The 72,089-nt window shown below is 39.2% G+C and overlaps 4 protein-coding genes across 21 annotated transcripts in view; 3 read left to right on the forward strand and 1 right to left on the reverse strand.

The window, feature by feature from the left end:
- The first annotated feature begins 19,369 nt into the window (after positions 1-19,369).
- LOC129721110 (craniofacial development protein 1) lies at positions 19,370-20,701 on the forward strand. The gene is made up of 2 exons (XM_055673282.1): positions 19,370-19,550; positions 19,662-20,701. The coding sequence occupies exon 2, from the start codon at positions 19,674-19,676 to the stop codon at positions 20,511-20,513; it is 840 nt and encodes a 279-aa protein (XP_055529257.1). The 5' UTR covers positions 19,370-19,550; positions 19,662-19,673; the 3' UTR covers positions 20,514-20,701.
- Positions 20,702-22,881: 2,180 nt separating this feature from the next.
- Positions 22,882-43,604, forward strand: LOC129721111 (cysteine dioxygenase type 1). 2 transcript variants are annotated; one of them, XM_055673283.1, is made up of 4 exons: positions 22,882-23,020; positions 36,946-37,216; positions 42,509-42,977; positions 43,033-43,604. In XM_055673283.1, the coding sequence occupies exons 2-4, from the start codon at positions 36,948-36,950 to the stop codon at positions 43,039-43,041; spliced, it is 747 nt and encodes a 248-aa protein (XP_055529258.1). In that variant the 5' UTR covers positions 22,882-23,020; positions 36,946-36,947; the 3' UTR covers positions 43,042-43,604. The 2 variants fall into 2 exon arrangements, with proteins under 2 accessions (XP_055529258.1, XP_055529259.1); XM_055673284.1 differs by lacking the exons at positions 22,882-23,020; positions 36,946-37,216 and adding an exon at positions 41,058-41,206.
- LOC129721115 (protein FAM136A) lies at positions 43,362-45,336 on the reverse strand. Its single transcript, XM_055673290.1, has 2 exons — positions 45,110-45,336; positions 43,362-44,141 (listed from the first exon to the last, which is right to left on the reverse strand). The coding sequence occupies exons 1-2, from the start codon at positions 45,194-45,196 to the stop codon at positions 43,803-43,805; spliced, it is 426 nt and encodes a 141-aa protein (XP_055529265.1). The 5' UTR covers positions 45,197-45,336; the 3' UTR covers positions 43,362-43,802.
- Positions 45,337-55,745: 10,409 nt separating this feature from the next.
- LOC129721108 (zinc finger protein 883-like) overlaps positions 55,746-72,089 on the forward strand; it is a 21,155-nt gene continuing 4,811 nt past the window's right edge. For 2 of the 17 annotated variants that reach the window (XR_008727344.1, XM_055673263.1), the window contains exons 1-15: positions 55,746-56,052; positions 58,810-59,049; positions 59,114-59,416; positions 59,805-59,943; positions 60,019-60,096; positions 64,215-64,298; positions 64,490-64,573; positions 64,733-64,816; positions 64,953-65,036; positions 65,238-65,321; positions 65,687-65,770; positions 71,330-71,413; positions 71,629-71,712; positions 71,786-71,869; positions 71,981-72,064. Coding sequence is in view for 16 of the 17 variants with exons in the window: in XM_055673263.1 (XP_055529238.1) it covers positions 56,038-56,052; positions 58,810-59,049; positions 59,114-59,416; positions 59,805-59,943; positions 60,019-60,096; positions 64,215-64,298; positions 64,490-64,573; positions 64,733-64,816; positions 64,953-65,036; positions 65,238-65,321; positions 65,687-65,770; positions 71,330-71,413; positions 71,629-71,712; positions 71,786-71,869; positions 71,981-72,064 (1,615 nt within the window). In the remaining variant the exon portion in view is untranslated. The remainder of the gene's footprint in view (positions 56,053-58,809; positions 59,050-59,113; positions 59,417-59,804; positions 59,944-60,018; positions 60,097-64,214; positions 64,299-64,489; positions 64,574-64,732; positions 64,817-64,952; positions 65,037-65,237; positions 65,322-65,686; positions 65,771-71,329; positions 71,414-71,628; positions 71,713-71,785; positions 71,870-71,980; positions 72,065-72,089) is intronic. The other 15 variants (XM_055673269.1, XM_055673268.1, XM_055673267.1 and 12 more) reach the window with 15 other exon arrangements.

Below are 72,089 nucleotides of genomic sequence, written 5' to 3' on the forward strand. Positions count from 1 at the left end.
CCGGAACGGCAAAGACTGGTGGCAAGGTGGAAACACCTAAAACCGCCAAGGAGCGGGAACAGATATCTGGGGCTGTGCTACTCTCTGCGGTAGAAAGCCACATGAATAAGTTCCCAAGCGTGGAGGCGGTGTCCGTACAACTTGACGAAATACTCAAGTTCACGGACGAACGTAGCAACATATCAAAAGACCTGAAACAATGTCTTCTGTTGTTACGTATGAACGTTTGCAGCGCGAAGTCCGAGCTTTCGCAAGCCCTTAAACGGGCTAACGATGCCGAAAGCAAGGCACTCGCGCTAGAGGCGAGGCTCAACCAGCCTAAAAAAGGGAGTGCTGCAGCTGTGTCTAAATACACACAAACAGCTGCAGCATCGTTTGCCGAAGTCTATTCAACTGAACCGACTGGCAAACGTGCGAGGGGCTCTCCGGGGGAAACGGCCCCCAGGACGCAACGAAGGCGGTTGTTCGGTGACAGCCAGGAAGCTGGCTCGTCGGTCCAGCCAAGCAAAGAACCGGCAAACGGCGAAGCCACGGCTTGGACCACCGTGGTGAATAAGAAGCGGCAGAAGTGGGAACGTCGCGCGAAGCGCGGCGACCGCAATAAGAAGCCGCAAGGGGCGAGTAGGCGGAGCAAGGGTGACGCGCTCATTTTCAAGACCGATGCGTCTAAGTACGCCGAAGTCTTGAAGGCCATGAGAGGCGAACCCAAGCTCAAAGACCTCGGCACGGACGTCAGGTCAATTCGTCGGTCACGCACCGGCGAGATGATCCTCGAACTCCGCAAATAGGCGAAGGGCAAGGGCTGTGCCTATAAAAAGACGGCCCAGGAAGTGCTAGGCGAGGAGGTTCAAATCCGAGCCCTCACTCCTGAAGTGACTCTCCAGCTTAAAAACCTGGACGAGATCACCGAAGGGTGTGACATAGCACAAGCCTTCGAACGAGAGTGTGGAGTGGTAGTGACCGCAGAGGCAGTTCGTCTCCGCAGGGGCCCGGTCGGCACCCAGGTTGCTACCATAAAGCTTCCACTAGCGGAGGGTAACAAGGCCCTGAAGAAGGCCACGTTGAAGGTGGGTTGGTCGGTCTGCCCTTTGGGCACCTTCCAACAGCCTGACGTTTGCTTCAGGTGCTTTGAGCGGGGGCATAAATCCTGGTCGTGCAAAGGGCCTGACAGGTCCAATTTATGCCGCCGCTGCGGTGGCGCAGGCCACAAGGCACGGGACTGCGGTGCACCTCCCAAGTGTCTGGTATGCACCGGTAAACGGGACGCCAAACACGCCATGGGAGGCCCCAAGTGTCCGGCTGCACGGCCGGCTACTAAGCCGCAGGCCTGAGGGTGATACAGTTAAACCTGAACCACTGCTATGCGGCGCAGCAGTTGCTACACCAAGCGGCTGCTGAGTCGTTGTCGGACGTGGCCATCGTCTCGGACCCATACCGTATCCCAACCGGAAACGGTAACTGGGTATCGGACAAGTCTGGGAAGACGGCCATTTGCACGACAGGCAGGTCCCCGGTCCAGGAGATTGTGTCGACCTCCAGAGAGGGGTACGTTATTGCCAAAGTGGATGGAGTATTCTACTGCAGTTGCTATGCTCCGCCAAGTTGGTCTACCGAAACGTTCGCGCAGATGGTTGATCAAGCAACCGTGGAACTGACGGGCCTATGGCCGTTGGTGGTTGCGGGTGACTTCAACGCTTGGGCTGTCGAGTGATGGAGTCGCTGTACAAACCAGAGGGGCCAGGTCTTGTTGGAAGCTTTGGCAAAGCTCAACTTAGACTTGGCTAACGTTGGTACAAAATGCACCTACAGTAGAAACGGTGCCGAATCGATTATCGATGTGACGTTCTGCAGCCCGGGACTGATCACGAACTGGAGGGTAGACGACAGCTACACGAATAGCGATCACCAATCGATCCGCTATGAGGTAGGCGTGCGGAAGCAAACAGCGAGTAGGGCCAATATTCCATCCTTCTACGGCTGGAAAACATTGCATTTCGATGCAGATGTTTTTGGGCAGGCAATTAGAAGGAAGCACGAAGGGGGTGAACTGCTCCCGGATGTGGACCATCTAAATTCGATGCTGTCATGGGCGTGCGACGTCACGATGCCTAGGTCTCGTCCGCCTAGAGAGGGTAGGCCACCGACATACTGGTGGAGCGATACGATAGCAGGCCTGCGCAATGCATGCCTCCTTGCAAGACGGAGAATGCAACGCGCACGTTCCGACGAGCAAAGAGCGGAACGCGGTGTCGCATTCAGATCCGTTAAGGCAACGCTTAAGAGCGCAATCAGAGCCAGCGAACGAGCCTGTTTCGAACGACTCTGCGCCAGTGCCAATTCGAACCCGTGGGGTGACGCCTACAGGATCGTTATGACCAAGACTAGAGGTGCGCTAGCCCCGGCCGAACAATCACCAGCGATGCTAGAAACGATCATTCAGGGCCTCTTCCCAAGCCACGAACCAAGTCCCTGGCCTCCGGCTGACGAGTCACCACCTACCGTGAGTGAAGGCAGCCGCGCAGAGGCTGACGATGCGGTAAGGGTGACGGAAGATGAATTGATCGAGATCGCAAACTCCCTGAAGGTAGGCAAGGCTCCGGGACCAGACGGAATCCCGAACTTGGCCATCAAAGAAGCCCCCGGGTTGTTCAGGGCGGTCATGCAGAAATGCCTTGACGACTGCCTCTTCCCGGACGTGTGGAAGCGCCAGAGGCTGGTGCTGTTGCCGAAGGTTGGGAAACCACCAGGTGACCCATCGGCATACAGACCAATCTGCCTGCTGGACACGGCGGGCAAGGTGCTTGAGAGGGTAATCCTCAATAGACTGGTGAAATATACAGAAAGTGCGAACGGTCTATCAAGCAACCAGTTCGGTTTTCGAAAAGGTAGGTCCACGGTGGATGCAATTCTCTCCGTCACCAGAACGGCTGAGGTTGCAATCCAACGCAAGAGGAGGGGCATTCGTTACTGCGCGATCGTCACGCTTGACGTGAAGAACGCGTTTAACAGTGCCAGCTGGGACTCCATAGCCTTAGCGCTACAGAGTCTCAGAGTGCCGACGCCGCTGTACAAGATTCTGGGCAACTACTTTCAGAATCGAGTGCTAGTGTATAACACAAACGAGGGTCAGAAAAGCGTTCCGGTTACCGCAGGTGTACCGCAAGGTTCCATCCTGGGTCCGGTACTGTGGAACGCTATGTATGACGGCGTGTTAAAACTAACACTCCCTCCAGGGGTGGTGATCGTGGGCTTCGCCGATGACATAACTCTTGAGGTCTATGGCGAGTCTATTAGAGAGGTAGAGTTAAAGGCCGCGCTATCAATACGCGTAGTGGAAGACTGGATGCACTCCAGGAAACTAGCGCACCATAAGACTGAAGTTATTGTTGTAAATAACAGAAAGTCTGAGCAGTAGGCATCGATTAGTGCCGGTACATGCACTATCGCCTCAAAACTCTCGTTGAAGCTTCTGGGGGTTATGATCGACGACAAGCTCACGTTCGGGAGCCACGTCGATTATACCTGCAAGAAAGCTTCCATGGCTGTGGCAGCGCTATCTCGCATGATGGCAAACAGCTCGGCGGTTCGTAGCAGCAGGCTTGCTAGCGTGACCACGTCCATACTCAGGTATGGAGGACCAGTGTGGTCCAAGGTATTGAGTACCTCGTGCCATCGCGGCAAACTCGAGAGTACGTACAGGCTAATGTGCCTAAGGGTCGCGTGCGCATACCGAACAGTGTCGTACGAGGCGGTTTGCGTCCTGGCTGGCATGATGCCCATCAGCATCATCGTCAAAGAGGATGTAGAGTGCTTCGACCAACGCGACACGAGGGGGATTCGCAACACCATACGGTCATCCTCAATGGCCAGGTGGCAGCGGGAGTGGTCCAACACTACAAAAGGTAGATGGACACACCGACTCATTCCAGAGTTAGCAGGCTGGATTAATAGGCGCCATGGGGAAGTAACCTTCCATCTGACACAGATCCTGTCAGGCCATGGCTGCTTTAGGCAGTACCTGCATAGGTTCGGGTACGCCGAGTCCCCTATGTGCCCCGCTTGTACGGGTGCGGAAGAAAGCGCAGAGCATGTGTTCTTCACATGTCCGCGCTTCGAGCGGGTACGGTACGAAAGGCTGGCAATAAGTGGGATGGACACCACGCCAGAGAATATAGTGCGTAGGATGTGCGAAAATAGGGAAATCTGGGATGCGGTCATCACGGCAGCATCACAGATCGTTGGTATTTTGCAGGGCACCAATCGACGGGAAACCATCGACGTGCCCCAGTTAGTTAACGGTTAACTAACTGGCCTGTACAGGCTGCTCTGCTGCCCATAGAGGTAAGTGCGAAAAGCACGACGGGCCCTCTCCCTGAAGTAATGCCTAACGGCGGTCCCGGGGAGACCAAGGGCTTTGGCTGTTCAGCTTAGGTTGCTCAGCATGGGTAAAAGCAGCCACGTACTTGTAACATACGTGTTACTGGGGCGATAAACATAGAAATGTTGTTATGGCTAACTGGTATTTCCTGATAACATCTATCATCAGCTCGTGGAGTTACATACACTGGTTTACACTCTAAAATATGTAAAACTTCTCCAGCTACTACCGCTGTGTAACCTGTCCGTTTGACTATACTGGTTACAAATTCAGCTGGATTTATTCTAGCTAATATTAATTTAGTTTCCATAAGATCCATGTCAATTTTACATATTTCCGTCATGACTGAATTATATACGTCGTCTAATTTTTGACCAATATAGTTTTCAACTAGTGTTATTTTTTAATTAAAATGAGTAAAAATGTCATTATTTCTTCCAGAGATAGGTCTATGTTTAAATGGTGACTTATAATCTGAAACTTCTACAATCAAAATTCGAGGATGATCTGTAGTGTATCCATTGTATCCACACACCTGAGTCTCTTCACGTGTTTTTATTGAAAACAACTGACTCTCAGTTATCGATGTGTAAATAGTATGTTTTCGCATATTTTTATCGTTAGAAATGTTGTTTACAGTTTTGTTTACGAATCCTTCGTAAATAACTTCAAATTCAGAATCTTCACAACGACGATTCATTTGAACATCCCATGTCATGTACCCATCTTCGGAATCTAAACATTTTCCTAACGAGTAAGTACATACGATTCCCTTTCTTAAAATAATTTGATCATTTTCTATATCTACTACAGCTGAGTAATCTTGAAGAGTTATCTCATACTCATAGTAAACAAGAGCTTTGGTCCATGTATATAATGCAGTTCTATACGTTCCTCCTTCACACGTACTTCCTCTGACGCTGCCAACGATTAAAGTTCACCTCTAGTTGTACCATTTCGTTTTAATTCACGAATGTTGTGGTTGTCGGATAATGACACAATTCCAAGTGTTTGAGATATACGACATTCCTCTGAGGTGAATTCTTTCACAATATAAGAAAAACTTCTTTCGTAATCAGAAGTATGCGAGTGCATACCACAGTGACGAATTGAACGTTTTATTATCACCTTACATTGGTAAACTTTAACGTCTTCCTTGGCTTGTCTTTGAAGCACCTGTATTTTAACTTCTGAGGATGTAAGATTTGTTACTGATGGCAAACAAGAAGATACATCGATCAAAGAATAAGTTGTTAAATTAACGTTTGGATCGGTGCAGTCATATGCGATCAAACCTTCTGTATTCATCCCAACTATAGATCCTAATAGCATCATAAAAATCAATAGCAGTAGATTACATGGGTATGGTCTTATTTTTGTCGCTGACGTTTTTTTTGGTTTTGTAGTTTGTAATTGATCTCTAATAGATTTTATTTTCTCGATATCAATCTTTTTTCTTTTCCCCATTCGGAAAAGTTTATGTCAGCTCTTCGTTTGATTCCGATATGAGGTGAAATTTCTTCTATCCGTTGAACCTTTAATATGGGCTGCGGTTTTTCATATTTTGATAATCTTTTTTTAATCGATCCTTTATATTCAAGGTCATTAGAAATGTGTAAAACGTGATTAATTGGTTCTTAAGCTTTTTCAGGAACTAATATTGGCATTAACATTTGATCTGCATCAATTGGTTTTGTTTTCCGCACGTCTAATTTTTACTTTTCTTACTTGACCATCCTCTGACATATTTGCTTCAATGACTCTACCTTTTAACCACTTTCCTGGAATACTCTTTTCATCGACTATCATAACGATATCATCTATTCTGATAGGTTCTACTTCTTTTGTCCATTTGTTTCTTTTTAGTAAAGTTGGTATATACTCTGTTTTCCATCGGTTCCAGAATGTTCGGGTAAAGTGTTGTAGCTTTTTCCATTGTGCTTTGGAAGTTATATCTGCCTCAGGAGAGTATGGTGGTACATATTCACCTGCTCTTCCAATGAGGAAGTGAAATGGTGTTAAAACCTCATCCTCGATATCTTCTACTGGTATGTGAGTCAACGGTCGAGAATTAATGAAATATTCTGCTTGTATAAGCGCCGATCTCAATGTTCCTTGTTGTATTTTACCTTGTGTTAACATTACTTTAAGCGATATTTTGATTGATCTAATCAATCGCTCCCAAACTCCACCAAAATGTGAGCTGCTGGTGGATTAAAACTCCAGTTTATTTTCAACATAGCTGCTGTTTCATTTTCCATTTTCTTATTTATTGCTTTTATTAGATTTTTCATTTCTTTTTCTGCTCCCACGAAATTAGTTCCATTGTCACTCAAAAGATGTAAGATTTTACCTCTTCTATTCTGAAAGTTACGGAGACACATTAAAAATGAATCCGTGTCAAGTTTCTCGGCCATTTCTAAATGCACGGCACGAGTTGATAAGCATGTAAAAATTACACCCCATCGTTTTTCGACTGATCGTCTAACTAAAACCTCAAATGGCCCAAAATAGTCTACACCAGTGTTAGTGAATGGATATATGAATGATTCTAATCTAAACTCTGGTAGAGGTGCCATTTTTGGAGGTTGTGGTCTTGCTTTATCATTCAAACACTTCTGACAATGTCTTTTAACGAGTTGAAGTACAGTTCTTACATCGAGAATCCAGTACTTAATTTGAAGAGCAGCAATTACTGTACTGTCGCTATGATGTAAATATTTCTCATGATAACTCTTTACTACTAAATAAGTTATATAATGTCCCTGCGGTAAAAGAATTGGTTTACTCATCGTTGTTGTAACGTTACTTGCGAGTTCCAATCTTCCTTTACTACGCATAACCTTGTTTTCATCAAGAATTGGGTTATATTTCGATAATTTTCCAGGAGAAGTTAGATGACCATTAGCTGTTAGGTCTTCCATCTCCTTTTGAAAACAGCTCCATTGTGCCTTCCTATATAAGGCATTTTCTATAATTTGATATTCATTCAAAGTAACATGTTTTTTGAAGTGTGGACTTTTATAGTACCATTCTGCAAATTTTTTGTAGGTGCAGAGGTGTTTAACTAACCTCCACCAATCTGAATAATGATTCTCTGGAATAAAATCTAGCATTTTGCATATCTGATGCATAGCTACTAAATTACCTTTATCTGATTTTTTTTCTAAAAATTGGCCATTTGTCTTCTGACAGTTTTAAAAATTTAGGTCCATTCAACCATTTTTCCCAAGAGTTTGTTCGTCTTGTAGCTTCGTCAGCTGGGTTTTCCTTTGTTGGAACCCATTTTCCATTTCCACTGATCTTTAGTCGTTGACGTTAATGTTTCTCCAATTCTATGAGCAATAAATGGAGCCTTTTGATGAGTAGTGATCCACAACAATACCTTTTGTGAATCCGACCACATTACTTGTCTTGTTATATTGAGTCTTAACTCATTTCTTATTGTTTCCGTCAATCGTGTACCTAAGACAGCTGCTTGTAATTCCAAACGTGGAATCGATAAGGGTTTTATTGGCGCAACTCTTGATTTGGCGGATAATCATTTTACATGAACTCTATTATTTATTGTGCACCTTAAATAAGCGCAAGCGGCGTATGCTTCAGCTGATGCATCTAAAAAAGTGTGTATTTCAATGTTTTCACTAGGCTTTGGCATTAAACACCTAGGAATGTTTAATTTTTCGATTGATTTTATAGTTTCGACAAACTGAGTCCAACTTTGCAAAAGATGTTGAGGAAGAATGGTATCCCATTCGGTAGTTTCTTTATGGAAGTTTTGTAAAAGTATTCTTCCATGAATAGTTATGTTGGATATTAGGCCTGTAGGGTCATATATACTCATAACAAATGCTAAGATTTCTCTCATTGTTGGATTCTGTAGATTAATAATGTTTTCTTTACCCAATTTATGCATATTTAAATTGTATCCAAATGAATCTGTTTTTGTATTCCAGTGAATACCAAGTACCTTTTTCACTATAGCATCTTTATTATCTATAGACTTACATTCGTTGATTTGTCTACGTTCTGGTGGTAACTTACTGAGAAGATCCTTGCTATTGGAAATGAAATTTCTGATATGGAATCCTCCTTGTTGATGCACTTCGGTGACTTCCTTGGTTGTTGTTTCTGCCTCCATAACTGACGTGAAGCTGTCCAAGTAATCGTCCACATAATGCTGATTTATGATCGCCTTCTCTGCTCTTGGGTGGGTCAGTTTATGCTTAACTGCATTAGTATTTTTTGCTGCCTGGGCACATGAAGGTGAACACGTACTTCCGAATATCATGACTTGCATGACATAATTGTCCGGTTCTCGATTTCGATCGCAATCCCTCCATAGGAATCGCTGGGCATGCTGATCCTCTGGGATGATTCCAACTTGGTGAAACATCTCCTTTATGTCACCGCTGATAGCATACTGTCCTTCTCGAAAACGTAGTAATATTCCAAATAGAGAAGTTGTAGCGTCAGGTCCCGATAATAGCATAGAGTTTAAAGAAACGTCCTTCACTTTTGCTGCCGCATCAAAAACTAGCCTCGGTTTGATTGGTTGCTTATTCGGGTTCTGTACAATGAAGTGAGGTAAATAATAGACTTTCGTAGTTGATACTATTAATTCCGAAGGTGTAAGCTTTCTCGCATATCCCTTCTTGACGTACTCTGCAATGGTATTAATAGCCCATTTTTTCAATTCCAGCTGTTTATCGAGCATACGTTCCATGGTTTCTAAACGTTTGTTTGCATTTGCATAACTGTCGGGAAATTGTATGGTATTTTCTTTCCATAGTAGACCTACTTCATACCTTCCGTTTTTAAATTTTAAAGTCTTCTCTAAAATCTCGTTTGCGCGTTTATCATCATCCGACTGATAGTTTTGGCTGCATTTAACACCAAAATCTTCTGTTGAAAAATAGTCTTCAATCATATTTCTCATTGCTTTTTCTTTCTTCTATGAATGATCATAGAGTAATCATGTCTCTCATACTCTTTTTCATTCCCATAGATAAGCCATCCTAGTTTTGTTCTCATCACATCTGTTCAACTAAAGAACCAAAAACGAGACAAAATCTCTTCAATTTGAGTATCGACATCTAGCGGTGGAGAGAATGCATTTTACACTCAAAATGTTAATACACTTATTTCATACATACCTGCTCGTGGTGAAGAATTATTTCAGTCTCTCTTGTCCTCATACGAAACCAAAATCAAAAAAAACTGTGCGACCTCGCGCCGTTCTTTCGTCGAGAGAATTCTTTGTTCTCTCCGGTACTGGTACAGCGAGGGTGCCTTCTCATGATAATCGTACAGTACCACCCGCATACGTGCAAGGTTTTTTGTTCATTTTTTTTATGAATTTCATTGCTGCCCGAGTTGAAAACTGAACATCTTGACTAACGACAATCGTTTTCATGTTAATTGTGAATGGTTACCAAATTTCTGTTCAAAAATCTCTTGAATGCGGTTTTTTCTTAACTTGATTGTGATAGATTCATGATCACCACTTTGTTTGGTCATTAAAGCAAATAAAGAATAGATGTTTGTTGCATGTTCAAACTATTGGAGCGAACTGTTTCAACGATGCACTGTAAAATCAATGTAGGATGGAAAGGCGAAAAACAAATTGCGAAAGCGTGGGCTAGGATTTGCAGCAGAGTTTTGTTCGAAGTTGCATATCTGTTCTGTGTTCTCATACCTATTGGAGCATCACTACTTCCAATCTTGGTTTCTAATGGTAACATTAAATGAGAATGCTCCAAGCCGATCAGTATCATTGGTTGGGCTTCATTGTATCCTCTTAGATTTATATCTGCTAAATGAGGATATTTACTCATCAATTTCTTTCCGTTCATTGATTGAACGGGCAAATTCAGCTTTTGTACAGTCCGTACTCCATTCAAAGTATATTGTTTCGATGAAGCACCTTTAATACTGAGGTTTACTAGGCGACTTTGATAATCTTCCTTGCAAATATCCTGTGTCCATTTCAGCTTCAGTGGATGAACTCTGTCTTGTAAATTTAATTCATCCGCGATTCTGTTATCCAGTAGTGTTAAGGATGATCCAACATCGAGAAATGCAAACGTTTCAACTTCCTTGTTACCATTTTTTAAAGTAACAGGTATTATCTGGTAGTACAATTTTGTGTCAGAGTTGTGAAGATGTAATCCATCGTCGCTTTTCTTTTTTATTTCTTGGTGTATCAACCGATGGTGCTTCATATTACAACCTTCTGTTCCACATTTCTCGCTAAGTTTGCAATTGCTCACTCGATGATTTTTATATAACAGACATTCAAAGCAAATGTTTTCCTTTTTCGCATAATTGGATCTCTCTTCCGGAGTCATTTTCAAGAATCGAGCACATGTTGTAAGCTTATGCGCATTTTTGCATAAAAGGCACTCTGATTTGCCTTGTTGATGTACATTCACTCTATTTGTTTTTTCTTTTTGTTGATGGTTCGGATTCATATAAAGGAAAGTTTTAGCGAACGGTTTCAGCCATTGGCCTGAATCCTCTAATGATAGACTTTTGTCCAATTCCTCATTCTGCTGCATATATTCTACCCATTTCACTTGTATATTGTAGGGTAACTTTGAGACGATTTCTTCCATTAAACGAACATCGTTGAGATATTTCTCTTTTTGGATAATTTTAAGGTTATTAATTAAGTTTTCCAACGCATCAGTTGTTTCGATCAGGCTTGTCCTTGATTCTTTTTTTATGTTTCTCAACTCCATTACTAATTCTTTATGGATGAGGTCTGGTCTTCCATAAACTTCTTCTAGCCTATCCATTATGTTGGATACATTATCTGGAACGAGCATCAACGCTTGAACCGTTTTATTGGCGTTGCCCTCCAGTACTTGTTGCAGACGGGTAAGATTTTCGAGATTGGAAAACTCTCCAGCTTTAGTTGTTTCCTTGTATATTTTTTTAAATCTTGGCCATTCTTTTGGGGAGCCGTAAAACTTTGGCAAATATAGCAATGCTTGCCTTTTAAGATATATCTGCCAGTCGTTCTGAACTGGCTGAGGTTCCATTTTAATATTTTTTATGGACGTTATCAACTCGTCCATTGATTGTTTAGGCATCATGAAATGCTCTTTTGGTGTCGTATTTTTAGCCTCCAATTCTCGGATTATAGTTTCAATTTCTGCGCATTTAGGGCAGATCCATCTCTCATTTTTGTGCGGTTTTCGCTGGAGCTTCACACATGACTGGTGAAACCAGCGATCGCACTCATCGCAGGCCACTAAGTCGCATAATGTGTCTGGCTCGTGACACAGACGGCAGTGTCCGTTTTTATTAATCAATAATTTTACCGGCAATTTAATTGACTTACAGTCAGTTGGCACGCAGCCCACTTGTGGTTCTTTAAACACTTTTTTTTTACTTTAGTCTTTTTGGCACGCAGCCCACTTGTGGTATTTTAACCACTTTTTTTGACTTAACAGTCTTTTTGGCACTTAGCCCACTTGTGGTTCTTTACCCACTTTTTTGACTTAACAGTCTTTTTGGCACGCAGCCCACTTGTGGTTCTTTAACCACTTTTTTGACTTAACAGTCTTTTTGGCACTCAGCCCACCTTCACTCGATCTTAACAGTGTCGAGTACACCTCGTGAGATCGCGATTTAATTACGATTCACTATTTTCTTCACTGGAGGACACCAATGTTGGTCGCGGTTCACTAGCTCCCTTTCGTAGAGCTTCCAACGATAAGACGGGGTCTTTCTTTCCGCGGACTTGTGTGAATCGTTTCTTCAGCTTGTAAATTTACCAAACAAGAACTTTCAAGTCTTCGGGCTTTTTTCTCCTTTGGAGGTTTGCCTTATGAAGAGAGAAATATTCAAGCTAGAAAAATATTACAAGTTCCGGCCTTTGGGCTAACCAACGAGTATATTGCACAACTCAAAACTCACCGCTAGAATAATTCTTGGCTGAATGAGTGGAATCGTACAAACAATCTGCTGGTCGCTCTCGAGCTGGCAGTGAAGTAAACCTCAATGTTCAAGATTAAAATTCAGACTGAGATATGACTTGATTTTTATTCAACAATTTCAAACCTTATATAGTAAAATTTGGTTAAAATTATGTTCTGTGGGGGGTGAAGTAAGTAATACTATAATAAAAGCTAGCTAGGGAATTTCTATACTTGTATATCTTCTTAGCCCTAGCTTGATTTACTGAACAAAGATAGTGATATAGTTCTGTTTCTCTTTTTATCTCAAACGTACTGATTAGAGTTAACATACATGACAAACTTCTTAAACACAGAGAAATCCGAATTTCCATACAACACCAAAATTCAAACATCTACCTCACGCATAGATGATCCATGCACCACGCATAGATAAGCAGTTGCATCGCAATCTCTCTTTCTCTACTACGACGCACGCATGCGTATATCAAACCTGCACTGTTTATTTAAACCTAAAAGGAGCGCGGAAAGTTAAGATCGAACGAGATCTCCTTTTTTCATATCCTTTCCATTTCACTTTCGTTCTCGTTTGGTCTTAACTTTATTCAACTCGCCTGTTTCTGAGTCAAGTATGGATTTCAAATAATGACGATAGCATACATTGCGTAACACCAGCCCCTAGATTCTTGGCCACTTTTTTCATTTTCTTAATCTGAGATAAATATAAAATATCGCACAAATATATTATCCAACTGAAGAGACACCGAAAACAAATGGACTGTTGTTATTCGAAAAATTGCTAGCTTTCACTTAGCGACGTCTCGTCTCCATCCCTCCAGTGCAAAAAACCTACCTCACCGCGCACCTATTTTTTGATCAAATCGTTACACCATGTATCTACTCATCATGATTATATTATCGTTGGAGGATTGTCAATTGACAGATAAACGATAAATATCAAAACATATTTACCGATATCGAGTAATGTTATCCAAATGTTTTTCATGAAAATAAAGGTGTCTAGCCCCTAGGTCGCATACCAGTCCCATAACGGATATTATGAAAAATTACGTTTGTATTCAAAGTGTGATTGCTTTTTTCCACAACATTTTACTCTTCCTTGTTAATGTTAAGTAAAACTACACGAAAGACAAATTAAAATTGATCAAAAATAGCCAGATCAAAACCGAGACAATTGAAGAGGAGCTATCGGCATATGCGTAACAAGCACGGATCAGATCTAATGAGGATATTTCTTGATTTCGTGGATTTCTTAAACCGAGTTTAAAGCACTAAATACATATAACTTAACCCTCTAATGCCCAGTGCCGCATTAAGGCGGTCTTCTGTTGAACCTCTAAAAAGCTTCAATGAAAAATGTTCCTAAAGTTTCATAGTGATTTTTTCGAAGTCCGTCTAAAAACTAATTTGGGCACTAGAGGGTTAAGATGCACAAAACGTAACATTGCAAAAAAATGATAAGTTTTTATTTCCATCAACTACCTATAGACGCATGGCATTCGCACACGGTGACATCTTGCATCTGAGTTTGTAAGATCCTGGTAAATTTGTTTACTTTTGGGCGATGCAGTTTTATTATCGATTTTACCAGATCATTTCAATTGCGACCAAATGCCTTTAAATGTAGTGTTTGAGGTGTCAGTATGCTAAGAACGATTCTAAATTGAGCTGCATTCCCGATACGCACACGATTGCTCCACTAGAAAAAAGCACAAAGTCCGAAACGTAAACAAAGTTAGCAAAAGCTAGGTTAAACAAATTCGGTGTGATGGTTTATATAGTTAAGTGAATTTTCCTCTACGCATACTAGTAAACGTATATAGTCGTGTAAAGTTGCTTTTGTTTCTTCCAAACCGTAAATCATTGCATCTCGATGTTCAGACTTTTTATCACTTTTTGCCGATTACGCTCAGCTGCTTCTTCCGATTCCTGGTCGTATATGTAAAGTGTATTCTAAGCCAAGTTAAAAATATACAATAAGTGTAGAATTGAATATTTGAACAGCTGCTTAAAACGTAGCATTTCAAACTGAACAGTAGATCTTGGCTAAAAAATGGGTTTTGAATTCAACCAGAGATGTTTTTGACAAATGTCTGCTACTGCTAGAAAAATCGGAAAAATCTGTTTGCAATCTGAAAAAAACTATATGTGTTTGGAAAAAGTTTCGACCGCGCAGGCAAAATTCTGCACACATTGCAAGAAAGTCTATGCAGATAATGTGCATTTATATAAAAATTATCAGAACGTCGCTGATGAACTGACAGTTAGACTTACTTCCGAAATTTATTTTTGTTGTTCTAGCAACACTGCAACCATCTCAGCCGCCACTGCGCTGTCAGACCGGCTTACAAAAACAAATGCATTGAAGTCATTCCTGCAGTTCATGTTGTGTGCAGGGATGCCACATGTACAGATTAATCTGTATTTTACAGATTTTTGGCCGAAGTAACGGTACCAGGGGGAATCTATCTGTCAAATATCGGGAAACCGTGACCAACACATTTGGCAACAAGGCGTCTGTATGTTTTGGTTTTTTTTCGTTTGATCGAAGTAAAATGGAACGTTCTCTTTCAACAAAACTCGAGAAATCGCGGAAAACTTTTATCAATAATGCGTTCCGTAGTAAAATTTTGGGACAGCAACAAGTTTTTAACGAAAATTGGTGATGTTTTATCGTCACATTGATAATTTATCAAACGTCATGGACCAACAAACTTCATGGACCAGAGTTGATCTGCGATAACGCACACATATATGAAATTTGACAGCGGTAAATCCCCCCTGAACGGTAAAGAATCTGTATATACAGATATACAGATTTTCGTCAAAAAGTACAGATTTACAGATTTTTCGAAATTGACATTAATTTTTGAAAAACAATCCAACTTTTATTTCATTAAATATTCAGCAAATTGAACATATTTTCAACTCCTCACACGTTTTAAGCTAAACATTTTGTTTATGTACCATAAAAACTTAAAAAATACAAAGTTCTAAACAATACTGATTTTTTTTACAGATATTTTTGTTCCAGATACAGATGCTCAGATTTTTTCAAGCGAAAACACAGATTTAAATGTGGCATGTGGTTGTGTGAACACGCAGTTGTTCTATGTGTTTGTAAAGTCGGAAGTAAGTTCGGAAGTCGGAAGTCCGACTTCCGAACTTTAATTAAGTGCTGGCGCCACAATATAAGGAAAGAGATCTGCAGAAACTTAAAAAATATGTAAATACCTGTGAATCAATCAATATCTGCCTTTGAGTTTTGCAAACAAATTTGCACATCTGCTATCCCTGAATTCTTAACACATGTCTTCACACCCGTGATGTGGGGTGAAAACTAGCAATACTCAGAGGGAGAGATATGCGGAGAGAATGTTGTGAGCCAAACGAACATGTCAAAATCCGAGCCAATCGAACAAGCAAGGTAACACATTGAAAGGTGTTGCAATCAAGTACAATAAAAGATATATTTATTTTCACACGTTTTTCATGTTCTTTTGCTAAACAATTAATTGAGAATGCTCCAAATTTGGTTTATCACAGTGATTCTTAACTGGTGGTTCACAAACCTTTTGTATGATCAACGAAATAATGATCAGTTATGGTGAAAGTATATAAAATTAAACATTAACATAAAATTTAACACCATCACGGTTTTTGTGATGCACTTCGTTTTTCCCCAGGATTTCCACCATTACCATCAGTTATATGAGTCGAATGAAAAAGTTAGTTAATATTGCGCTTCGAGAAGAGATCTTGCACCTCTGACATGCGAAACCTAGTTGCCAAATTGGCGGTTTTTTCATCGCTTATCTCTCTCTCTCTCTCTCTCTCTCTCTTAGGGCATTCTTGACAGTACGCTACTATTTAAGTTGTTATGGCGACTGTGTACAGCACGGCTATTTTACGCACTCACCTGTTTTCACACCGGTCGTTGCTATCGTCTCTGTTTGACGTTTCATTCAGCATAAACCTTTAGCACGCTGCTTTATTTTAACTCTAATTTGATTAGGATCTACTCAGTTTGGTATTCTTATGCAAAATGTCAAAAAGTGAGTTATCGGGTACTGGATAATTGAGTAACATTTACCCAAATTTTCATAATTACCATGTTTACTCAGTTTTGAGTTATTATCCATGATGTTTACTCACCCCTGAGTATATGTATATGTCAAAAGTTTTCAACAGCGATATTATCTGTTTCCGAAGAACAATTGGTGTCGCTTTTTATTCGTTTGCTAGCAGTAAGTATTTGATCTTTCATCAAATCAATAATTTCCTAGTCAATTACATTACAAACAACATGTAACAATATTCCATAACAATTTCAGCCCAACATCATTATTGCAGAGGATTTGAAAACATAAAAAACATCTCTTCAAAATGAACAACCGCATGTTGTGTGTCCTGCGATGCCGTTTTAAGTCGGGCTTTTATTCGTGGTAATGAACGGAAACATTTGTATCGATGTACAGTGCCCAATACATGCAATCGATACAATTTAAATCCTTCGCAGTGTTTGGTGACGGATGATGACGGATTTTCTGGTGTGCGTACTGTACAAAAACATGAGCCACAGTTCACGGGCAACTGTGAATCGGTTGGTTGCGGCATTATATAAAGACACGTGAATGATATAAAACTTTTATAATGTTTCGATGAAAAATAAATCTATGATTTTGATTATTCTGAATTTATTTTATTTATTGAGTCAGATTTACAAAAACCAGAAATCATCAAATATCCAAATTTAGGCAAACTGGGTAACTTGTACTCATTTTCGTTAATTCCTGGTTTGCATAAACAGAGTAGATTCTAATCAGTTTTTGACGTATGACGCCCTTACTCAGAAGTGAGTAACCGTCAAAGTACTCAAATTAGGGTACCTCCACTTTTTTCAAAAATGGGTCATATCTAACTCACTTTAGAGTAACAAATAATGAGCGCTGTTACCGGGCTGCCAAATTTGCGATGCTTCCCGGAGGCCCGGCTACTATTTCTCTAGCGCGTTTAGCAGCGACCGGTACAGTATGAAGTGATGATAGAGCGCTACCAAACGGGGTATAGAAGCGCATTGTTAAGGATGCCCTTATCTCTCTCTCTCTCTCTCTCTGAGTATCTCTTGTGACAACCGGCCGAAGGCTAAAATAATTATGGGCTACTCGAAAGATGCCGAGCAAAAAAAAGGTCACCGCCTCTGTAAATTACCGTCGTCTCCACATATTTGCCAATATCTTCACTTTGTCTTTGCAAACCAAGAGATGTCCTCAGTTTTTTTTTTTTCGCAAACATACCTGCTATCTAGCCTGCTATCAATATATGTTCTTCTAAAAAAGCGTCTTACAAGTTAAACTTGGACAATTAAGACATTTCTTCTTGAGGTGAGCAAGGGTACATAAACAAACAAGAAAAAAATTTTTCTGTCGCATAGTGATACTTCACCTCTGATGCAAAAAACGTTACCTCACCTTGTGCCTACTTTTAGATTGAATCGTTACATTATGTTCTACACGCTCACTCTGGATAACCCAAAACTGAGTCAAAACCTAATCAGATTCGCTAAAACCGTATGTACTCAAAATTGAGTAGAAGTTGTTTTACTCATTTTTGAGTACCACCAAATGTTATAAAAATTGAGTATATATTACCCATGTTATACCTGATGCACGATGCGTAAAAGTTACTCATTTTCGACACAAAAATGAGTACTTTAAGCTTCAATGAGGGAATTTCGGAAAAATTATTATTGACTCGATATTATTATCACTTTCCGACCGGACCCATATAATTGCGTAGGTAGAAGGTAACTTAAACAAAACCTTCTCTCTCGCTTTTTGAATGTCCTATTAATTGTTTTATTGCTCAAAACGCTAGTTTTAACATCGCAGCTGCTACGAAAAATAAAAAGCCGGAAACAAGCAAATGTTTTTATATAGGATTTGCTTCGATTTAGGTTTTGTTATCCGTCATTTTTTACCTACACAATTGTGTGGGCTCGGTCGGAAAGCGTTATATCACAGACAGACGTCCAAGCAAGAATAAAATTGATCGAAAATTCTGTGTAAATTTTCAAAGAGAATTGCGTTATAAATCACTTGTATACTAGTGCCGCCTGGTGACCTTATCGCTACAATACATTTTTTTTCGCTGGTGTTTGAGTCTGGCGTCACTGGTAGCGCTATCTGGTTATGGATTGCTACTTTAAAAATCTTTACACAAGTTTGGAACTCAGCTTGGACGTCTGTCTGCGGTTATATTTTGCATTTTTAATAAATTTTATTTTAAAATTTTTTATTTTATTTCAAGAAATTTACCTTTGTTTTACGGGACACGGGAGATCTTTGAAATTATTCGCCGTATATCCAACCAACGAGTCCTGGTGAAAAAGAACATTTGGCATTAGTTGCAGTCAATTATTTCAAATTATGAATAACTAATTTCAAACATTTCTATTTCCTCCTTTTTCAGACGGTTTGCTTTTAATTGCAAAATAAAATAACAAAAACAACACGCAAGCACCAGTTACCCAATTTTGAGTAAATTTGCCGCCATGATCAATTTAATTCTACTCATTTCTTGACGTCTTCGAACAACTGAAAAAAATGATTAAAATTCAACTCAGCCGCTGAGTAGCCCAGAGTGAGCATGTACTCATCATGGCTCATATTGTACAGATTTTGGTATTGCGGATTGCATCTGAAACGCGAATTACAGACAACTTGCAAGCAAAATGCAGATAACGTGCACGCCAGATTGATCGTATACCAGTCAACTAGAGCGAACGCGACAGAATGCCCTCGTTAATCGTATCTATACAGTCTATCGCGTTCACTCTCGTATGCTGGTATACGATAAATCTGACGTACAAGTTGTTTGCATTTTGCTTGCAAGTTGTCTGTAATTCGCGTTTCAGCGGAAATTTGCAATATTTACAAATTGCTTTTTTTTTAAGATTTTCATCAGCTTCCAGTATAGACGAAAATGTGGCAACACTGGTTCCAGTACATGAATTCCGACAGATCTCTTGACAGAACAGAACAGGCATGACAGTCCATAACAGCATCTGCTGCTTTTGAATCTCAATCCTTCATCAGTCTTCACTTCACTAGTAGTACCGAAATTAGGCCTTGCCTTACTGTGAGTGCTTATAGGAACTGTGTAAATTTTAAAGTCCAGCTGGTGGAGTTCTGAAGATATTTTGTACGAAATAGAACTGAGCAGAGGTAGGTAATTAGTTATTAAGTTCACGTTTTAGTTCTCCATATTTGTATTTGCTTTAATCTACCATTACTCATATTGATTTTCAATTCAACGTTTAATTTGGCATGTCACAGGTCGGCGGTACGATGGATCCTACCAATAATTATCCAAGCGATAGTGATGAAAGCGACGAAGACTTCCGCCCTGACAAGGAATCTGATGCGTCCGGAAGTGAAGTAGATTCCGATAGTTTGGACATTAATGAGCAAGATGAGAACAGCAGTACCAAAGCTGTAAGTAGTACAGCTGCTAAGAAGAGAAAGCGAAAATCTGGACATCTAGGAAAGAAAAAAAAGTTTCAAACCTCAGAAAATATAAAGAATTCACTTCAAGAAGAGCGCAAAGATTTAGATGAAGAAGAGGAAAAACGTAAATCAGATGCGCTATGGGCAGATTTTCTCGCCGGAACTGAAAGTTCAAACAGTTCTTCGGTGTCAAAAGAAACAGCGGCAACAGATCCCAACAAGTCCAGCAAATCCACTGTTGATACCAAGCAGACAGAAAATGAAGAGGCAATTACCGTTACAAAAGTATTTGAATTTGCTGGTGAGGCAGTTCATGTAACAGAGAAAGTTCCGAGCTCAAAAACAGAGGAATGTTCAAAATTGCTGCCCAAAGCCGCAAATGCAACCGTCTCTTCAAATGTTAAAAGTGGTTTTCCCAGGCCGCTTCTAGGTCGTCCAGCAACTGGTGGTCTGGGATCAGTATTAAGTCAAATTGGTAAGAAAAACAAGTTGAGCACTTTAGAGAAGAGTAAACTAGACTGGAACAGTTTCAAGCGAACGGAAGGGATCGAAGAGGAACTACAAACTCATAATAAGGGAAAAGATGGGTACCTAGAAAAGCAAGACTTCCTAGAACGGGCTGATTTGCGACAATTCGAGATAGAGAAGACTTTTCGACAAACAAATAGAAGTAAACGTTAGCTCTGCTGGCTCGTACCATTTTATCCTTACTATCACACGAGATGCTTAACGTCTTTTGGCTTATATCCAAACATCGCAGAACTGTACGTTTATACTGGTAATCAAATATTTGCTCAGTATAGCCATTATGCTAAGATGAACAAGCATGTAACACCATATGTCTAGTAATAAAAAAGTGAAAAAGCATACATGACGAAGTTGATTGTTTGTGCCGAAAATGAGTCCATATTTTTGAAAAAAGAATTAATTTTATTGTAGAATATTATACAAAATTCAGATTCAACTGAATACAAAGATAAGCGAACTGAGTGAATGATTACTGCCCTTATTCTTCTTTACGGTCGTATCTGCCTTTGGTATGAAAAGTTTGATTCAAACTACATAATTAGAAAATTCTTGAACCCCCTATTACACAAGACGGGTTGAGGGTCAGACTGCTTGAATGCTCGTGATTCAGCTGTCACCAGTAAAGTCTCAGTAGACCTCCCAAATACGACCTTTTGTTCAACCCGACAGTGACTGGAGTCGAGTAAAGTTACTTAACTCGTCTTATGTAATAGGGCCCTGCTTTTTGTATGTTTGAATCAAGCTAACTAAGGGTTATTCAAACATTCCAACTAAATGTGATTCGTCTGAAACTAGCATAATAATTTTTTGCTGTAACATTTTCGCTTTTTGAAATATTTCCTAAGGTGAGGTAACCTTAGCATGTTCTTTGTGAAATATCAATAAAAAAGCAAAGCTTGTTCTTCAAAGCGTGTATATTCCCTTCCTAACGGAACTATTATGTCAAGAAACTTGGCATAATTGTTTTATGTTCAACACTCATGTAATCTTTTTGGATTCTCTCCACATTTATGTAGAAGTTAAAATTAAAATGTCTTTACCCAACGGTCAATTTTCTAAAATTAAAATTTTGATGACACTATTGAGAATACACTCATATATCGCGTCTTAATGGCTAATAGGGGTTTATTCCCATACTGTCAAATTTAAAATCTAAACAAAACAGGCTCGTATCACCTGTTATAATTTATTGGAGAATTTTGTGATTGATTTGATCACCTTCTACCGAAGGGTTCATAGTACGAATCAAATCAAAAACCAATAAATTTTGTATTCCTGCATGGGGCCTAATCTTAAAATTATGCTCTGTCTAGTCATTCCTTTATATTTTTTACTTGATTTGGGCTAGAATATCGTATTTTACACAATTTACTTCGATTAAGTAGCTCAGCGCCATTTTGAACATTTTCACTTTCCAGCAAATTCTGCGAATTGCTTTGTCAGATATGGGATCAACCTTCAACACAGAATCGTGAAATTCAACCTTACAACTCAGCCATGTAGGTACATTAATTCAGGTTTTTTGTTATTTATTGTTTAATCTTTATCTATCAGTCTATCCTTCAGTGTATCCTAGTCCACTTTCTTCAAACTATGTCGGTTACATGATGCATTCTAGCATTTAACTCACCGCACGAGCTCCCAGTGGTCAGATCGAAAGCAGACCGCCTCCTGTTTCTTTTTTAGTTCTCTCCTGAGCGTGTAAGCAGCCATAATTCAACATCATTCTCTCGCAAGTTTCTGCAATCCAAAACATGATTACCAACAGACACATGAACCTGTTACTTATACGCCTGGAGGCTGATGGAATGCGCGCGTTATGCTGCTAATATTGGTATTGTTTACGTACTGATACGAACCTTGTTTGTTGGCGCACATGTCGCGTGCACGTCACCGCTAAGTCGGACTGGACTGTTCGTATCACAACAACCAGCGTCGCACACATATCTGCGCAGCAACCTGCAAGTGGCCGGTTGTTCGGTAGGTCAGCAGCTTACTCTCGCTCTGCTTTGCGCCCAAGTTCGCGTGCTTTCTGTTGTGTCGCGTTTTTCTGTTGATGTTGCGCGCGCACTAGTTTGATGTTGAGGCCGGCCTCCTAGCGGGGTTCAGCCTTTGATAAGCGCGAAGCGATTGGAAACTCCTTAATATTCGTTGCCATCCATCACCTTCCACCATCACCAAGCATCATGCGAACACAATCCGCGAGCCAGCATATAGGCACTCGGTGTAAAGGCCATAATTTGGATTGTGCAAAAAATGTATAAAATTTTCTTCGCCTGGCCGTTCCTCTGGTCAGTCGCTAGTCGAACGTTGAGCCGGAAACATCGTGATAAGTTCAACAGCCTTTCTACCCCCAAAATACCTAAAATTGCTACCTACCTGTCCGTGTAAAGAAAGAAGAAAAGAACTCTAAAAATTGCAAGGATTGAGATATTGAGCAATTGAAATTCTAAGAGTCAAGGGCAGATATATTGCAAAATAATTGACTGATTCAGTGATATAATAGGACTCAAACAGTGATTTGTCAAGTTAATAACAAACAGGTCGCTGTTGAAAGAAATCTGCGAGAGCAAATCAAGAAGAAAAAAACTAGTGGCGTGCGAAAAAAGTTCAACTAATTATTAGCTGATTTGAAGTATCAGGTACCGAACGGAATCCAGGTAAGTTATAGATAGCGTCATACACAGCTTGTTTGTTCATTCGCATCACCTGAAGAATGCTGCTTGATTCGTTTTTTTTTACTTCTGAATCACCTAAGTTACAAAAAAGAACTGAAAAGATACAGCGAAAAACGAAGACGGAAATGCACTCACCTGTGGAGGCTCGCTCAGTTGTTGTGAGGCATGCTGTAGAGTTTATGTTTTGTAGTTTAGTTCTTTCTCGTTTCTAAATTATCACATGTACATATATTGCATTCACACTTATAGTTAGTCTATGGTTTCGTACTATATGGCTCTGGGAATTTTTAACATGTAAGTGCGAAGAAAGTGAAATTAGGTATTCTTTGTTAATGAAAGCTGAAGAAAGCTGAAGAATTTGATGTTAAAATGTATAAATTTGATTTTATGTTGTATAACTTTTATGAATTTTCTTTGTGCTGGGGAGTAACATGGATAACTCTACAAGCACTTATTCGATTTTCCGCATATCTGAATTAAATGTCATGTAAGCACAAACTTAAACGTTAGATTGCCAAATTTTGTGATTTGAAATAAAAATCTTTTTTTAAAGTAACTTGTTCGAAAAACAAATCGCTTTATTTAATTGCCTCTCTAATTTAGCAAACCTTTGTTGGAAAAATATTTTACCTTATACTCTTCTAAGGTAACCCAGTGGTCTCGAGGTGCGATGCTGATCTAACAAGCTAGTCGTATGTTTGAATCCGGGTTGGGAATTGGATCGTAGCAACACAGATGGCCGCATATGTGTATAATAAACATAGGTCAAGTTCCGATATCAGAATGATAGCATCTTGTACTTCGCTATATGAAGTCCCATCTCAGGAACAAATCATCAAATCACCATAAAACATGGAAGAGTTTATAAATAATTGCCGAGAATTTTATAGCTGAGAAATTGAGCAAAGCATTTTTAAAGTTTTCAGCGGCATTTCCAAGAAAATATGCAAAAAAGGCTTCAAGGCTTCTTGGTTTACAATAGGCGTTTCAATTTACTAAATGGTTAGTGAAACATTTGGCTGAATTTGACACCCAACAGAGTTTCACTGAGATAAATTAGATATGTATCTGGCTTGACGTACCATTAAAAATACATAAAAATTTTAAACTGGCGTAAGCAGAGTTTTCAAAAAGGTGGCTAACACAATACGAATATCCTTAAGCGGATATAGAAACTAAAAACTAATGTTTTGAAAAGTTGCCTTCCAACAAGCTCTGGGATGTCGAATAATTACCCTCTCTGCTGTGAGAAAAATAAAAACATCGACATACATGTTAATTATATAAATCCAGGGGGGATCTATCTGTCAAAAATCGTGTAACCAACATATTCGGCAACATGGTGTTTGTTTTGGTTTTTGTTCCTTTTGTTCATGAAATTGATCGATGTGAAATATTATAGAATTGGAATGTTTTTCATCAAAACTCGAGAAACCGCGGAAAACTTTCATGAATGTTGTTTAGCTATTCACATTTTTCCCCCATTATTGTTCATAGTTACAAAGATCATGGACCAACAAACGTCATGGACCAGAGTTGATCTGCGATAACACACACATATATGAAATTTGACAGCAGTGAATCCCCTCTGTATAAATCAGACTGAACTCATCAAGCATCTATACGAATGTCTGTAGGTTATAAACAAATTCTAATGGTTAAATAAAATATAGCATACCAATATATTTATCTTCAATACCGAACTGAAGAAACCACAAAGAATTGATGGATCATATTGAAACTTAGGCCTTTACGAGATAATAAAACCAATGTCGAACATGCCGGTACAAGAGCAATCAGTTTTACTGTACATGTGCACTAACTAATCAAAATTAGGGACGTTGCGATACCACCGATACTAATACAGAATCGATCCTTTTACTTCCGATACTTGGATTTTTGGTATCGATGTTCTACCAGCGATACTTCATCAATATCGATACACACCTCTCAGTATCGAAAAGACTCAAAACAACCCTGTAAAGAAGAACGAACGAAGCAGAAAAGCATCGGCAATGCCAATTTAATAGAAATTTCTATAGATTAACCTACGGGAACGATCCTTTTCCTTTTCGGTCATGCAGATCCGAAGGTAAAATCTACCAAGCCATGCAAGCGGCTCTTTTCGAAAACAGGATCAATTATTAAGGAAAAGCGTAATCGACTTTCGAAGAAGTTTCTGCAGATGCTGGTGTTTCTAGATTCAGTAAATTTATAGACCATTTCACGAACTGACAGGTGTCACGTATTCTGCTGTTGATGATGTTGCTTATACGTACGTTATGTCAGCGGTTCCGAGCTTTCTGTCAAAATTTCCTTCATAGATTGAGTTCAGAAACATCTCGTAAAATGGTCTATATAACTGGTTTAATTGAATTAAACATTTTATCTTGAGGAATAAATAATAAAAAAGAATTATGACTTATATTTTGAATGAACTGGTATCGCACAACGATACATTTAGGTATCGATACGTTAGCCTCGATACTATCGGAATATCACTGCTTGCTCTCGATACAGGTATCGATCCTAACTATCGATGTTTGATGGTATCGCAACGTCCCTAATCAAAATACGAGTGTCCGTGTTGCTACTATGTAGTAGTACTTGTTTTCAATTGGCAGCGTACTTCAAGGAAATTAATCCGAGCGTCACTAGTTAGTTAATTATTACACCCTCAATAAAAAAATCTCTTGATTGCAGAATGTTTAGCGATCCGTATGAGCTTTAAAACGCGATTCTGGGAACTTTGCAGTTTTTTATTACAATAATTTACAGTGTGATGAGTAGACTCTAGCAACAACACCTCTTCTGCGATAATCCAATGCACTCAAAGCTTTTTGAGAGCACATTCTATTCAGATAAGGAATGGGTCTTAATACTGGGTTTTCCAGAAGCGCATGTAATGTACTGCTTATGTCGAATTCGTTTTTACGGCAGGACTATCCCGTCCCGGACTACGCTTTGCAGCTGAAAAAAAACACTTTCCGAGCAGTTGCATTGGTGTGCGTAATACCAGAGGTAACTGTCACTTTTGTTTTTGTCATTATCGCCATTGTCTTTTATCGCATTTGTGCTACTGTACGAAAAATTTGCCAATTTACTGAAAAATGACAAAATAACAAGATAAAATAAATAAAATTCAACCTGATGTTTTACACGCGAAGAACGATAATCAAAGCAAACCGATTTTGACACATTTTGTTTTTGATTTTGACACATACGTGTGAATGTGTTGGTGTCTTCAAAATTGCACTCTGTTTCTTGCGCGGACTGTCCGGGACAGTAAAAGGATAGTCCGGGATAGTCCGGAAAATGTAAAAAAACAGTGATAGGACAAAGTGTAGTCCGCGGGGTAGCTACACCGCAAAAACGAAAACGACATTAGAAGACTCATCTCCATATGGTCAACAACAACATGTGGATCCCACTGAAATTTGACATACTTATTTATCATGATCAACTCGATCAACACTTATAACACTGAAATAACAATTAGTTTACGTAACAGCAATGTTTCTTTTTTCTGCTTACGTACATTTTCATCACGTAACAGATGTATAAAGATTATAATCGTGTTATTATATTATATTATGCACAAAAGCAAGAGACGAGCCAACCGGGAGCGCAAACCTAGGATTAAAGTATAGAAAGCCTTCCGAAGGGATCCTGGAAGAAAATTTGTTTTCTAATAATGGTCGAAACAATACAAAAGGCGCTTACAAACTGTGTCAATATTAAATAAGAGCTCACCGAAACCAAACTAATTTGTTATTACAATAGTTTAACGTTACACTTACACCAAGGTCCGAGTCAGAAAAACTCCCAAAAACAAAAGAAACAACAATACGATACATGAGTATTGCTTTAAACGTGATTATTACCGTTGTAATCTTTAATATTCTTGGCCACATTGATTTAGATATAGACTCAGTATATTCAGATATTTATAAAAGTCCACATGCTCTGTGTTTTGATCATAACATTTTTTGGCGACATGTTTACATTGCAGGTATCGAATGCCGTTCAATAACTGCAACATTTGACACATGCCAAAATTTAGAGGGGGGTCACCACCATTTTTGTTTTCAATGATGTCGATATGTATTTTTTTTAATGAAATAGTGGCAAAAAATATCAGAAAACTAAAATAGACAAGCTATTCGATTAATCAATTTGATATTCATATTTCCTCATCATAATTTATTGCGTTTTAGTAACTACTCAACATAACCAATCTGTAGGCGAAGATTAAGTTCATCACTACAATAGACCATTTTACGAGACGTTTCTGAACTTAATTCATGAATGAAATTTTGACAGAAAGCTCGGAACCGCTGACATAACGCAAGTAATATTTTTCAATACTTTTGCGCAGTTTTGATGTTATAAGTTGGAGTAACTCTCTAACTGTATCATGCAATGTGACAATTGAAAAAAAAAGGAGTGCCGTGAGCTAAAAAAGGACAGGTTTGTAACTGATTAAATGTACTTGGTCCTCTCTGATTGAATCAAAGTCCATTGATCGGCGAACAGTCAAAAAGTTTTTAATCTACATGGTTAGCTTCTGCGACATCAACAATTATTGAAAATAGTTTGAATAAACTTTAAACTGTGTTTGTTCAATGGTAGGAGCGGAATGTTTTAATGGAACAAAAATACGGTTAATTCACTCAATTAAGTTATTCGTAATCTCCACTTTCTCTGCAACTTTGGCCAAAATTGCCGTAGAATTGATAATGGACTGGATGGTTTCCTCGTGTTTTGGTTCTGGAATTTCTGTCACGTTTGGATGTAGTGCTTCAAGGACAGCTTCATGAAAAGTTGGCACAGGTTCTCCATTATTGATTAGAAAATAATATTGAATAGATATTGACAACATGCTTTACACACTTAAATGTCAATCGAGTCAGCTTCTTCTTGTAATAATATGAAAGGTCTTCTCCAAACAATCGCTTGTGTTGCCTTTAGCTTCGTAATTTTATTACGGGCATGAATCTAATTAGCTTGCATAAAACAGTAACAAACACACACTTACCACTTATTTCAACCTCCTGAGGATATAATTAATTGGTAAATCATCAAGTTTTAAGTCAGTATTACTACTGTAACTTGAAATTCTTTCTGAAATTGTGGAATGTTGTGTCACCCACACAAATGACTAACGTTTCTCATTTACGTGTTCAATCAGAGTGGACCATGTACATTTTCCTCATTTACTGGTAAAGGATACTTTTTTGGCTAACGGGCAAAGAAGCATTCCGATAAGTTGTCTGATAGTGTTGAAATTCATTTTTGTTGACTTCAAACCGATGCTGTAAATTCCGATAATTTCAACTTTTTTCTGCTTAACACATGGTTCACTTTGTCTGCACATTAGAGATGGTCGGGTACGGGTATTTTTACCCGATACCCGTATCCGACCCGTACCCGACGGGTTCGGGTCGGGTTTCGGGCAACGCCAAAAAATATTTTTCGGGTTCGGGTCGGGTACGGGTAATTTAAAAACCAAGGCTTCGGGTTCGGGTCGGGTACGGGTTTGAAAAATTCTCAACTCGTCGGGTACGGGTAACTCGATTTCCGTGCATTATGAGAATTTAATTATTAACTTGCCAAGCCTCGGTGTTTTAGCATAGTTTTGGTCTCGGAGGGAGAAACGGATACGAGCTGTGGGAGTGTCAAATGAACCAGAATGAGCTGTCAATTTGAACCAGTAGAAAAAAAGCATCTTTTAGTAGCAGGTATTGTAACAACTTGAAAGTATTGTCTTACTTGAAAAAATATTCAACGCAAGCACTTTTTGTATTGAGTGTGATTATACAAAATATTTTGGTTTATTTTTACGTGAAATAATAAATTTCATAAACTTTCAGTAATAATCCTGCCAGCGCATTTCGGTTATTGAACTTGAGCTTTCTGGATTTACGGTTGAAGCCGGCTTTCTTTTGAAATTTGAGAAATTGCTTAACCAACTTTTGTTTTATGAAGCGACGCTTTTGTAATTATTACTTGGGTATAAAAAAAAAATAAAAAATAAATCGTTTGGTAACAATTTCGAACTATACACTTCATCACGTTTGAATGTTGAATGAATCTTTCAAAAAAATTCTATTGAATTTTTATTAATCTCTCGAAAACAAAATAAAAATTTCAACAGTTCATATGAATCATACGTATGCATACAAAATAAATAATTAAAACCACTGATCAATTTTATTATGAGGTAACTAACAGGAAAAATGGAGCCCGAATTCTCCATACACAGTTATGAATAGATATTTCGCTGCGTTATAAAATGGTCAAATTTTTCTACAACATACGAGCGGACGTACTCAGTGGCAGATGCTACGCTGGATTCTAGGTGAACCAATACATCGCCTGGAACTCTGGGTTCATTAACATTCGTTCACATGAACACTCAGTTCTAGCCTTACTCCGGCCATCATCTTGAGAAACCACATATGACAATTCGTGCATGAAATGTGCGAGGTAACCAGGTATTTAAAATAAAATAAAAAAAAAATAAAATAAAAATCCATCCTAAACGGGTCGGGTACGGGTCGGGTACCGGCAATTTCAGGGCATTTTCCTTTCGGGTACGGATCGGGTACGGGTAGCTGAAAAAAAAATTTTCGGGTTCGGGTCGGGTACGGGTATTTTAAACAAACCTGACTTCGGGTTCGGGTCGGGTACGGGTTTGAAAATTCTCGATGAGCCGGGTACGGGTCGGGTACGGGTAACAAATTTCCCATACCCGACCATCTCTACTGCACATTATAAGGCATGATATCAGGTCATGTTAGTGACAGCAATAAACGGTCCAAAAACACATTCAAAACCACGGCAGTGCGTGAAACTTTACAGATTCCGATGGGGGGTGAGTGAAAGAGTTCTCTGATACAAAGAAATCCGGAAAACACTTGAAAATTCTTCCGTTCGTTCGCTTTTATCAATAGCTGACCGAAGGCAGTCTCCTTGAAAATAAACACTTGGTCCATTCTGACTGAACACTGTAATCGCTTTTCATGGGTCATGCAGACAAAAATCATGCTGTTATTTCTGTTGTTTTAGAGATAAATAAAATCTGATTGTTGTGTGATGTAGCTTAAGAAAATCTTTATCCAATACTACTGTTAACTCGTTTTTTTTAATTTTGCGACTTGGTCCGGTCTGACTTAACACCGACCAAATGGTCTATATAACGATAGGTCACAAAGTATTGTTTGTGATCTACTATGCACTGCCTCGCTGAGTAGTGAAAGCTAGACAAACAATGCACAAGGGATATTTGTTTCTCTTATAATACTCACGGAAAGTGAACCACATAACATGGTGATTTTGCTTCATTGATTAATAATGAAGATCTATACTCTCCCATCTAGAATGAAGAGACAACAAGTAAACAAAATCAAAAAAAAAAAAATCAAGAGAAATGAAAGAGTCCTTTTGAAATGTTTCTAGAGATTCAACAATTTTCATTTTCGAATGCATTTAGAATCCCCCCGCGAGATCTGCCACTTCAATGTCAAATATGACTTTGACGTCAGATTTGACGGATTGCGGTCCGATAATTGCAAAGTTGTTGCAGTTATCGGTCTTGCAGTTAAAAAAGCATTGCAGTTAAAAGTCTTGCAGTTATCGAACGGCGACTGTATAATGATGTGTTTTTGTCGAAATCAGTCCAAAAATAATTAAGTGAAAATTAATTCGACAAAGCTGTGTTGAAAAATTTCGAAAAAAAAAACATTTCTTTAAAACAATTTAAATTAAAATTTTATGCTACCTCAGAATTTTATTTCAAATTCATTAAATTTCACTTGGAAACATATCACTTGTTTGTTAATTTTCGTTTGAGCTGTTGATAGAATAAACTTGAATTAACAAATTTGAATCACTTCACTTTTTAATTCTATTACTATCACTTTCACTGGAAAAGTGATAGTGATAGAATTAAAAAGTGAAGTGAATCAAAATTATAAATATCACTTTTTGAAAATTCCCTTGTCAAGTTCAATTTGTTCGCCCTTGATTTTAATGAGATGATTTTGTGGTATTTTATCACATGATGACGCCAGATGTCGTTTTGGGACTTCCACATCTCCACGTTGTCCTGAGCGTCATCTGGCGACAGCTCCAAATAAATCCTGGAAAATGTTTCGGAATCCAAAGTTGGGTTTTCTTTTTATTGTGAGTTAACGTCACTTCTGTTATGAAACCCAATCGAGTAGTGCAAAACGGAAAACGTGTTCGACGACGACGACTTCAAGGACAAAAACTAGCGGAGTCCGGCCATCACGGGTAATTCCGGCCTAAGCCACCGATGCTGGTTTCGGTCGCCTGGTGGCCATCAGCACGTCGGCATAGGTTCGTTATCTTTCTGGTAACCAGACTCGTTCATTCTGCCTATTAACTAACTGTTCTACGGTGAAGAGTTTCTTGTCGATAAACTCGATAACCTCTATCCTTCCTTCCGCGGCCCTCTTAACCAGTGCCTTCACTCTCTTTAAGTTCATGTTTATTCCTCACCGAAAGGTCTTGAACCGTCGGGATCTGTAAGATTTGGTCTGAAGTTTATATTTCAGGATCCGACAGAGATTTTGATCAGATACGTCCAGATCCACCGCAAATTCCGTTGCACTACGTCGAGGATTTCGCTTAAGGCGCCTCTTGACGAATTTACCCCTGACAGGTGCCATTTCAGTAGCTCGAATTTCCCCTTCCCAGCTCAGATTAAGGCAACCACAGCACTACTGCACAGCACTGTTCGAGATTCATTTTCCCGGATAGCACTCGATTACAAAAGTAAAACATACATCCACTGACAGCTAAGGCACAATGTCAATTCGGGGAGTCGTCCAACACAGTTTAGTGTGCAACGTAATAATGAGTGTTAAAGTGATGTAACACTTTAATTGCTTTAAGTGTTTTCTTTTTGTAACCATGCATGCTAATGCAAAACGCAAAATTGTTAATAAGTGCGTCATCTTGTCTTGTTTTTTGAAAGTAAACATTTTTTTTCCTCGTGTTTAAACTTATCATTATATAAATGCAACACATTATTTCTTTGTACCTATCGCCCTAGTATGATACAACATTGAAAACAACGAAGTAAAGAAATATTTATAAATTTTGATTGGCAAATTTAAGCTCAAACTGTTATCAATTCTAGCACACACATAGCGCAGAGATTTGAACCAAATTTAAACAGTAAAATAAACTCTTTCATAACACTAGATTCATATAACTTCTGTTCAGAGGAAGTTACGAAATAGTGTGAAATATATTCATATTAAAATATATTTAACTGCAAAAGCAAATGGGTCAACAGTTTTACATACAGATTTCGTGTAGCCAACGCCTCTACGTATCTCAATGACTAATTTAGTCAAGATTCGAACATACGATGGCTTGCTCGACGAACCAACTCTGTACCTAGACCAACTGAAAAGCAACGATTCTCGCGTGAGTAAATTTTAAATGATATTATTCCCAGATTGATTTTTTCACGTTTTAGGTGTGTTTAATGTAATAGGCACTTGCTGACCCGGCAAACTTCTTTTCGCCCATTCCTTTATTTAAATAATTTTGAATATTCTTAATTTATTACACATACTTCCAAAGATTGGCCTTGTGGTTCATTTATAGTCTGTAAATTCATGACGAATCGGATATTGGATACGTTCAAACTCAAAAGACAAAGTGAAATCAAATAGCTTAAATAGTCACATATCCCTGACAATTGAATAATTTATTCGAAGCGGAAATATTACCTTTAAAGACTATCTAAAAGAGAGTTTTCTAGTTGTTTCTCTATTTCAAAAACAAACAATTCTTGTTTATAAGTATAATTCGTATGATCAGGGTTATGTACAAAGTCATGACAGCAAGGTTGACGTAGAACTACATAAGACTGTTTGTTACATCAAACGCATAGTTGCATTCGAGAGTGATCTCAAATCATAAGTTCGAAACAAACTTCCTTATCAATGATTCTAGAGAAACATTTCGAAAGATCCTATCTGCTTTGATCGATTTTTTGATCGATCACTTTCTTTCAATCATCACAACTTATTCAACACCTTTTATGACACTTTACAAGTTAATAGCGGAGAGATCACTCTAGCCTTCTGAGCGAAAACCCCGTTTGGGAGAGTTACTAAAGCTGAACCATTACTAAATAGAAAAGACGCTCCGGAAAAACGATGATAGCAGATAGGACCTTTCGAAATGTTTATCTAGAATTCTTTGAAATCTAGACCTAATTACTATGTTGGACTTTTTTGTATCAATATGTTTATGTCAATAACTTCTATCGAACACTTATAAAATAACTCTCTGAAAATAATATGGTGGCCCTGAAAAGATTCAAAATGGCATCTGGGGTTAATTTTTGGTTTCTGTGCATCAACCCGATTACAAAAATACTCATATTGGATGGTATTCGGTCATTTTAAGCTGTTTTCCAGAAACCGGAAGTCGTTGTTTTGATGCATCATCCCTATTACGGAAATACCCGTTTTTGGTGGTATTAGGTTGTTTTGTGTTGTTTTTCAGAGAGCAAATGTCGCCATCTTAGAATTCAAAATGGAATAGGGGTCAACTTTTGTCCTCTAGATATCATTCAGATTCCGGAGAGATACTGAATGGTGTTCGGTATTTTAGGCTGCTTCCCGGAAACCGGAAGTCGTCTTTTTGGATTTCAAAATGGCATGTGCCTTCAACTTCTGACCTCTGGGTATCATTCAGGTTCCGGAAATACACAATTTGGCCATTTTGGACTGTTTTCAAAAAACCAGAATCATAAAAAGGTATCTGTGATCGAATTTTGGATTCTGTGGATCATCCTGATCATTTTAAGTTGTTTTCCGAAAAAAACTGCTTGAAACATGTGTTGCTCTCCTAACTTTTCGAATTTGGTTCCATTTGCTTGATTGCAAGCCCTTCGAGAAAAAGATGGGGTGTAGTACCCCCATGAAAATATTTCTTGCTCTCAAAAACCTCTACATGTCAAATTTGATTCCATTTGCTTGATTACTCGAGTTGTGCAGAAATTTTTATAGCACCCCTCCTTTCCTTCCAGAGTAGAAAGGAGTGTAAACCATCATGAAACATTTCTTGCCCTTACATGTCAAATTTAGTTCCATTCACTTGGATAGTTCTCGAGTTATGCAAAAATTTATGTTTCATTTTTATGGAAACCCTGCCTCCTAATATTTCTTGTGCCCATCAATCACCACACGCCAAATTTTGTTCCATTTGCTTGATCAAATCTCGAGGTATTTGTGTTTCATTTGTATGGGAGCCCTCCCTTCTAGAGCAGGGAGGAGTGTCAAACTGCCATAGAAATATATCTTGCTTCTTGAAACATTAACATATCCAATTTGGTTTCATTTGCTTGATTAGTTTTTGCAGTTATGCCTTATGCAGTTATGATTCGTGTTTTATTTGTCTGGGAGCCCTTCCTTCCAAAGAAGGGAGGAGTCTCAAACTATCATATAAACTCCCCTCCTCAAAAATATCTACATACAAATTTTTATTTTTATTTTTATTTTATAGATAAAAATCAAGTTTACATTTTGATTTTTTGTTATTGAATATTGTTATTGTTATTGAATACAAAACAGGTGTGCTTCGTTAATTGCTTATGTCTGATTTTGTATTATTTTAGTTGGGATCTGTTAACGTTTGTCACTTGGCTTTTTCCTAATATAAAAACTAACACTTCAGTAACACTTGAAATTCAAAGAATTTCATTTTTGAAGTAGACTAGACGCCCTGCTGATCCATAAATACGATTGCACTTTAAGCACGAAAAAAAAATCAACTGGCTTGTTTATGCTGTTGTTATGTAGGTACTTGTACAATATATCAATATATACAATATCGCACGCTAGCCTGGGGGCTAATGCGGTCTCGATCAACTAGATTAGTTGAGAGAATTCGTTATCGATATTGTTTTCGGCACATTTTGCATGTTGTAGGATAAGTACAACGATACACCGTGCCCCAGTGCTGAGTCGAGAAAATTTCCAGCTCGAAAAGTTCCTCGACCTGATCGGGAATCGAACCCGATATCACAACCGTGTGGGAGAGCTAGCCGACCGACATCGCTAACTACAGAACCACGGGGACCACGGGTACTTGTACACATTTTTTTATTTTGAACCCCTTTTCCTTCCTCCTTGATTGCACCTAAGGGTAGAAGCTATAGTACACTGAGGTCGCTTTTTACGCGGTTTTTTTTACGCGGATTCCGGAATTTACGCGGTTTTTTTGCGCGGATTTCGGTTTCCCTTTACTCGGAATGCAGAATTAACGCTGTTTTTTTACGCGGATTCCGGAATTTACGCGGTTTTTTTACGCGGATTCCGGAATTTACGCGGTAATTTTTATGCGGATTCCGGAATTTACGCGGTTTTTTTATTACGCGGCACGTATCCCCCGCGTAAAAAGCGACTTTAGTGTACTTTTAGATGCACTTCGTTACGACCGCATAAACGTGTTACAGAAAATGAGCTTTTCTTAGGACGGCAGGAATTAGGTCCAAATTCGTTTGTAGACTTCAAATAGCCGAATGATTGAATGATTGTGACTTTTACAATTTCCAGTGCTGTGACATTAATCATTCCACATGGCAAATGAACCAGTGTTTTTTGCGCGGATTTCGGTTTCCCTTTACTCGGAATGCAGAATTAACGCTTTTTTAGGCGGATTCCGGAATTTACGCGGTTTTTTTACGCGGATTCCGGAATTTACGCGGTTATTTTTATGCGGATTCCGGAATTTACGCGTTTTTTTTATTACGCGGCACGTATCCCCCGCGTAAAAAGCGACTTTAGTGTACTTTTAGATGCACTTCGTTACGACCGCATAAGCGTGTTACAGAAAATGAGCTTTTCTTAGGACGGCAGGAATTAGGTCCAAATTTGTTTGTAAACTTCAAATAGCCGAATGATTGAATGATTGTGACTTTTACAATTTCCAGTGCTGTGACAATAATCATTCCACATGGCAAATGAACCAGTGTTAGCTCTAGCAGCATCGAACTATACAATTCGGTGTGGCAGCTATTTGTAAATTAACGGATATTTCAATCCAATGATGTAACATAACATTTTAATAAATTTCTATTATACATAAATTTTAAAATGGAGAGAAATTTGCGAATCAGTTTATATGTTACATCATAAATGTATGCAACAAAAACTTTTGTCACATCCATACTTGAATCTGGCTACAAACAGCAAGTTCAACTAAATGGTAACGCCGTTACGATTATTTCACGCGACATTGCAGAGCGGTTTTTTATATTTTAGACATTTTATTCAACCGGAAATTGCATAATCCGCTTTTCATTAATTGAGCATGTTGATGTTAATATGTTTTTGTTGTTTTGTTGTAGTACTTTTGAGAGTAAATGCCCTTGTTGTTTTGATTGTTACGTCTTGTTAACCATTCCTTTGACTTTTGGAGCACTAGTGTATGCAGATGTGCGTCAAAGTGCCGCATAGTAAGTGCCCATCGGGTTCGTTGGCTTACGGAAAAACTCATTTAAGTCTCTGAGAAAGTTATCTTTGCTAGGGACACAAAAACTCACAGGAATGGTTAAAAACCTGTAATTTTTTCCACCTTGAGCTCTAGGGTATAACCTGTGTTATATTTTTATGTTACTGAGCGCGAAGAGATAAACATTGTCTAAATTATTTCTATTACTACATAAACTTTGGAAATACTAAGGAACTATAGGGATACTAACAATCAAGCCTTGACTCACATTTGTACATTCTTGGTGCTCATAAATCTCCTCTACACGAAATCTTGCTCTATTTGTCAAGTGAGATAAGAATACGACGCAAAAATAATATATATGTTTCTTCTTCGTTAATGGGGCTTCCCCGTTTGACCAGGAATGACGTCGATGATGTTGACAGAAGATGGCAACAACGATCGCGAGCTGCAGCAGGAAAAATACCTACGCGACCTTACCAAGACATTCACCGGAATCGAGAAACCTCTTAAAAATGCCCCCAAGTGTCAGACACTATCCGAGCTTATCAGCGAGCTGCACAAAACGTTCGCTGCAGACCACGTGAACATTGAGTACGTTAATCATCTGATGCTGAGCTACGAATCTAATCCAGCAGATTGGCGGAAGTTTGCAAAGTTCGATCGATTCAGGTAGGTTTCGACTAGAGAATGCAAATCCTTATAAATATGAATTGTTTGCACAAACGTTTTGGTTGGATGTGCCTTCAGCATTTTTTGCAAAGGTTGTGCGATCACAGACGTCAAAACAAATCTATGAATAAGACAACAACATCAAACATGATCGACGAGTACGACCAGAGAATATTAATAATACTTTCACAGTTTTATTATTTTATAAACGCGATCTGTTGTGTTTCATATTTTCTATTTTGTATCTTGCAATCATAAAATTTTAGGAGAACGAATCGTATTACAAGTCATCATTATTTCCGTCAAAAAAAAATCACAAGAAGGTTGTATGCAAAGCCACGACCGCAAGGTTGAAGTAGAATACTTTTACAAGAAAGATAACCCGGCTGCTTGCGTGTCAGTCATTTTTTCTAGTAAATAAACGTTGACCGTTCATTGGCAGTATTGTAATTTCTTTTTGTCTGATATTTTGAATGAAGTTCATTGAATATTTTTAAATTTTGTGCAAATGAGAAGTTGAAGTGCTGCCGAATCGTAATATGCACATTTAATACGACATCATTAAACGGGAACGGAACAAAGGCTACGGTTATGCAGAATGCGAATGCCGGCGCGATGCGATTCGCCTTACCGTGGTGAAATGTACAGCTCTTTTTAAGGCGAAGTAGAACTATACATTTCAACAGATTTCGTCTTGCCGAATCGCATCGCGCCGTAATTTGCGTTCTGCATGACCGTAGCCAAACACTAAGCGACGCAAACACGTAATAATAGTCAGAGTATGCATGTAGATGAAGATAATTAACTTTGGATTATAGCGCAAAACAAGAAAATATTAACTCTTCAAATGATCATTTGTGTTCTTCAAATTTCAGTTGTTCAATTTAATATCCGATGAAATGTTTGTTTATTATCTGATTAAGCTCTTATATAGGCCAAATGAAGCATTCCCAATTTACTAGGTCCATAACTCTGCCGACCGTGCTTGGGAAAGCGCGGTATAACGACCTATCAGATGTCGAATTTTGTGTTTTGACAAGGCTTAAGAGTTTTCAATAGTACAATATTTCGAATGATAAAATTTCAATTTCATGCATTTGGTAGAAATCTTAGAAGATTTTCTAACCGATTGCTGCAAAAACGAAGGAAATCCATCGAAAACTAACCGATTTATTAGCATTTGAAATTTTTCTCACTTTTTTCAGTTTTAGATTTTCATTTCACATCCCTATGTAGCCGAACTTCCTGAGAGAAGTATTCTAATTCAAAATTAAATCTTCATTAATTCATTTGTTGTCCTTATAAGGACAATTGCTCAATTTATCATAGGATGTAGTGTTTATCTTACATCTCTGTGTTACCTTGACAGTGAGGACTAAGGCGCACGGTCAAACACAATAAGAAAGGTGTTTTCACATTGAAAACTAGACACGGCTTTACTGGAGAAAGTGTTGGCAAATGCATCTACCGCTAATACCACCGCTATCATACGAAAGCGCGTCGTTTCATGTGGGGAATATCAACAACGAAAAATGACGCGCATCTAAGCATAACCCGAACTGTTTCACCGTGCTGCTCCCATTTACCTTTACATCGGCCTCAGGGAAGTACCGGCTGCATCTGCATCTACCGCTGAGGCTGTCACTATACTGCTATTGGTACCAAAAGCTATTAACTCTTCAAATAAGTGTTTTATTTGTTCTCAAAAGAACAATTGTTCAATTCAAAATCGGATTTACGCAATCGCATCTCTGTAATATTACCGACAATAATATTCTTCTGAACAAAATGATTCAACTTTTCCATTAGGCCTCTGCCATAATAGACGCGAAAAGCGACGCGAACCGATTCGCTCGGCTGTAGGTTAATGTACAGCCATCAGTAGAGCTGTACATTACTCTACGGCCGAGCGAATCGTATCGCGCCGCTTTTCGCGTCTACTATGGCAGAGGCCTTAGAGAAAGTTGCTTGCTGATGTATTCACTTCATGCAAGCCTGCTGCTGATGCTTCCCGCTACCACACTCAAACAGCATTTTAGTGAAGGGAGTGTCGTTGCATCAGCTTACCCTGCTACTATCGATGCTGATATACCCGCTGCAACAGTTATGCTATGCATAGCCATGCCACAGTTGTGGCCGCTATACGCTGGCCCAACTGCTTAGCAACTGCAACGCTAAAAATATGTGTGACTTCATTCCGGCTCAGAGCGATCATTTGATAAGCTCCACCTCTTTTTTCAGTTTCTAAAGTTTTTCCTCAGTTTCGTAGCACGGATGCATAAAAATGATTTCTTGTCGAGCCGGACCGATAGCACTCTCATTGAAGCAACAAAATAACATGTTTTGTGTCGTGTTGCTCAGCTTCGTTGAAGAAAATGTTCCCGTCCCCGTGTCGCATGTAAGCAGATTATTGCGTTCAGTAGACAGTAGATAGTGTATCCAGCGAATAAACATCGATGGTGCTCTCACACACGCAACGGTTTTAACCCGTATCTTATTGCGGTTTGTAACATCAAGCGATTTCGTTTGCTCGCTGTTGCGTGTTGCATCATGTTGCAACTTGGCAGCTGGGAGACGACGAAATTCTGTTTTTGCTGATTGCTTGAATCGACTTCATATTAGCTCTGCATAGTCGAACTAACTGCTTTTGTGAATGCGTTCTAACAGGGCAGTTTAATATTGAATGTCGGTTATGCTGATCGCAGCCTTTGCGCTGCCCCTACAGTGGGGGGTTTACTAAATAAAGTGAAAATTGGACAACTACAACAGAATTTGCTTGCATCCCGCACAGAATGTCTGCTTGTGTTGATGCCAGAAAATTATTAACCTTCAATTATTTTTTTATTTGCCTTGAAAAAAGCATGTTGCGGTTCAAAATCGGTTGCAAATTACAACCTTTAAGCTGCCCTAACATTGGGGGAATTAAGATACACGGACAACATGCACTGTGGAAGCTATTTCACATTCAGTAATTAGACGGGTGCGCCAAATTTAAATTGCTGGGATGCAACACAGAATGCTTGTTTGCGTTGACAAAAATTATTATTTTTAAATGACTTGTTTATTTGCCTTGAAAAAAGCATTTTGATTTCCGAAATTGGATTTCCTGATGGCAATCATCATGCTGCCCCAACACGGGGGGAATAATGGCTGTCTGGAGACACACGCTGAGAAAAACCGCGCTGCTCCTGAGACGTGGTGACCAACCATAGGGCTAGTGCTGCTGCTAAGGAAGGACGACTGCTGTTGTCGCTGTCTAGAACTATTATGAGCGGCTCCGGCTGAAACAGGCTCTTATATAGGCCAAATAGCATGTTTTCAATTGCAAGTTATATGATCCTGTCGACCGTGCTTGGGAAGCAAGCATATAACGACCAATCAGAGGTCGAATTTTTCGTTTTGACAAGGCTTGACTATTTTCAATAGTACAATAGTGTGAATAATACAATTACAATTATCTTATTTTGGGATGAATCTTAGAAGATTTTCCAATTTATTGCTGCAAGAACGAAGGAAATCCATCGAATACTAACCGATTTATTAGCATTTGAAATTGGACATATTTTTCACTTTTTTCGGTTTTAGATTTTCATTTCACATCCCTATGTAGCCGAACTTCCTTAGAGAAGTATTCTACTTCAAAAACAAATCTCTTTATCGGAGTTGTGATTCAGACCCTTTGTTTAGTTCCATTCTATTACAGTTTTTTTATGAAATAATCTCATGACACATCACGTCATTGCCGACAGAAAAAATACCGTTCCTTTAAAGTATAAATCTCTGTAAACATAAAGCATCCTTTCTGAGAACAAAAGGCGAGAGCTTATCATCAGCTTGACTGCGTGCCTTCTCTCATATGAGCGGTACACATGTTTGTTGTTTCTACCCTAGGACTATCGACGTACCTCATACGATATTCATCTGTGCAACAGCAAGGCCACAAACCGCGTGTCTGTTGCTCAGTGCTTTGTTATCTAGTGATTTAAAAAGGTAATTTAGAGATTGATCAGAGGTGGAAAAAATAACTGTATTTCTCATGAACGTTGCGCTGCCGGGAACCATAATAGGTTTTCTCGGTGATCTCTGTCGCGATGTTGATAACGCTTAGCGCGATTGCTTTATTACTCCTTGTTTTTGTTTATTCGCAGCGAAGCTATCAATTAAAGATAAAGAACGAATCTGTTTTTGAATGTTCGCGTTTGACTAGGTGTTTGCGTAAAAATACGCCTTTTGCTTGATACCAAATTAAAGGGGTATGTATTAGCCGTCCAATGAACAATACAAATAAAAAAAGAAATGGGTGTTCCATTAGCACGAAGATTTTATTTGTTAATAAAAACGGTGTCAGCCCGAATTTTGTGCAACTACGGTGATGACTTAATGGCTTTGCTGGCAGCCGCTAGAATTGAAACCCAACGGGTTTAAAGTTAATTACAATTTAATCTTTATCTTAAAGGTAGCAACATGGAATGAAATGGGCATTATAATATAAAATAAAGGTTGTCCATCGAAAAAATAGCCCCTATTTTTATATTCTTTCTTTAAAGTATTTAAAGATTGTTAGCGCCAAAATCTGAATTCCTCTATTAGTATAATTAGCATGAGTATAAATATTAAAAAAAAAAAAATGGAAAATTGCAAGAATGCTGAATATGTTTAGACGTTTTAAAAAAGTTACTCAACTAGCAGTTTGTCAGCATCAGAAAGTAAATCCTCAAAACAAAAAAAATAATTGTGAAGAAAAAAAAAGAAAAACGAAACCCCCGACAAATTCCAAAATGGTAAAAATTTAGAAAAAAAGTGTATGCATTTTTCAGTTATTTCTATTTCGTAAAGAGTTGCAAAGAAACAAAAAAAGAGAATAAGTTTTAGAAATTAAATATTATTTGGACAAATAAAATGTTTTTGACGGAAAACCCATTTTACTTGCAATTTAAAATAAATTTATCTATTGGCCTTGAGACACGATAATCGTTACAGACAGATGTAAAATGCTCGATTATCGATTATAGGATCCCTAGCAGTCGTGTGTTCCGCATATCATAACTGTAAGTGGGTTAATCGCTTGATAACATTCACTCGAAAAACATTGTCTATTGCTGCCGTTTTATCCCATCGGCTATCTATGCACACATACAATCTAAATTTAAGGCATGACCCCACACATATCACTTGCAAAACGTTTGATAACACCTTCTTATACTTATTTTAAGCTATGAAATTGTTATCACAATCTCAACAAACAAAAAAATTAACTCAGATCTCAATGATTGTGTTGGTTATTTTTCATAGGTACACCCGCAATCTAGTAGATGAAGGAAACGGAAAGTTTAACCTGATGATTCTCTGTTGGAACGAAGGTCACGCTTCAGCTATTCACGATCATGCCGATTCGCACTGCTTCATGAAAATGCTCAGAGGGTCCCTGTGCGAGGTGAGATATGCCTGGCCAAAAGATGCGACTGTTAATGAGGATGACAAGGCAGATATCGCTAATGGAAACAGTTTAGAAGAAAATGAGTACACTAGTGATGAACTAGAGGAAATTTCCCGCACAACTCTCGAGAAGAACGGTGTTTGCTACATAAACGATACCTTAGGGCTACATCGTGTTGAAAATCCTAGCCACTCGGATGTGGCCGTTTCGTTGCATCTGTATTGTCCTCCGTTTGACACGTGTTCGATTTTCAACAAGCAAACAGGCAAGCGAACTAAATGTAAGGTTACATTCTGGAGCAAGTATGGCAAGCGAGAGCAACAGGTAAATTTGAAGTAAAAGTCATTAAATCTAACACTACACGTTGCTTTCTTTTTAGGACATATAAAATATTTCTCAGCACTGAAGCCTTATTCTCAGACTGTGAAGCTTAAAAAGCAATAGAAAAACGTATGAGATTTCTCATGTTTTACCATTTCAACCCTTAACACATAGATTTTTAGTTATATGACATATGTTAACTCCAATTAATCAGCAAATCTTATGTATTTTACAATATCGACATATTATTTCATATTTTTGCATAAAATATAAAATATATATATATATATTTTATTGCTGAGTCAGCAATGGTTTTTCTACCAAGAAAATAAAATACATAAAGAAAATGGTTCTTTTTGTTCTAAAGTATTTATCACAATCGAAGAGTGAAATACAATCTCAACATCTAAGTTTATTACGAATGTTGCGTAACTAAAATTCAACTTTAAATTTACGTCTAAAAGCAACCGTGGAGGCATGTTTATCATTTCTATAATACATTAAGGCAAATCAGTTTGAATGCTCAATAAACAAACTTAGCATTCGGGTTCCATGTAAGGGTAAACTGTTTTAGTTTGATATAAGTTAAAGTAAACAATATAAATACAATTTGTTACTTATTTTCTGTCATTAGCGTGTAATGTATTGGAAAGAAATGAAAAATGCCGCCTTGCTATGATACCCCGCAAACAAAATTTCACATGCTCACCAGTGGTTATCGAGGGTAACGTTGATCCCGTTGATCATCTGATCTTCGTGTTTTCCAGTGGCTGTTTGGCTCTATGATTAGCCTTCGGATGCAATCATATTCTTTAGTTTAACATTAGTTCAAAACCTTTTACTCCCAAGCACTTGATGCATCGATTTAAACAGTCCAGGTAAAATGTCCACATGTTTATCTACGCATTTGATCGCGCATCGTTCGAACATAGCTGTGAACTTTGAGATGTCGTCATCTGTTGGTGTCGGACCCATTTTATCTTTAACACTATCATTGCAATCCATTACACATCGTTGAAGTCTATTGTTAAAACTTCCTAGTTCTTTCTCGACATGTTGCTGTGCGCGTTGCACGGGAGTAGAACAATTTTCTACGCATCTTTGAACAGAATCCATGCTGGCAGCGGTATCTCTACAGCATCGAGCTGCGCATTCGTGCATTTCAGCCTGCAATAAACAAAAAAAAAAACAATGTATCAAAATCTCTTATGTAATTCTTATTCGTTGCAAAGTTGGCTAGGGTCGCAAACTGTCATATTTCGGAATAACTGCAATATTCATGATTTTTTTTTCCTGTAGGAGCCTATGACCACTGCTACCATTAGTTAGATATATTGTGGTATAATATTCATGATACTCCGAAATCATTACATTTTAAGCAAACAATGGACTCCACCGTCGAAAGCGGTGGCCTTTTGCTGAACTACTGATTGCTTGGATCACCTGAACCTAGGGTCTATAATACACCTAACCAATCTGGAAGGCATTATATGTGTTTGTCAGTTTATTTATTAGTTAGATAAATAAAACCATTATACCTAGTATAATCAATTTAAATGTTTTATACAAGTCAAATGCCAATTTTTAATAAGATTGCAAGATTCTTGATTTGGAGTCTCATGTTTCAGCCATGTGTTAGTTGGCCGTTTGCAGGTAAACCCATATTTCGCATAGTTATAATTTTCAGACTATAAGTAAATCAACCCTAAAAGTAAACATTTTCTTTTTTGAGTGGTAGATAATTGGGAGGAGAAAAACTTCTTCGGTTATTGGTCAACATTTGGAAAGCTATGTTTTGATGAATTGAATATGTATATTTCTTTCTCGAGTTGGCATGAAATCGGTATAAATTTTTATGTTTACCTACAATGAATTAAAATTCACAAATCAGTCTACTAACCCGAAGAGATCATAACCATGCACCATTTCCATGCAGTGTTTCATATCTCATAAAATAATGCATATGCAATTGTGAAAACTCAAAAGACTTTCGACAAATTGTAGTTTATTCCAAAAGTTTTAAACATTGAGATTAAAAATATATCTTATTATTTAAATGTTTACGCAATATTTAACTACTCCCTTTTGACATACTGCACGTGTTGATTGGACCGGTTAAAAAACATCACTCATACCTGCATCTTACGCAAGATCGTTCGATCGAGTTCGTCTACGCGCTGCGATAATTCCAACTCAATGCGTTGCTTTTGTTGTTCCACCATGTTTACTTCTAGTATTGCAAGTGAATTACGAAAAAACCCTGAATAAACCGTTTATAACGTTATAAATCCGTGAAAATCGTTTGTAAAGTGTGCCCTCAACTGCTTCTATCACCACAAACAAATTAAAGACATTGACAAACACTGGCTTTCAAAATAATCCCAGGTGGCCAAATCGTATAAATTACACGCTCTTATATTTCCACTCAAAACTGAGTAGAATTACTCATGTTCATTTGAAGCGGATTTTATACCTTTACCATACTTCACGAATGTATTCCCATAAATGCTAAACGATCTTATCGATGTTAAATATGTGATCAAAAGGTATACTGCCGTTCTACGCATATTTATCCCTTGTTCCAAATCAAGAAAACGAGTAAAACGATTTTAAAGTTTTACAAACTTTTATGCATTTTTTGCCGAGAAATTTGCCATCTAGTACACACTCAGATTTAATTGCCGAGAACTTAACAGCTGAGAAATTCAGCGAAATGTTCTACGAGTTTCCGGCAGAATTTTCAAGAACTTCGGCAAGCAAAATGGAAATACTTTCTGGCTTTTGGTAGATCAATATATTTGCTGAATGTTCGTTGAAATATATTGCTGACATATGCTAAAAACTTGGCCGAGCTTGATCAGCTGTTGGGAAGTTTGCCGAGATAAATTAAGTGTGTAGGTAATTTCTACGCCTATCACTACGCGCATTTGATGGTTCCCAATATAAAGTTCATACTGGAGATACAAGGCTGTTTCATTTTTCAGGAAAATGATCCCTCTAATCTTGTTGTCTGTATACGCAAGTGGCGATAGTCGCGATGAAAGTTTAGTTAATTGAATAAGTATTAGATGACTTACCATTACAAAGGGGAGATGTATTTTTTTGGATGTTGCTCGAACCTATCATATTTGAATGTTGTTAGGCCTTTACCATTTTGGCTACACACATAAGAACTTTTTCAATTTGTATGAATCGTGTGTGATTATCTTCTGATGCTCAGAAAAGTAATGCGTTCAGATGACAAATCTGCCCACGAGATTTCAGCACAGACTAACAGACATAACACTTCGAACAAATTTCTAATAAAATCATCGTTCGGATGGTTCCAGTACTTTACGTTAGTAACACTAGCACCATCTGCTGCCGTGTTCGCGATACGTCATGTATTTCGGCATCAGCGCTAGCGTTACTGCATGTGTCAAATGGGGAACCATAAAATGAGATTGCATGACAGTGCCCAGACGGTGTTGTCGCGTGATGACTGTTGTTCGATTGGAAATTTGATAAGATCGATTTTTGGGGCGATGAAGCTAGACTCCAGTGTTACGTCTGTTAGTCTGTGGTTCAAGTATCCACAACAAAGATATAAACGTACCGCATTTGAATGATCAAGCAAAGTGATTTTCGGTACCGAATTTTTGAATCTGTAATGTAGCCAAACATTGGAAGGAGAAGTCTTTATTGCTATCACAGACAGACGTCCAAGCAAGAACAACATTGATCGAAAATTCTGTGTAAATTTTCAAAGAGAATTTCGTTATAAATCACTTGTACACCAGTGCCGCCTGGTGACCTTATCGCTACAATACATTTTTTTCGATTGTGTACGAGGCTGGCGTCACTGGTAGCGCTATCAGGCTACGAATTGCTACTACAAAAAACTTCACACAAGTTTGGAACTCAGCTTGGACGTCTGTCTGCGGTGCTCTGTAGCATTTTCCAAATTGTGAATATGGGGATTAGTGGTTAGTGGGATGAATTAAAATAGAAAAAAACTAGTGGGACAAATATGTATAGAAAATCATCGATGGGACAAACAGACTTGGTATGGTTTTTGAAGATTTTCTGAACAAACAATGTTATTTTCAAAACTTTTCCAAAAATATACATGAAAATAGACTCTTTGATGATAAAAAAGGAAAATTGCTCGAAAGTAACATGGGACAACTATGCGTAGAACGGCAGTATACAGCAAAGATCCTGAAATAAATTTAAAATGGGTAAAAACTAAGTTTCTGCGGTTTAGGTACTGGAAAAAACATCAACGCAGTTTAACAGCAACATTGCACGGTGAAACTATAGTATTATTCGAAGAGCTACGTAGCCGCAAAGTAATAGAGTCCACTTTGTCAAGCGGATGATCGTGGGTTCGAATCTTAGTAGAATCAGACCATTCGATGTAAAAAGGACTTTAAGCATGGGTTTATTCTCAGCCCCCCCACCACTTACCCTTTTTTTACGTTAAAATCTACAATACCTTTGCGTGACTTCTTCTTAACAGAAATAGGTTCCTCTTATCAATATAACTGGTCAGAAGGACGCACGAAGAAACTTCTCCAGGGAAGTATAATTGGTAATATTTGGTAGAAGGAACAAGGCTTGGTATAGAAGAACAGTAAGCGTGTAAAAGGAAATGTAGCACATTACAAACAAGCACTGATAAAAAGTAATAATAAGTGTGGGATACAACAATACCCGGGCTTATCTCATAATAGATCAACGATTCTGGTCGCAGTGAGAAAGTCCATACAGGAAAAAAAGTAGTATTATTCGAAAGCAAACCAGTACAAAACTGATAATGAAAAATAAAACATCGTCGTTGTTCTATGTTGCTATACATGCACATTTGCACTTGCTTCCAACAAGGCATAGGTTTTTTGAACATCGAGAAAGAAAGATAATGTCAAAACAGGAATAATTGGTAAACTCTTTATTTTCGAATTTTCAAAAGTTTTCTGCATTTTCTGAGCTGTATAAAAGTAATAAACACTTAAACTTTTTTGTCGGGTCTCGGTAATTTATTGCCGAGAACGGCACCACTGAGGCTTGGTTTAAAAATAAATGACAGCTGTAACATTTTTTCGTAAATCTCGGTTCGACCTAACTGAAATTTCAGCACAAAATATTACCGAACTATCACTGCCGAGATTTTGGATATTTTGTGCCTAAATTTAAGTTAGGTGAACCGAGATTTACGAAAAAATTGACAGCTGTTATTTATTTTTTAACCGAGAACTCTGTATTGCCGTTCTCGGCAATAAATTACCGAGACCTGGCAAAAATTTTTGAGTGTATAGTGTATCTGTAAAAACCAGCTTTATCCAGTCTTTTTCGTTAATTTTAGTTCTTTGTAGAGATGAGTGATTATTCACCTACGCATACTATACAGAAGACAACGCACACTAGCAAACTAGCAATATTCAGAGGGAGAAATATGCGAAGAGAGTGTTGTGAGCCAAACGAACATGTCAAAATTCGAGCCAAACGAACAAGAAAGGTATTGCAATAAGGGTCGATAACGAATATATTTATTTTTACACGTTTTTCATGTTTTATTGCTAAAACATGAATTGAGAAGGCTCCAAAGTTGCTTCATCACAGTGATTTTTAACTGGTGTTGTGAACCACCAGAACCCTTTGTATAGTCTACAGAATAATGATGAAAGTATATAAAATAAACATAAACATAAAATTTAACACCTTCACGGTTTTTGTGATGCACTTTATTATTCCTTAGGACTTCCACCGTCGCCATCAGTTATACGAGCCGAATAAAAAAGTTAGTGAACATTGCGCTCTGAGAAGAGATCTGGCACCTCTGATATGTGAAACTTAGTCGCCAAATCGGCGGTTTTTTCATCGCGTATCTCTCCCTCTGAGGATCTCTATAGCAAACATGTATTAGCCATGTAAAGTGGCTTTTATTTCCTCCAAATTGCAAATCATCGCATCTTGTTGTTCCGATTTTTATCACTTTTTACATTTTTTGCCGATTACGTTTAGCCGCTCCTCCTGATTCCTGCTCACGGATTGAATATTTGTCCAGCTGCTCAAAACGTGGCATTACAGCAATTCGCTTGGCAATAACACATTCGTACGCATAGGTCTGCTTCTACCCACTCTGAGCAACCTTAAGCAACTAACAGCTAAAGCTCTTGGTCTCCCCGGGACCGCCGTTAGGCATTAGTTCAGGGAGAGAGCCAGTCGTGCTTTTCGCACTTACCTCTATGGGTAGCAGAGCAGCCTATACAGGCCAGTAAGTTAACCGTTAACTAACCGGGGCACATCGATGGTTTCCCGTCGATTGGTGCACTGCAAAATACCAACGATCTGTGATGCGGCCGTGATGACCGCATCCCAGATTTCCCTATTTTCGCACATCCTACGCACGATGTTCTCTGGCGTGGTGTCCATCCCACTTATTGCCAGCATTTCGTACCGTATCCGCTCGAAACGCGGACATGTGAAGAACACAAGCTCCGCGTTTTCTTCCGCACCCGTACAAGCGGGGCACATAGGGCCCAAAGCAGCCATGGCCTGACAGGATCTGTGTCAGATGGAAGGTTACTTCCCCATGGCGCCTATTAATCCAGCATGCTCACTCTGGAATGAGTCGGTGTGTCCATCTGCCTTTTGTAGTGTTGGACCACTCCCGGTGCCACCTGGCCATTGAAGATGACCGTATGGTGTTGCGTATACCCCTCGTGTCGCGTTGGTCGAAGCACTCTACATCCTCTTTGACGATGATGCTGATGGGCATCATGCCAGCCAGGACGCAAACCGCCTCGTACGACACTGTTCGGTATGCGCACGTGACCCTTAGGCACATTAGCCTGTACGTACTCTCGAGTTTGCCGCGATGGCACGAGGTACTCAATACCTGAGACCACACTGGTACACCATACCTGAGTATGGACTAGAGATGGTCGGGTACGGGTATTTTTACCCGATACCCGTACCCGACCCGTACCCGACGGGTTCGGGTCGGGTTTCGGGTAACGCCAAAAAATATTTTTCGGGTTCGGGTCGGGTACGGGTAATTTAAAAACCAAGGCTTCGGGTTCGGGTCGGGTACGGGTTTGAAAAACTCTCGACTGGTCGGGTACGGGTAATTCGATTTTCGTGCATTATGAGAATTTAATTATTAACTTTTCTAGCCTAGGTGTTTTAGCATAGTCGTGGTCTGGGAGGGAGAAACGGATACGAAGCAGCATGAAGTTGCATCGGTAACGGTATCATTGATTTCTATAGAAGAATGTTTGCATTTTTGTTGACCGTGGACTTATTCGAAAAATACTTATTATGATACTATTAACTCGAGCGGGGGGGATTTTCTGAGGCGAAAAATCTCTGGGATCACGCCTTCCATCGCATGAGGAAGTAAAGCCGTTGGCGCCGGTCCGTGAATAAACGGGTCGTGAGTTAGGGTCCTGGGTGTGGAGTCGCCTCCCTGGGCGTCGGTCATTGGCCACAACAGTGGCGAACTAGACCGACGGTAAACAAGCGAGAAAAAAAAAATTAACTCCATCATAAGTAAAGCAAGTAGTATGCTGGGCTTTGCTAAGCGGTTCAGCCACAATTTTCAAGACCCGTACACTGTCAAACTATTGTATATTACATATGTTAGACCTATTGTAGAATATTGTAATCTCACATGGATCAGTCCAAAAACAATTCCTTCTTTACGCGCTTCGCAACTTGAGTTGAACTGAATTTTCTCTGCCATCGTATGAAGCATGCATGCTCAATCTCCAAACACTTAAACAACGCCGCGAATTTGCAATGCTATTCTTCGTCAATGATATTATTTCAAATCGTATAGACTCATCTGCATTACTATCACAACTCCGCTTTTATACACCTTCACGGCATCTCAGAACGTGAAAACTGTTTTCAGAAAAACATTGCAGAACTAATTATGCAAAAAATGATCCCATAAATCGATTGATGTGTCAGTATAATCTACATTGTAAAACCATTGGCAAAACAATGTAAAAAAAAAAAAACAAATCAAAAACTGTTTGAAATACACTAGAAATATTTAGCTCGTAACAAGAACATTGTAAACACTATAATTAATAACTGTAATGAAATATTTATGTAGTCTACATTTGCTTGACGAAATAAATAAACAATTAAAAATAAAAAAATAACATCCACACAAGCAATGAAATTAACAATATTTTCTGAAACATAATATTTCTGTTCTTTGGTAAGCTACGAGTTTTAAAAGCTTGCCGATTTTTTTAAATGCATTTTTGTTGTTTAAACGTGAAAACAATGTTTGCAAATAAACTCTTTTCGGCAGTATAAAAAAAGTCGTTTGGTAACAGTTTCGAACTATACACTTCATCACGGTTGAGTCTTGATTTTCGTTTCACAAAATAGTGAGGTATGAAATTGTAAAATTATTGCAACTCTGCGCATACATACATATAAATAAACTCAAAAATCTGAAGAAACTGACTCAAAAAATCTGTGTTTTGCATACAAATTTGTTCATTTAGTTTTCGTGATGTTTGAGTCATACTCGGGTTACAGCAGGTGCGTGTCATCTGTTTCGATAATTTTTTAGTGTAGTATTCGTTTCTCCCTCCCAAGTCTTGGTTTGCACTGTGACCAGGGATGCCGCAAGTACAGAAATATCTGTGTTATACCGAATTTTAGATTCCTGCTTGCTACGATGTGCACATAAAACTCGTCGCTTAATTTAAACTCTACCGGACATGCATTTTTCACCATTCTCCGTGTTGTGCTAGTTAGTAGGGTAAATTAACAAAATGAAATTTTTCAGCAGTTTATATGAATCATATGTATGCATACAAAATAAATAATTGAAATCCCTGATAAATTTTAATATGAGGTAACTAACGGAACCCAAATTCTACGTACACAGTTATGAATATTTTGCTGCGTGATAAAAATGATCAAATTTTTCGAAATCAGACGGGCGGACATCGCCTGGAACTCTGGTTCATTAACATTCGTTCACATGAACAGTCGGGTCTAGCCCAACTCTGGCCATCATCTCGAGAAACCACATATGTGCGAGAAAATCAGGTATTTAAAAAAAATAAAATAAAGTAAAAATCCAGGACGGGTCGGGTACCGGCAATTTCGGGGTATTTTCCTTTCGGGTACGGGTCGGGTACGGGTAGTTGAAAACAAAATTTTTCGGGTTCGGGTCGGGTACGGGTATTTCTAACAAACCCGACTTCGGGTTCGGGTCGGGTACGGGTTTGAAAATTCTCGATGAGTCGGGTACGGGTCGGGTACGGGTAACAAATTTCCCATACCCGACCATCTCTAGTATGGACGTGGTCACGCTAGCAAGGACTTTGCGCCTGCTGCTACGGACCGCCGAGCTGTTTGCCATCATGCGAGATAGCGCTGCCACAGCCATGGAAGCTTTCTTGCAGGTATAATCGACGTGGCTCCCGAACGTGAGCTTGTCGTCGATCGCGAGCGTTTTGAGGCGATAGTGCATGCATCAACACTGATCGATGCCTCCTGCTCCAAATTTCTGTTATTTACGACAATAACTTCAGTCTTATGGTGTGCTAGCTCCAGTTTCCTGGAGTGCATCCAATCTTCCACTACGCGTATTGATAGCGCGGCCTTTAACTCTACCTCTCTACCTGACTCGCCATAGACCTCAAGAGCTATGTCATCGGCGAAGCCCACGATCACCACCCCTGGAGGGAGTGTTAGTTTTAACACGCCGTCATACATGGCGTTCCACAGTACCGGGCCCAGGATGGAACCTTGCGGTACACCTGCGGTAACTGGAACGCTTTTCTGACCCTCGTTTGTGTTATACACTAGCACTCGATTCTGAAAGTAGTTACCCAGAATCTTTTACAGCGGCGTCGGCACTCTGAGACTCTGTAGCGCTAAAGCTATGGAGCTGGCACTGTTAAACGCGTTCTTCACGTCGAGCGTGACGATCGCGCAGTAACGAATGCCCCTCATTTTGCGTTGGATTGCGACCTCAGCCGTTCTGGTGACGGAGAGAATTGCATCCACCGTGGACCTACCTTTTCGAAAACCGAACTGGTTGCTTGATAGACCGTTTTCACTTTCTGTATATTTCACCAGTCTATTGAGGATTACCCTCTCAAGCACCTTGCCCGCCGTGTCCAGTAGGCAGATTGGTCTGTATGCCGATGGGTCACCTGGTGGTTTCCCAACCTTCGGCAACAGCACCAACCTCTGGCGCTTCCACACGTCCGGGAAGAGGCAGTCGTCAAGGCATTTCTGCATAACCGCTCTGAACAACCCGGGGGCTTCTTTGATGGCCGTCTTGATGGCCAAGTTTGGGATTCCATCTGGTCCCGGAGCCTCGCCTACCTTCAGGGAGTTTGCGATCTCGATCAATTCATCTTCTGTCACCCTTATCGCATCGTCTGCCTCTGCACGGCTGCCGTCACTCATGGTTGGTGGTGACTCGTCAGCCGGAGGCCAGGGACTTGGTTTGTGGCTTGGGAAGAGGCCCTGAATGATCGTTTCTAGCATCGCTAATGATTGTTCGGCCGGGGCTAGCGCACCTCTAGTCTTGGTCATAACGATCCTGTAGGCGTCACCCCACGGGTTCGAATTGGCACTGGCACAGAGTCGTTCGAAACAGGCTCGTTTACTGGCTCTGATTGCGCTCTTAAGCGTTGCCTTAGCGGATCTGAATGCGGCACCGCGTTCCGCTCTTTGCTCGTCGGAGCGTGCGCGTTGCATCCTCCGTCTTGCACGGAGGCATGCACTGCGTAGGCCTGCTATCGTTTCGCTGCACCAGTATGTCGGTGGTCTACCCTCCCTAGGCGGACGAGACCTAGGCATCGTGGCGTCGCACGCCCATGACAGTATCGAATTTAGATGGTCCACACCCGGGAGCGGTTCACCCCCTTCGTGCTTCCATCTAATTGCCTGCCCAAAAACATCTGCATCTAAATGCAATGTTTTCCAGCCGTAGAAGGATGGAATATTGGCCCTACTCGCTGCTTGCTTCCACACACCTACCTCATAGCGGACCGATTGGTGGTCGCTACTCGTGCAGCTGTCAGCTACCCTCCAGTTCGTGATCAGTCCCGGGCTGCAGAACGTCACATCGATAATCGATGTCCGCACCATTTCTACTGTAGGTGCATTTTGTACCAACGTTAGCCAAGTCTAAGTTGAGCTTTGCCAAAGCTTCCAACAAAACCTGGCCCCTCTGGTTTGTACAGCGACTTCCTCACTTGACAGCCCAAGCGTTGAAGTCGCCCGCAACCACCAAAGGCCATAGGCCCGTCAGTTCCACGGTTGCTTGATCGACCATATGTGCGAACGTTCCGGTAGACCAACTTGGCGGAGCATAGCAACTGCAGTAGAATACTCCATCCACTTTGGCTATAACGTACCCCTCTCTGGAGGTCGACACAATCTCCTGAACCGGGAACCTGCCTGTCGTGCAAATGGTCGTCTTCCCAGACTCGTCCGATACCCAGTAACCGTTTCCGGTGGGGATGCGGTATGGGTCCGAGACGATGGCCACGTTCGACAACGACTCAGCAGCTGTTGGTGTAGCAACTGCTGCGCCGCATAGCAGTGGTTCAGGTTTAACTGTATCACCCTCAGGCCTCCCATGGCGTGTTTGGCGTCCTGTTTACCGGTGCATACCAGACACTTGGGAGGTGCACCGCAGTCCCGTGCCTCGTGGTCTGCGCCACCGCAGCGGCGGCATAAGTTGGACCTGTCGGGCCCTTTGCACGACCAGGATTTATGCCCCCGCTCAAAGCACCTGAAGCAAACGTCAGGCTGTTGGAAAGTGCCCAGAGGGCAGACCGACCAACCCACCTTCAATGTGGCCTTCTTCAGGGCCTTGTTACCCTCCGCTAGTGGAAGCTTTATGGTAGCAACCTGGGTGCCGGCCGGGCCCCTGCGGAGACGAACTGCGTCCGTGGTCACTACCACTCCACACTCTCGCTCGAAGGCTTGTGCTATGTCGCACCCTTCGGTGATCTCGTCCAGGTTTTTAAGCTGGAGAGTCACTTCAGGAGTGAGGGCTCGGATTTGAACCTCCTCGCCTAGCACTTCCTGGGCCGCCTTTTTAAAGGCACAGCCCTTGCCCTTTGCCTCTTTGCGGAGTTCGAGGATCATCTCGCCTAGGTCTACACCTCTCCAATCGTACAAATATTGGTGCACTTTACACCGTGTAAGTCAGATGTAAAATGAGGCAAACAAAGTGCTATCAAAATGCCTGCATTGATTGCGAAATTTTCATTCTCTTCCGCTGTCATTAAAGTTAATTTATTCCTGCGTGGATTGTATGATTTGTTTACGGATAGTATCTTACAAAATAAGTATTTGATTTCCAGTACTGAGTAACTCAATAAAGACTATATTTTTCGATTTGATCAACCCCGGTAAAGTTGAGCAAGAGTCATTTATGAGGAAAACAATCGGAATTTAGTGTGCGTGAGTGAGCTGTCAGAAAGCTCTTTGAACATAACTCATGAATGAAATTTCGGCAGAAAGTTCCGAACTGCTGACATAACACATGTGAAAGCATCATCAACATCAGCAGAATCCATAACACCAGTCAGCTTGTAAAATGGTTTATTGTACAACTCAGTAAATGAGTCATTATTCTAAGAGTGTAGTCAAAGGATGACAGCTCTGAAATTATGCCACCTGGGTGCCTGCCAGTTACTGTGCGAAATTTCGCCTCGTACGTCACATTTTCGCCCGCCGCTCTCATGATAAATGGACACGCACACAACGTTTTTACACCGCCAGAGACCGCCGAAGGAACACGACAAACTAGCCCACACTTGCAGCAGCAACTAGCAAGCAGCGAAGAAGTGTGCAGTGGTAGAAAAGAGACATATTTTTTCTTGCAGAAGATTCATTGGCCTTACAGCCGCTCTGTTTAATTTTTCGGTTTTTCGTTTCAAATAGTTAATAGTAACGAATTTTTATCAGTGAAACAAAAGAAAAAGAGCTGTTTTGATAAAACTTTCTCAAGTGGCTGAGTCCATTTTCCGACTCGTGTGCATATTGTTTTCATTGGTCGAAATTGTGTTAATTCGACATGTTTTATCCTTTGGTAAGTATTTGCTAAGTGGGGGCTGTTTTACCATTTGAAGTTTTATGCTATAACCCAAATGTTTCACTTTTTGGAAAGATTATTGATGATAACTTAAATTTTAATTTTCGATGGCGTGCTCGCGAAAGCCTCTAGCATAAAAGGGAAAAGGAAATGCGAGTTGGCGAATGAGCGAAAAAAAGATGAAGGCTCACGAAATAAATTCCTACACACAAAAAGAAAAAGCTGCACCAGCACGCGGTGGATTTTGTGGGAGAGCGAAAGTTTCCATTATAAACAACTGAAAAATATTTCTGAGTTGTAACTTTTTCGGTACTAGGGTATATTTTTTAATGTGATCATGTAATCATATTTTGTGCATCGCAACTCCGTCTTGGTTTTGCATTCTGAAACATTGGGGGAGAAGCGGCAATCATTTTAGGAGATTTCCGTCCTGTTCGAAACCGGCTAGCTGGCTACATACACATATGCAGCAATCAGATCCCCTATGCTCAGGGCTAGGGCAATGAGAATGTATGGTTAACAGTGTGTTAGTGAGGGTGGTGGGAGAGGTAGAGTGACCAACTACTCTTTATGCAGGGGCAGGGCAGTATGCGCTCCGATGGCACAAAGACGCCCCGGCAGCTACAATGTATTGTGTTTAGTTAAATCGCACCTATGTAGTGTGTGTTTATGCATTGCGTATGCTTCCACAGTGGTGCCAGTAATTCTTTTGGAAATTGGGTCTCTGATAGTATAAACATTTCTTGAAAAAAAGGTACACAGTAAACAGATAGCCTGAAACATCTCATAATTTTAAAGCGCTGGAATTGCGAGTGGTCTATTCGACAAATCGTAACAATAAATTAGCAGAAAATATGCAAAACAGGTTAGAAGTTTTAACGTATATATACATTGATTGTTTTTATACACAAGTCGGAATCGATTATTCGAGTATCGAGATTTTTCCTTTCCGAATAATCGAATCACAAAAAATCAATCAAATTTGCAATCAACGAACGTAAAATAACACTTGTAAACAGAGGTTTTATTGTAGAACTCAAACTGAAAAAAAAAACGAAAGATTAGAGCTTTTTATCCATTCCCGTGAATTTTGGTGCCCCAGAAAAGATAACTTTTTCAGAGACTTAACCTTTATAAGGCTGTGGAATCTACCCAAGGAATCAACATAAACTTTAGTAATACGTATTCCTTACAGGAGGAACATCACATATGTACCTTCGTTAAAAAATCACTATTGAATCAATTGAAAAAAATGGTGGCAATATAGTTGCCACTGTCCGTTAATCCTAAAAACATTGGTGGCAATATAGTTGCCACTGCCAGTTAACCCAACAATTGTGGTTGCAATATAGTTTCTACTACCCATAACTCCAAAAACGATGGAAGCAGTTTTTTTGCAGCTGCATTGTAAGCTTGCTGTTTTTTGTAATTATAAAAATTAAACATAATAGTAATTAGAATTTAACAGTAGGACTTTATATATTTTGAATGGAAAAGATCGAAGTAAAGAAATATTCATGTGGTATCCTGAAAAAAAAAAATTAGGAAGAAATTTGAAATTTGTCGTCCAAAACACTATGTATTTTAACGAATAAAAAGCTGCATAATCTAACACAGTAGGTCCTAAATAGAAAGCTTCTGGTGAAAAACTTACCAATTTGCTGGATTTTCACCAAATTCAAAATGAATTTCCTAAAGACGTTCAAAAATCGCGGTTTGTTTGCATAAAAATAATCCCCTAATGAATATTGTACACTTCTAAGCAGTCCTAGAAAAATTGAAGTGTTCCAAGACACCTTCAGAAGTCTTTGGTTAAGCCAATTTTAAAAACAATATTCTTGGCGCCGCGAAAAAAATATATTTCGTTGGTGGCATTATAGTTGCCACTACCTTATAAAGGGTTAGCAATTACGCTGTATCAAACTGGTGCATTTCTAATCAACTAGATACAGGAATGGTTAAAAAGCTATAATCTTTCTAGGGCGATTACTTTGAGCTCTGCGGCAAATAATTTTTCGCTTTTGTCGACCAGTGTAATTATTTTCTTTTGTTAATTTACTTGCATAATGCGGTGGTGTAGCCAGAAATTACTTCTATGGGAAAAAGGAATTAAATGTTTGGAAGCAAAAAAAAAACGAATAAATTAGACATTGATTAATTTAATTTTAATTTAATTAATTTAGCACGGTTCAATTTTGGCAACATAAAAACTTTGTACGTGTTGCCACCAGCAACAATCTAAGCGTTGAATTGAATTTTCTTTTTAGTCCAGTAGGCATCATAAAAGATTTTAATTTGGACGTGTTGTCAAAATCGAACGAGGCCTGTATATTATATATTGTAAAAAATTTTAAACAAAAATCAGAAACAAACAGGAAATTTGCGATTTACTGTATTAGTATTTTTCACACGTGAGTACTGTGTAAATCACCAGAATGCAAGATACGCGTGAATTTGTAACACAAATCGAAACCGCACTAATTTAACAAAAAAAGGGGTATATTCTAATTTAATTCAATCTTCTGTCATCAAATGTCAGTGTGAATTCTGCAATCTAATAAGTAAAAACTATTATAAAAGCAGTAAAATGAAATCAAATAAAGCAATTTTTAAAAAATAATACGAAAAATTCAAGTTTTTGAAAATGCTCTTGCATTATAAATAACATAATAGATAACATAAGCCTGTTGATTCTGGCTGGCATTGTATTGCGAGAGCAACTATCGGATAACAATATTTGTGCCTACATTTCAGCATTCAACCTTCGAAGATGGACAGATTGAGGTTGGTCGCTCGGAGACGCTAGGCCAAGAATCGCCGGTTGACAACAGGCATTCACTTGCCGTGTCATTTTCGCTAGGAAACACACTTATCAATCTCAACAAGATCAAACACCCAAGTGCCCAATTTCAACATGATCAAATGTATTCGATGAGACCCGAATTGGCTATGAAGAAAAATGTCGAATTCACTTACTCACCAAGTTCAACGCCTGTACGAATGAAAGCGAAGCGTCAACTAAATATGCTTTATTGATTTTTTTTTCTATTTCTAACAGCAACCAACATTCGAAGATGGTGAAATTGAACTTGCCCGTCCGGAAATGCTGAGCCAAGAGCAGCAGCTCGTGGACAATAAGCATTCACTCGCTGTATCACTCTCGCTAGGAAATACGCTAATAAATCTCAATAAGATCAAGTACACAACCGCCCAATCTCAGCATGATCAAATGTCATCGATGCGTCCTGAAATGCTAACGCAGTATCCGCTAGCCGATAATAAACATTCGCTCGCCGTGTCGCTTTCACTGGGAAACACATTAATCAATCTCAACAAGATCAAGTGTCCACAGTGTCGGAAGGTTAGTATAAGCAACAACAAAAAATATGCAGCGAAGTCAATCCTTTTTCCTACAAAAGATGACCCTACTCAGAAGTCATGATTACAATCCAAAGCATAAAGCATAAAAACCAGACAGTATTCCTTTGTTAGTAAGTCGTGTTAGATTCGAGAGAGCGAAAGAGAGGGAGTAAGAAAAAACCTGTTTTGACTCAGTGCTCCTTTAACGTTCTTTTTCCATAACTTTTGGTTGAGAGACTGTGTGGAACAAACGCATTCACAATCTGTGTAGATCGCATCCGTTGATTTTCATTCTTCGTTTTTTCTTTCCTTCATTCTTCGCACGCACATGTGAATTGCGTACAAACAATCTGGAATGTCGAACCCGAAATCATTGCCGCGACCAATAGCGATTCGATACGATGGAGGAAATGCAACAGCATCGCACTAAGCATTTGACTGAGAATAAGTTCAAGTGCGAAATATGCAGCAAAGAATTCCCTAGTCACAGCTCTATGTGGAAGCACACCAAAGCTCACACCGGAGATCGTAAGGATTTCTATGTGATCCACAAGCAGAAATAACTTCACTGACGCTGTGTACCATTTCCATTTGACTTTTCAGGTCCATTTGTTTGTCAAATTTGCAACAAAGGGTTTACACAGCTAGCTAACTTACAGCGCCATGATCTTGTTCATAACGGTAAGTTTGTTATTCCTTTTGTTTTCCTAAAGCTGTATTTCTTTAATTTCTTAACATAAACAAGTTATGATAAAACAGATCAAAAGCCATTTGTTTTTTGAGGAAACTAATCACAACATTAATTTTACGAAAATTGCCTTACGCAATTTTAGCTCGATGTAAATGTTTTTACTGTTGCCCGAGTTTATTCTAGGTGCAAGAAATATAAAGTAGCGAATATTTTATTATAATTTTTTTCATTTCATTGCTTACATACGTTTTCATTAGAGATGAAATATGCTGCTCAACATATTTTTGATTTTATCGTCAACCTAAACTAGAAGCTTTCAAAATTTCTCTAAATGAGTGCAATTTTTCTTTGAAAAAATCACAGGAGGGTTGTGTGCAAAGCCACGACCGCAAGTTGAAGTAGAATACATTTACAAGAAAGATAACCCGGCTGCTTGCGTGTCAGTCATTTCTAAATCGGATTTGTTTCGTATATACCGCTTGTTAAGCACAGTATCAACAAATCGTAATAAACATCATACTGCTGTGCATTTGCAGCAGCATTAAACCTCAGTTGCAGTTTATTAATAACCATTTATTATGCTCTTCCAAATACATTTAGTAGCCTTGAAAAAGGGCGATTGCTGCAATTGCAACTTTCGTTCAACTATTGCATAAATGCTTCATGGTCAGATATACCAGCTGCAACTACTACGCTATCCATAGCCATGCCACAGTTGTGGCCGCTATACGCTACCATTGGTATCCGCTGCCCCTGCATCAGCTGGCCTAGCTGCTATCGTTGCTGAGATCCGCTGCAACTGGTGCGCTATCTATTGCTATGCACAGTGGGGAATCGCTGGCCATCAGCCAAAAAAAAAATTTTTTTTCGTTAGCTGTTTCATGATATTTTTCCTTTATTGCTATAACATTCAAGTGTCTAAATCCAAAATTTGGGCGCAATATCATGAAATCTGAATTTTTTATGCCTTTTCAAAGCTTGGCGAACTGACGTTTTTTGTCTTTTTTTTTGAAAAAAGTACATTACTTTGAAACGCTCTGTAGCTTCAAGGATAGCTTGGATTTTTTTGACGTCAAAGGAAAAGTTGTTGTAAATATTGTGCAAAACAAACCCTTTTCATTAGATATTGTAAAATTTGGTTATAGTAGGCCTGACACTAAAAAAAATTTTAAAATGATTTTTGGTAGAAAGTTGCCGCAGTTTGCCACGGTTGTGACTACATTCAAAATGTAGGTAAAACAAAGAACAGTCGTCGCACTCCGCATCTTTTCGTATTCATTTAGAACGTTGTGTCATTCCAGTGTCTTGGTTTTCAAATTCATAAATTTGTTGAATTTTATTATGGAGCCTTCAATTTCAGCGGCACCACTTAATTCACTGTCTAGTAAGTTGTCAAGTCATGGTGTTATACATGTATTTAAATGTCCTCTTTCAACCATAGAACCCTGATTAGGAAGATAACATATATATGAAACAATGAAACATCGAAAATCACTAGAAGAAATGAAAATTGCAGCGAAAGACATTTTTCTTGCTGATAAGTATAATGAATTTCAAATTTTCTGGAAACAATTCAACACAAGATTCAAGCGATCACAGCGGAAGATGATGATGATGATGACTTTTTCAATTTGAAATTAGTTTGTATTACTTATGTTGTTTTAGTTTATTTAAAAAAATATATATATTTAAAATTTGTTTAGTTCGATGGGTCGTCCATAAATAACGTTTTTTTTTTCAATGACGCCCGGTGGCACTACTTGTGGTCAAAGATCATATAATTCTATAAAAAGGAAGAAAGTGCCAAAAAATATTAAAAATTGGGTTTCGTGCTTTATGGATGGCCCCAAACAAAAAATGGATGCCAAATTCGTGTTCAGCGCCCCAAAATTATGTAAATACCAAGTTTTGGTCGCATTTATCGAAACTTTTTTTGCTTTGCCAGCCTTTGTATGGAGTCGCCCCACTGTGCTATGCCACAGCTGTGGCCGCAATCCACTTTCGCTGGTATCCACTGCACTGCTAGTGCTGCTGCTAAGGATGGACGACTACTGTTGTCGCTTTCTAGAACTTTTATGAGCGGCTTCGGCTGAAACAGGCTCTTATATAGGCCAAATAGCATATTTTAAACTGCAAGGTATATGATTATGTCGACCGTGCTTGGGAAGCAATCTTATAACGACCAATCAAAGTCGAATTTTCCGTTTTGACAAGGCTTAACTATTTTCAATAGTACAATAGTTTGAATAATAAAATTACAATTATCTTCATTTTGGAAGAATCTTAGAAGATTTTCCAATCTATTGCTGCAAGAACGAAGGAAATCCATCGAATACTAACCGATTTATTAGCATTTGAAATTGGACATATTTTTCACTTTTTTCGGTTTTAGATTTTCATTTCACATCCCTATGTAGCCGAACTTCCTGAGAGAAGTATTCTACTTCAAAAAAAGGTTCTAATATCTTAAGTTTTGTTTTGCTAGGCAATATTGAAATTGAAGTTAGGATGCACATGCAAACGAATTTATGTATTTGTAGTAACATAAGTTAACTTTTACATTGGAGTGTCATCAAGCGAATAGCCAAAAAAATGTGGTTCCATGTATCGTTGAAAACGAAAAAAAAACTATTATTTAATATTCATTCGTTCGAATTGATAAAGTGATTTTCATAAATTATCGGCGTGCGATCAGACCGAACCAAGCGCAATTTTTTTAAAGTCGAGTATGATACACAGTGGATAAATAATAGTGAAAATAATATTTTTTTTTTTATTAAATCTAATATTTATTTAGGCCCAACCGCGAAAAAAAATAATAATTTATCTTGCATGAAAAAACGAGATCATTTGAATAGTTCATAATGATGTTATAACAAAAATTATCTGTAGCTGCTCACGGAAAACGTGGAGGTTAAAGTTCGAACGGTGATTACTGGAAATAATGTTTTTGGGGCTTGGTTCGGGTTGGCTGCACGCCGACCGAATATAAACTAGAAATCCGAGGCTATTTTGTAGATTACAGAATTCCATTGTATAAGAGAAGTAACATTCGTTTAGATGAAACACATTTTTTATTTTTTGCACAGATTGGAAAAGTAATTACTAAAAACATAATGTTATGAACGTTTGAAAAGTATTTTGCAGATGGAATTTTCTAATTGAAACAAAAATCGTAACGGATAATTAGGTGAAGAACTCAATAATTCAATCTGGAGTTATTTGATTGTTCGAGTCTAAACAACCAGGGAATAAATCTACATTACTGCTTTATTTTCCACAATTTAAGTTAACACATCAGCATCAAGTGTCCAGAGTCCATTGCGTCTGACTAAAAGGACTTGAGATAATAGATTCTATAATCGATATTAGTTTTAGGGCCTTTCATTTAAGTCTTTATTAATAAATCAAAAGGGAAATTTACTGACTAATAAACTAACTATTGAGTTCTGCTCTGAATCACTCTGGACAAGCTTTGCATAACAATGGTCAACACAGGTGTGGTCCTAAAGCTCAAATTGGAGAAAAATCTAAGATCATAGCTTTCTAAACATTCCTGTGAGTTTTGGTGCCCCTAGCCACCAACTTTTTTTCAGAGACCTAAATGAGTTTCGTAAACATAACGTTGAAGCGACGAACCCGTTGAGCAATTATTATGCGATACTTTGACTTAAGTTGACGCATTTTGACAATGGCTAGAGGCACCAAATTTCGCAGGAATGGTTCGAAAGCTTTAATAGGGCAACTATTTTGAGTTTTAGGGCAGCATTTCTTTTTGCTTTTGAACCACTGTAATTAACATTACTGGAAAAATCCTGTTTTTTCCATTTTTCATGATACCAGTATCTGTGAGTCTTTAAAAAATTCAACATACACTCTCTGTTTAGGGGGATGTAGGGGTATGAGATGAAACAATGAACATAACAAAGGGACTCTTTATTTGATATAACGATCGTGATTACTTTATATAACGATCGTGATTGATGGTAGATTTGAAAGTAGCCAAAAGAGTCAAGTGCCAGAGATGAATCAAAGAAGTGTACAACGTTTCTAAGCAACGTAATGTTTTCTTCTTTCTATTTTCCGATCGTTTAACACCACATAACAGGACTGAAGCCTTTCAAATGTCCAATCTGCGAAAAGTGCTTTACACAGCAGGCAAATATGTTGAAACATCAACTTCTCCATACCGGTAAATTTTGGCTTGCAAATTATTATCTCATTCTTTGTTACTTAAATTATCCTTGTTTCTAGAACTAATTATGATCAGAAATAGCATTTAGCTTCTTTTATTCATCTCTTTTCACCTATTCGACCAACCCCTTAAGTCCCTCTTGTGCATTTTTGATTTAATACACAATACTCTTTTACTCTCTTTTTTAGGGCTTAAACCATATAAGTGTCCAGTGTGCCAGAAAGCATTTTCTCAACATGCAAATATGATAAAACATCAGATGCTTCATACAGGTGCGTGTATATCCTTGTTGAATTATTTCGATACCCGTTACCTCCTGTTCACCCAAATCAATCAAGGCATTCCACGCGCTTACATAGGCTATAAAGACGTGTTCTGAAATCGTTGCTATCTCATTTTCTTTTCTCTCTTTTCGACGGCGATTAATGTAGGTTTGAAGCCTTATAAATGTCCCGTGTGCCATAAGGCTTTCACTCAACACGCCAACATGGTTAAACATCAGATGCTTCATACCGGTAAATATCGTATAATAATACGATATCCAGATATACTATCACACCTTCTTTACATCAAATCCTTGAATCCTTTTTGCTCCCGACTGCACAACATTGTCCAAACCAACATTTAATTTAAAATACATCTCTTTCGTAGGTTTAAAACCGTACAAGTGTCCTGTTTGTGATAAAGCGTTTACTCAGCAAGCCAACATGGTTAAGCATCAGATGCTTCATACCGGTAAGTTAGTTCTGTCTTTTTTTTTCGTTATGCTTAAGTAATTGAACCAACTAGATTTAACACATACGCACCAACTCGTACCTATAAGATGGCAGCAGGAAAATTAACTAATTTGAAACGTTTGTTCTCTCCCATGTTTCCCAACCTCTCAATTTGCGAATGCACAAACAAATCAAATTTCTCCTCAAACCTTGTTTCTAGGAGTAAAACCTTACAAGTGTTCTACGTGTGGCAAGGCTTTTGCACAACAGGCAAACATGGTCAAGCATCAGATGCTTCATACCGGTAAATCAAAAAAGTTTAAAATATTGAACTCTCGCAGAATTCCTTTTCTCACCTGTATAGATAAGACGAAATTCAATACCGTTTAGTCGCGTATGAAAATCCAAATTATGTTCGTTCTCAAAACATTTCTCTGTTCATCTAATAAAACACAATTTGATAAAAAAAGCAAAAAGCCGATATTTCGATTTCACTTTGTACTAACCTTAAGATCTTCTATTTTTTCTGTCTGTTTTTCACTCATAATCCGTCCTGTATTTTGTTTTATTGTCTCTTCTATCTTTACCTCGTTACGCCGTATTGCTTCTGCCCACATTTACGCATGCGCTCACATCCGATCGTAACAATGAAACTGAATGAAATTGCAGGAGTGAAACCATACAAATGCCCAACTTGTGATAAAGCTTTTGCTCAACAGGCGAACATGATGAAGCATCAGATGCTCCACACTGGTAATGTTTGAATTCCTTATTTATCTGTTACGTTTAAATGTACTACGCTCTGTGTTTGGTATAAGGCAAACAAGAAAACAACAATAATTCTATGACAAGACCCCATCGATAAATTCTTGTTTTATTGGATTTTTGCTGTAAAGGCTCAAAATTAATCAAGTTTCTTCACTGTTTGGACTCTGGGTTGTTTCATAGAATTTGTTTTCTTCCAACCCGAGCAGAATTGATAAAACTACATTTTTTGGTAAACATTGAATTATTTTATCTGTTCTGCTCGGATAATGCGAAATTCTTCCACATCGTGAAATACTACATATTTTAGTGTGTACCAATGCAAAGCTAAACAAATCGAGTAATTGTTTATTCCGTCATGCTAAGGCGGGAAAAACTAACACACAATCGATTTATTTACTTGTACATGCGTCCTTTTTTAGTTTACGGTAGAAAGTCTTTTGCATAATTCGTTACATTATGATTTAGTCTTTTATCGTTACATAAGAAACAATATTATTTCAAGCTATCAATAATTTATGATCTCGCAAACTAGTTACCCAATTTCCGAAAATTTTTCTTTATTTTAGAACAGAATGTGTAGAAGCTTAGCGAAAAGATGAAATTTAGCGTCTGATAGTAAACATTTTAACCAACTATTTGGTCAGAACGAAGCATACAATTCATAATACAGATTATGATAGTTGGTTTCTCGGTTTTCGATTGTTGATGCAATATGTATAATTATTAAAGGCTTATCCCTCTCTTTACTATGGTTGCTCTAGAGCACCATAGGTTTGGATACAAAAAACCTTTGGAAATATTTACCAGTCCTACTTTTACTTACTTTACTTTTATGGCGACAGATTGTTGAGATTCTATGCCGAATCCAGAATACGTCTCCAAAAAACTCGGTCTTGGGCTGCTACTCACCAGTCTCCCCTTACACCCGCTGCTCTGGCATCCTCGTCGCCAGCACTCAAGTCGTCGGCCTCTATCTGGTTCTCTGCTAAAGGCCCAAATACACACACGGCGCAATGACACCTTCTCCATACAATATAGAAGGCGTGAGCGCTATCCCGCCTTCCATTTTGTATGGAGAAGGCGTCATTACGCCGTGTGTGTATTTGGGCCTTAAATATCATCTTTCCCGGTCGCTCATCTGCCATCCGTGCTACGTGGCCAGCCGACTGTAAATTGCCGTGTTTCATCAGCTTGACAATGTCAGCGTGTTTGTATACTTCGTACAACCCGTGATTCATGTGCCTGCGCCACACTCCATTCTCTAGTTTGCCTCCGAGTATTGATCGCACGATTTTACGCTCGAAGACCCCAAGCGCTCGTCGTTGTAGGCCTCTTTTCACGACCACGATTCATGTCCGTAGAGCGCCACCGGGAGGATTAGAGTCCTATTGAGCGCAAATTTCGTACGGATCTGTAGGCTACGGGACCTAAGCTGGCTACGCAATCCGTGATAAACCCTATTTGCCGCCGCAATCCGCCCTTTCACCTCGCGGCTCACCTCGTTGTCACATGTCACGAGAATATCAAGATACACAAATTCGTCGACCACTTCGAAAATATCTCCATCCATCTTCACCGCCGCACCAACGCCCGCAGGACTACCACGCCAGCCACCATGTACTTCGTTGTGGCAGTGTTTATGGTGAGTGCAATTCTCGCAGCTCCCCTTTTGAGAGCTGTAAAGGCCTCCTCAACAGCTCTATGGTTAACACCAATTATATCAATGTCGTCTGCGAAGCCCAGAAGCATGTGAAGTTCGAGAGCCCGTCATCTTGCTTCAGACCATCTAACGTCACAAACGCGTTCGAAAATTCGCCCGCTGTCCTGACGCATAATGTGAAACGTGAAAGCGTCGCACGTAACAGTTTAATTAGTTTTATTGGGAAACCATGTTCTAGCATTATTTATCACAGCTCGTTTCGTTTCACTGTGTCGTACGCCGCCTTAAAGTCAATAAACAGATGATGCGTCTGCAAGTTGTGTTCTCGAAACTTGTCGAGAATCTGTCTCAAGGTAAACATCTGGTCCGTTGTAGAACCGCACCGAAAACCGCATTGGTGTTCTCTAACAAAGGCTTCTTGCAACGGTCTTAGTCGCTGGAACAGGATACGGGGGAGAATTTTGTAAGCGGAATTGAGGAGGGTTATGCCTCGATAATTACTACAGTCGAGTCTATGTCCCTTCTTGTAGATAGGGCATATGAGTCTTTCCAACCAGTCCGTAGGTAGTTGTTCGTCAGACCATATCCTTAGGATAACCTGGTGAATTGCACTACACAGCCGCTCGCTCCCAACTTTGAAAAGTTCGGCCGGTAAGCCGTCCTTCCCATCGGCTTTGTGGTTCTTTACCTCTTTGCATGCATTCTTCACCTCGTCCAATGTTGGTGGGTCTACAGCTTGTCCGTCCTCCCCAATTTCTATCCTGTTCCCTCGACGACTCTCCTACCTTCCTCACCGTTCAACACCACTTCAAAATTATGCTTCCACCGGTAATCAGGTTCCCCTCATTGTCATTGCACATGGCAGGTACTGGCACGGTCCGGTTCCTGATTCCGTTGATCGTTCTATAGAAGCTCCTCGTGTCGTGCCTGGTGAAGCAATTCTCCGCGAGGACGCGATCGTAGTGCTCACGTTTCTTACGGCGATGAAGCTTCTTTTCGACAGCTCTTGCCTCCCGATATTTCTCCCGCATGTGACGCGTCACACGATTAGCTGCTACTAACGTGTTGGCGTAGGCTCGCTTCTTATCCTCCGTCACCTCTAGACGCTCAGCATCGAACCGCTCACTACGCGTGGTTCCCGTTGTCATGCGTATCACTTTTCGCGCTGTTTCGCTACCCGTATCATGGATGTGCTTCCACTGCTCGTTCAGGTCCACTACAGTTGGTTCACCGGTCCGTCTATCAACTTTCCGAGTATACTCTGCAGCAACTCCTTCCGCTAATAACCTCTGGATGTCCAGACGTATCTTTCTCGCCGATCTCGATTTAAATACGTTGGACAACCGGGCGCGAATCTCGCCTACCACGAGATAGTGATCCGAGTCGATGTTTGGCCCACGAAAGAACCGTTCATCTATGTCGTTTGAAAAGTACCGGCCGTCGATCGGCATGTGGTCGATCTGGGAGCAGGCCTCTCCATTGGGGTGTCTCCAGGTGTGCTTCCGAATGTTCAGACGTGCAAAATGGGTACTACAGATGGTGATTCCCTTGGCCGCGGCGAAGTTCACTAACCTCAAGCCGTTGTCGTTGGTGGTAGAGTGAAGGCTTTCCCTACCAATAACGGAACAAAAGAACTCCTCTCGTCCGACTTGTGCGTTCGTATCTCCAATGACGATCTTTATATCGTGTTGTGGGCACTCTCCATACGTTTTCTCATGGATCTCATAGAACTCTTCCTTTACGTCATTGGTTTTATCGTTTGTCGGCTCGTACACGTTGATAAGGCTGTAATTAAAGAATCTGCCCTTGATCCTCAATACGCATAGACGGTCATTATTAGGCCTCCACCTAATGACACGCATCATTTGGTTTCCGTGTAGCACGAAACCGTCGCCCCGTTCCGCTCTGTCGCCGCCACTGTAGTAGATGTGATACTTGAAAAAAGTGCCCACGGTCGGATCAACCGCCTGGAATTTACGTTCTCCGGTTGTAGGCCAACGCCTCCCTTGTATGGCTGCTACTGGCCTCCACTTTTGCCTTCCGTAGCTCTCTAGCCATGATGTCCGCGTGTGCCGGTTCGAGCAGAGTCCCTACATTCCAAGTGCCAAGTTTCCAATCGTTGTCCTTTTTCGTTTGCCCAGGTCTATACCGATTGTTCCGATTCGTATCATTCCCTGGATTGTTCGTAGTATGTTTATTTCAGCATGCTGCTTCACTAGGGCTGCGATGCCTAGTCTCGCGACTCAAAAATCAAAAATATGTACCGTAAAACGGGGTAACATTGATCATTTTTTTTCACTTTTTCGTGAGTATTTATATATTTTACTACTGAAAATTCAGGTTTAATATTTTTAAAACCAGTACTGGCATCCTTAGAACTTGGAAGTTAGTTTTTAAAGCCCTTCGAAAATCTTGAACATTAAAAACATTTGTTTTTCGTCGTTGTTTCAATTTTCCTTATTTGGGGTAACTTTGATCAGTTTCAATTTTGAATAGTTTTGAAACCTTTTTAAACTAAAAATGTTAGATAATGCTTTGATAACATGTTCAAAGACGCTTCCCGGATTGACATATGTGATATCACGTTCTCATTGACTGCTCTTACTGCGGAGGATAGTCCTGTCCTTGCACCTAGCCGCGTTATGTACTATATGTAATTTTACCTTTCGATGATGAAAAACGTAAACGTTGGTCGCGAAATGTGCCAGAAGTATTTTGTAAGTCAGCAATCGTTGTAAAATGTTCGTGTTCAGAAAACGAATGTTGATCAGATATGCAAGTTCTTTCCAACGATGGAAGTATCAATAGGCCAGCTCTGGCCTCTTACGTTCTATGCTCTAGCCAAGACAACATCCTGGCGTAGGCCAGGATGATGTCTTGGCTAGAGCATAAAACTGGACTTTATTAATAAATATAAATTAATTAACTGTAAATGTAATAAATTTGACTAAATTTTTTTCTAGTTGATTGAGAAAATTAAATAACGAATTTGGAAAACATGTCAGTGAATACGAAATGTTCAATATTTGACTAGTATAAAGTGCTTTCTTTTGGCACTTACTGAGAGTAAGAAATATAAGGATCAAATTAATTTTGAAATTTGGTCTTCAAATCAATAAAAAATTTCAACCAATGCAATATTGTTCAGACCTCGAATGACACAAGACTAAGATGTTATACTCAAACTTATCAAAAGTAATCACGGAGAAGTTTTATTTCAACTACTAATTAGAAAGGTAAAACTGATCAATGTTACCGTGCTGATCAATGATACCCCTTTTTACGGTACCGTGAAAAATACAGTTTTTAATGTCGAGAAACAATGACGAAAGTTTGTTAAATTATATTTTATTAATAATTGACAGCGCCAACTCACAACGGAGTTGACAGGGTGTCGAAAACGTGGAAAATTAGGGAATGTCAGGGGTTTCATTTTTTGATCAGGGAAATCAATGAATATCAGAGAAAACTGGAAAATAATCAGGGAAATTTTTTTAACCGGTACGCGGTTCTTTTTTAAAACGGCTCTTCAGCGTAAAAATTGATTTTTTTAACTTAAAAATGCTTATTCAGGACCGTTTTATATCTAATCGAATTACTTTTCCAAAAAAAAAATATCAGGGAAATTCATGTTATATTTCAGGGAATATTGGGGAAAATCAGAGAATTTGATTTTGAAATTTTTTCGCCACACTGACTGAGTGTAATAATTTTTTTATTGGATCATGGATGACCGCAATCTAACAAATAGAATAAGTAATAGTTGTGTTCAGTCTCAGATCTTTATGTTACGCACTAGAGAGAAACAATTATTATTATGTTTTCAAAATGTAGACTTTTACTTTTACTTAATCAAATTTTACTCATTTCTATCAACTTAACAGGATTAAAACCGTACAAATGCAACACATGCGGAAAAGCGTTCGCCCAGCAAGCCAATATGGTCAAACATCAGATGCTACACACGGGTAATGTAACACTTTTTAACTGTCTAAATCTCGTCATTCGAAACGAATAAGCATCATAACATTCATATATTTGGGCTTAACTTTATCAGCAATTTTAGCAAATATTTAGTTTTTGATGCATAGTTTCCAACTGTCGTTTCGAGTTTATAACCCTTCTTTACTGCATCATTTTGCAAGAAAAGGATTTTTCACTATGATATTTTTTGTGCCCGCAGGCATTAAACCGTACAAATGCAATACTTGTGGCAAAGCATTCGCACAACAAGCGAATATGGTTAAACATCAAATGCTACACACCGGTAATGGTTTTCTTTTGCTAATCCTATTTCCAGTACGCTAAGTTATCTCATTTTCTTGCTCTTCCGCGTTTAGGAGTTAAACCCTACAAATGCTCCGTGTGCGGTAAAGCGTTCGCGCAACAAGCGAACATGGTTAAACATCAGATGCTCCACAGCGGTAATAAACTCGTCTCTAACCTACGTTAGCGTTGTTTCTCCATTCGAACTGATTCATTTTTTCTCAATTTCCATGTTGTACCTTGGTATTGATTATCCGGTGCCCGCTCAGGAATTAAGCCATATAAATGTCCAACTTGCGATAAGGCATTTGCTCAGCAGGCAAACATGGTTAAGCATCAAATGCTGCACACTGGTAATTAAGATATGCTTTCTAACCC

This window comes from Wyeomyia smithii, chromosome 2 (genome assembly GCF_029784165.1).
Source record: "Wyeomyia smithii strain HCP4-BCI-WySm-NY-G18 chromosome 2, ASM2978416v1, whole genome shotgun sequence".
Classification (NCBI taxonomy): domain Eukaryota; kingdom Metazoa; phylum Arthropoda; class Insecta; order Diptera; family Culicidae; genus Wyeomyia; species Wyeomyia smithii.

Coding starts and splice junctions, on each gene's coding strand:
- LOC129721110 (XM_055673282.1), top strand. CDS start 19,674: ATGGATCCTACCAATAATTATCCAAGCGATAGTGATGAAAGCGACGAA.
- LOC129721111 (XM_055673283.1), top strand. CDS start 36,948: ATGACGTCGATGATGTTGACAGAAGATGGCAACAACGATCGCGAGCTG. Junction 37,217..42,508: donor GCAAAGTTCGATCGATTCAG/GTAGGTTTCGAC, acceptor TATTTTTCATAG/GTACACCCGCAATCTAGTAG.
- LOC129721115 (XM_055673290.1), bottom strand. CDS start 45,196: ATGGTGGAACAACAAAAGCAACGCATTGAGTTGGAATTATCGCAGCGC. Junction 44,142..45,109: donor CGATCTTGCGTAAGATGCAG/GTATGAGTGATG, acceptor TGTTTATTGCAG/GCTGAAATGCACGAATGCGC.